Raw genomic sequence first — 72089 nt, forward strand, 5'->3', positions numbered from 1 at the left:
CCCCTGCTACTTCCCAGGGCACTTTCTTCACTTAATTTACACCCTATACCTAATATACACAACATGACCTCTGGATTAAAACTGCAAAGCAATGCCCCCAGAAGCTCTGCAATCAAGCCAGACTCAAATCTAGAGGCAAAGGACCTTAAAAAGCACCTTGGGTAACACCTTCATTCTGTGGGAGGGGAAACTGAGCCCCCTCCCCCCCCACCGGCCAGGTCAATAATTAGCATGGACCAAAGAAAAAGTGAGGGGCATAAAAGTACAGAAAGAATGTGGCGTCTGGAGTCAGCCCTGGGTTCAAACCCTGGCTAGCATCTCCCTCATCCTGGTGACCTTGGTCACGGTACCTTTAATCTTCGGGGGGCTAGGTTTTCTTCTCTGTTAAATGAGGGTCTTGGATTGGAAGATCTCTAAGGCCCTGTCTGGCTCTCAAAGTATCATCCCAGTTTCTCACTCGGTGTTCCTTCTATCTCACCATGATTGACATAAAGGAGGGATGAAGAAGGCATCTGCAAAGGGTTTACTTTGGGCCTAATACGATATTCAGGGTCCAGAGCTGAAGACAGCCCCTGCCCTTGAGGAGTTTCCATTCTAACGGGTGAGACAACCCAGCTGGGGATCGGGGCCAGAGAGCGAAGTTTGGGTTTGGGAAGTTAGGAGTGGAGCCAAAGGGCAATCCACCAGCACAATCTTTCCAGAATGGCAACATTCATTAGATTACAATCCCAGATTCCCCAAAATTGGGGATGGGAGAGAAGGCTGAGGTACAAGGTCCCTGGGGAGGAGATTCCAGAGCCCTCAAGAGTGGCTCCATCCAGCTGAGATGCAATGGGCCCAGGGCTGAACCTCATCTGGCTGGCTATAAAAAGACCATGGTTTCCTGGGCCTTCAAGATCCATAGTTGCAATGGGTGCTTGCTCTTAACTCTTGTATCACTGCCTCTGGGCTTGGCATTCCAATTCAACCCAGTCAAGTGCCTACTATGTGCTAGGCATTTATAGAGTGCATTACAAATAGGCTATCCTTTGATTCTTACAACCACCTTGGGAGGTAGGTGCTATTATTATCCCCACTTTACACTGAAGAAACTGAGGCAAAAGGTGTGTAATTAGCCTACAGCCATCACACAACTATTAAGTGTCTGAGGCAGGTTTTCAAGTGGTCTTCCTGACTTTAGGCCCCTCACTCCATCCACTTTGATAGACAAAACAAACCAAAAAAAAAAGCTATCTTTGACCTCAAGAGGCTCATCTTTATTCTGGACCTAGCCAGAACCAGAATGGGCCAAAGGCCAAGGTCCTTTCTGACTTTAAGGCCAAAATTTTATAGGTTTGGGGGTACTTTCCATTACAGCTATTACCTTCCTGAAATCCCACACAGGACAACAGAAAGGGCAGAGGGAATCCATTTCTGGAGGGTAACCTTTTCCCATCAAAGTAAACCATTCTCATCTTCTCCAGAGCCCATAGCCAATCCCATTTACAGCTTCTAGGGCTCAGACAAAGCCTGCCATCTCATCCCACAAGCCTAGAAAGAGCCTTCGGAGATTTGAGTCCTGAGACATCACAGTTCATAGGATCAGAGGGCTCAGGCTGGGAGGAGTCATCTCTGGAGGTCTAGGAAGTCGAAGGCCCTTCTTCATCATTACAGCGTAGTAGGGCAAAGCGTTCTAGGAATGTCCTCCCTCACCTTCTCATGCCTAACTTGATTCAGTCAGCAGTGATTTCCTCAGCACTACCTACGTCCCAGGCGCTTCTGATACAAAGACAAAAATCCCACCCCTTGCCCACAAGGGGCTTAAGTTCTACTGAGGGGAAACCATGTTCAGAAGTGAGTACCTGTGACACATGTACAAAATCCAGGGATGGGGCCCAACATCTAAGTGGGGAAAATCAGGAAATCCCTCTGCAAGGAGGCAGCCAGCACTCAGGCTGAACCGTCCCCGTGACCAATGAAGATAAGACAATAGGGCCGGCATCCAACTGAAATTCTTGGAAAGGTCTTCCTAAAGCCAAATTGCTATTACCCAGAAACAGACTTTTACTTCTGAAAAAATGAAAATTTATCTACGGAGGGTCATAAAAGCGTGGCTTGGGATCCTGAAGAGGCCTTAGTGGTCATCTATCTTTGTAGACTATAAGCAGAATCAGTTCCTGTCTGTAGCGCTACCATATAGCCTAGAATCTTGACACATAGTAGGCGCCTAATGTATGCCTCCTGAAATGAACCTAGTACAGCTTTTCACTGTAAGTTATTAAGGACACACAATAACTTCACACCTCTGGATATGATGTCTCCTCCATTGAGCACAGTGACCTCCAAGGTCACTTCTGGCTCTACAGCCAATTCTATTAATCTGCTACAGTTTGGGCACTGTGCTAGGCACCACAAATGCAAAAGAAAAAAAAATGAAAATTCCTTCCCGCAGTGACCTTACATTCACGTAAGGGAAAGACCACGTACAAAACCATATAATAGGATCTTTATAAAATACCAAGGTACTTTCTTTAGGGGGAGACACTAGCAGCTCAGGGTGGGTGGGGAGGGAAGAGGGAACAGTGACAGCCTCTCTTAGCTGGTGAGTTTTGAAGGAAAGTGGCGATTCTAAGAGGAGGCTGGGATGAAGCAAATTCTGGGAATGGGGGAGGGCCGGTCTGGGTCAGAGATAGATTCCTTCACCCCATCCCCCATCACAAAGATCAATAATTGCAGAAGAGGCTCACTCTGTTGATGAGGAAAATGAGGCCCTTCCAAGGGCCCATCTGGCAGGCCTCCCTCTCCCACAAATCAGGACACTTTTTAATCTTTGTTTGAAAAAGAAGACCCTTAAGAATTCACCAAGTTACCCAACCTCGGCATCTAAAAATAGAAATTCCCAGTCTTTGAAGGGAAGTTCAAAGGTATATTAATTCTTAGGAGGAAAAAAAAGTCCTTGCTTTTTTGGGTACAACTCAGGTAATAAAAATGAAGGTGTGAGGGGGTTTGAGACACGGAAGTAGCTTGTGGCTGGAGATCGATTCTACCTGGTCACCTGTAGGGACCCAACACATCTGATCCCCTCATTTTACAGAAGAGGAAACTGAGGTCAAACTCACCCAAGATCAGAGGGAAGGAGACAGGATTTGAAACCAGGGCCTCTTGACTCCAGAGCCTCTTCTGCTACATCCTACGGCCTCCATAAAGCAGGCACCCATCAACGTATCCAACCTACTGTCCAATACCACGGTCCTGTGCAGTCACATCAGCGCAGGAATAAACCATGGAGCTGCCATGTTTATCCTTTTAATTAATGATCACACATGCGGAAACAAGGTAAGGACCCTCAACAAGCCACTGAGAGCATCCCACTGAACGCAGGCACTTTGCCCACCCCCCACCATACCAAACCGTACCATATGGCTTTTCTTCTTACCTAAATGACCTTAAATAGGGCTTTGGGGGGGGGGGATGGGGAGGGGGAGAATGGAGAAGTCTGAAAACTAGGGATGCCCTAGAGTATCACCCAAGGGGGCTGCAAGGAAGGCAGGAAGCCCCCTGGAATTGCTCCTAAATCAGGTTAAGAATCACAGCTTGTTTTATTTCTTTAATTCTCTACAAGGTTTAAAACAATCCAGCCTTCCTTCCCCTTTCAACATTTGACCCGAGGTTGAAAGAAAATTTGAGGCAAATTCCTGTGCTGGGAAAGTGAGAGGAGAGAAAGGGGGTGAGGCTCCTGACAAGAACACATCTACCCACTGCATCCCTTGTCCAGGGCAGTCTCCACAGAAGCCTCTTACCATCCTCCCTAGTACTTGGGAACAATTCTGAACCATCAGGACTTACCTGCCCTCAGCTGGTTCCTTACAGTCAAGCACCCACCCCCACCTCTGGTCCCACTGGGACCCATTTTTAACAATGGCCAACAAAGCACTTCCTAGGAGTTCTCACAAAAACCCTGTGAAACTTTGGCATGAAACCCCTTTCTACAGATGAGGAAAGGGAAGCCCAGAGCCCTTTAAATGACCTTCCCAGGATCTCAGCTTCGAATGTTTAAACCCAGGACTCCCTTGACAGCCGATGGGCCAAGGTGGGCCACGTCAAGGCTTCTTTCCTTGACTAACGGCTTCACTTAAGTGACCAGTGGCACCGTATCTATGCCCTAGGTCTCAAGGCCAAGTCCCAAAAGGTAGGCACCAACTTGGAAAGGTACCGATCTAGGCACAAATTTCACTAGTTGGCAGACCGGAGGCTTAATCCCTGTTTAAGGATTCAGCACGTTATTCTATTAGAAGTGAGAGAATCCATTTTTCTGCCTATGTGCTTTCTTTCTTCCTACCATGTGGCAGCCTACTCAGGTGGAACGGGGTGGGGAAGGGACCCAGAACAAATTTTAGCATCACCCAACTGAGATGTCTAAACAAATACATTTTAGAGGAGGTTTAAAGATGAACCAAATCTGTTCCACTTCGTTAGCAAGATCTAGGAAAGTGGACTTGGCTAATTCAGAAGCAGGCAGGTCTCCCCAAAGATGTCTATTTCATCCAGCTTACACAAAGTGAGCTTTACCGGGGGATTTTGCTGAAAAGGCTCTTTTCCTGCAAGCTGCCGGTCTAGCCGGGGTGATCTTCATTAAGAAGCCTTCGGCTCGCCCCGCTAGCTCTGGGTGCCCTCTTTAAAATAACCTTGAGCCAGCCCAGATGGGCTATTTTTTGCTCCGAAACCCTGCCCAGGCGGGAGGCCCCCAGAGGAGGAGTGTAGAGGGCCCATATGGAGAGTTTTTGTTCCCATCGGAGTGGTTGCGCTCGGGGGCAGCTGGCCAGGTGGGCTCCTCGGGCGATCCCGGTCCTCGACGCCCGGCTCCGGATCCGCAGGCCCCCCGCCCCCACCCGTCGGGCCCCCTGCAGCCACGCGTCCACCTGAGCTGGCGGGACCAGCTGCATTAACCCTTCGGGGGCCGGGGCGGAGCGCAGCCTCCGGAGACAAAGTTCTGTAGTGCACTGACTTCTTTGCTAATCAGAGTCTGAGCGTCACAGAACTTTGCCTCCGACGGCTCAAAGAATGGCCTTCAGGGACGGCTCCTCCGGGAGGGTTCTTCTGGGCCGGCCCCTCGGCTAAGCCGGGGAGGAGGAACGCGGCGTTGGAAGCCTTCTGGAGGGAGGACCGGACCGTCCCCAAGCCGGTGGTTAATTATGGAAAGTGTCAGCTGCGGCCGGCCGAAGCCGGGGCCAAAGGAGACGGCCCTTTGCGCCGAGGAGTTTAACAAATGAATGCCTAAGTTTTCAAAGCCTGCAAATGCCCCGTCCTGGACTCTCCCCCCCCCGCCCCGAATCAGCTCTCCCCTTCCATCCCACCCCACCCCCAGCGAGCTCCGAAGCGCCGCTGTGCACTTTCTGTGGGGCTGCCCGCTTCCACCCAACTTCTGGCAACTTTGTATCCGCAGAGTCCGGAGAGGAGGAGGAGAGGGGGCTGCAGCAGCTCCAAGCTCCAGGAGCGAGAAAGGCCGGGGGCGGGGTGGGGTGCAGTGAGAAAGTCCTACAGTTGGGCTGCAAGCAGTGGGAGAGAGGGGCTGGCCTCTCCGGCTCTCGGGCCCCCTCCCCCGCCGGCCCAGCCGTGCACCCCATACGCCTCCACCCCAGCCCCGGGGAATCGGGGTTCTGCCCCCCTTCCCGAGCCCCGCTCCCTCCCGGGAGGCGGGCAGGCAGCGCCCCGCGCCCGCAGCCCCCCACCCCGGCCCTCCTCCCTACCCCCCGGGGGCCCGGGCAGCTGCAGCGCCCACGCGAGCCCGTGCAACAGGTCCGCCGCGGGGGGCCCCCACCCCCGGCTCTCCCCTCGGCTCCGCTCCGCTCCCTTCCATCTTGACTTTTGCCGACGTGGAAATTTTGGGTTTGGAGACGACCTGCGCTCTTATTGGCTGCCGGCGGGCGGGGTCGGAGGTCACGGCTGCTCTAGCTCCTCCGCGCCAAAGGGAGCTCGCACCGCGGCTCGTGTCAAGTCAGCGGGGCCCCGCCCCCCGAGGCCCCGCCCCCTTCCCGGGCAGGAGTCACGTGCCGCGCGGGGCCCGCGCCCCGGGGAGCCGAGAGCCCGGGCCGGATGCAAATGAACTGCCGTATGCAAATGAGCCGCAGCCACGTAGGGAGCGGGAGGGGGAGGGAGAGGAGGAAAAGGGAGGGAGAGGAGGGGGGGAGGAGAAGGAAGGAGGAGGAGAGGAGGAGGAAAGAGGGGGAAAGGGGAAGAGGGGGAGAGGAGCGGAGGAGGGAGGAGGAGGAACGGGGAGGGGGAGGAGGAGCGCCCTGCCCGGCAAGGGGAGGTGAGCACCGCGAAGCCCCGCCCCTGCCCCACCCCCTCCCCTCCCCTTATCCTCCACCCCACCCCTTGCTACGTGGGCGGGGGGGCACCTGCGTGTGCTCCGAGAGACTGCAAGCCCCTTGAGGGCAGGGGCTGCTTTCCCTCTCCAGTGGAAATCCCTGCGCCTTCCCCACGGTAGAGGCCTTAGAAATCCTGGAGAAGTTGGGCTGGATCGAGCTCTAGGAATGACAACCAGCATGCCCCTGCCTAGTATACCTCTCCATGCTGCATGCAATCCTAGAGCCTGCTGTGTGCAGCGCACTGTACCTGGCACCTACTGTGTGCAGTGCGGCTGCGCTGTGCCAAGCACCTACTGTGTGCAGTGCACCGCCAGGCACACGCTGTGTTGTGGGCAGGGTTGGTCTTCTTTCTATCTGCAGTGGCCAGCACAATGCCTTGCAGAAAGAGCCGGCAGAAGAGCGCCTATATGAGCCTCCGTTTCCTCCCCTGTGAAATGAGAAAGTGGGGCTAGATGAGCTTGGATTCTTGCTCGGCCACATGCTACCAGTGTGAAGTGAAGTGAGGTGCACAGCTCTCCTGGGACCCAGTTTCCTCAGCTCTGAAAGGAGGAAGTTGGACAAGATCGTTTTCAAGGTTCCTTCCAGTTCCCCTGAGGAGGCGGAAGAGGAGGAGGGAAGGAGGAGGAGTGGGGGAGAAACAAGGATGGGGGAGGAGGAGGAAGAGGAGAAACCCACTTAGGGTTAGAGGGGGAAAAGGAGTGGGGAGAAGAAGGGGAGAGGAGGAGCCCTACAGGGGATCCCCGGCCCCGTGGGCTCTCCTGACCGCGGTGCAGGAAGGCCAGGTCTGCCCAGGGGGTTGACTTCTCCCCTTCTCCCTTTCCCACCTGGAGCCTGGTGGCAGCCAGGATCTCAGTCCTGTACTCTGCAAGCTGCTGAGGGAATCGCGGGCTCTCCGTCCTTCCTTCTGGACGAGGACCAAGGACTTCCCGAGGGTGATGTAGATGGGGAGGTGGAGGGCGCTAAGTGACCACCTGCGCCAGCACCTTCGCTTTCCATATGAGAAAACGGAGTCCCTGCGAAGTTTGGTTACCGCCCAGGACCCTACGGAGACCTGGGGTGAGGGGGGTAGGCAGGACTCGGGGGTCCCCAGATGCCCACTTTCTCGACCCTTGAACTGAGATCCTTGGCCTTCTCTCCAAGAGTGACCATGGAGTTGCCACTTGGAGAGTGAGGAAGGAAGGCAGTGGAATGGAGCATCTGGTACAGATTTAGAAAGGGAGTGTGCCCTCGGGCACACTCCAATTAAAAGTCTTTCCTTGTGCATCTTCCCCCAAAGGCCTGAAGGACCGGTTAGAAATGACCAGAATGCCACTACCTGGCTGGGCCGGCCCCCCAACCTTGCTGCCAGTGACAGAGCTCCCAGGCCAGCCCCAGGGCCATCCCTCCGTCTGAATGGAGGCTGTCACGGAGGGATCTGGGTTCCCATCAATGAAAGTGCAGAATTAAACAAGAATCCCCTAGAATGGAAAGAAATGGATGCCAAGGACACCTGGGTGTGTGGCCCTACACACATCCAGAAGGACGGGTGGTGGATGAATGGGCATCTGGCAAGGAATGTTCCACCCCCCACCCCAGGGGGGAGAAGAATCCAAAGTAAAGACAAAGCAGATTCTTAAATATTGAGTTGAGGTGTCCTGGATTACTGTAATGTCCACCAGCCTGAACAACTGGTCTGCAAGAAGGGTGATGGTCGTCTTACATAAAATAAGTCAATTTTTGAAATGATTTAATGAACATCTAAGCCTAGGACAGCCATGCCAAAGTATCCACTTGATCATTTCCCAGTTTGGGGACTGATAACAGAAAATACACTTACCTGTCAAATTTTCCCCACCCTTCTCAATTTACTCTTTCTTTCTCCCCCTTTCTGGGTCCTTTGAAATGAGAAAGTGTTTCTTTTTTCAACTGTTTTGTCATTTAAAGATCTTTCCTCCCATCCTCCCTTCTCTTAGCAACCTCCACATCTTTGTCTTTTCTACTTACTCTGGGCTGAAAGGGGGGGTGCTGCCGTGTGTGTGTGTGTGTGTGTGTGTGTGTGTGTGTGTACCCACTAGGTTGGGCCAGAGAGCTGGACCCAGCTTTGCTTATATGTCGATGCTTTGTAGGTGCACTGGAATATTGATTTTCCTCTGTGTGTGTGTGTGTGTGTGTGTGTGTGTGTGTGTGTGTATGTGTGTACCCACTAGGTTGGGCCAGAGAGCTGGACCCAGCTTTGCTTATATGTCGATGCTTTGTAGGTGCACTGGAATATTGATTTTCCTCTGTGTGTGTGTGTGTGTGTGTGTGTGTGTGTGTGTGAGAGAGAGAGAGAGAGAGCATACTATAAAAAAAAAATCAATATTTCAGGAGAAAGAACACGATATAATAGGGTCCCACTTGCTGATGCAACATGCGGGGTCCACATTCAGAAATTGAGGTCACTCAAGAAAACCACAATGTGTTTCCATTTTTAAATTGTCTGTTTCGGAAATAGTGGCTACGTTTGCACACCATAGTAACCTTAAAGTGGCACCCTGCAATGCAAGGGGGAGGGAGGGAACCTAAGAAAATGACATAGTAATGAACTAAACAACAACAAAATCTCCAAGCCCCTACATTTTGGGTAAAAAACCCCCAAAACTCAGACATAAAATGACATTGGAAAAGTTGTCATTTCTCCTGTTCCAAATTTCAAACACAAGGGAAAAAAATCACCCTAGAAAATGCTATCTTCCCATTCCAATTCAATCTAATCCGATAATTGCTGATTAAACACCTACTATGTGCACATCCTAGGGTCTGGAGATATAAAGATAAAACAATCCTGACTTTAAGAAGCTGATTCTAATGAGGAAGACAACATGGGTACTATAAATAGGTCCAGAATGTTTATTTGTATAATCATGAAAACAAAATCTGAACCCACAGGGGAGTTGTCAGCCTCTGAGAGAGATTAGAAAGGCCATCGAGGCTGGACACTGAGAGCATGAAGGGTAACCTAGGAAAATGCTAGAAAAATGGGTGGGAGCCTGCTTGTAAAATACCATTCAGGAAGTTTGCAGTTGACCCTAAAGGGAGCAGTGTCGTTTAAAATAATAAAACTAGAGTTATTAAGTGGAGTGGGGTGGGAGTGGAGGGTAACATGATCAGATATAAGCAGATTCTGAATTCTCTGGTATGGAAAACTCTAGGTGTGGAAACTCTCTTCACCAATCCAACTGGGCAATTCACCTGTAACTTATTGTCTCCAAAGAGATGCCTAGGGATACTGAGAAGCCAAGTAAATTGTTCATAGTTAAAACACTAGTATGTGCCCAAAGTAGTACCTGAATCTAGGCCAACAAATGTGTCTATATACACACGTGCACAGATATGCCACATGTATGAATATGTATGAATTATATAGCCACATGTGTGTATTTCTATGATATATATGCATACATAAATATATACGTGGCTCTGAGTTTCTCCCTCAACTTGCACTCAAAATCTGGGGTTAGCTCTTCAGAGGGTGGCTGCTACCTTGGTTTCGAAGGAGTCATCCCCTGTAGATTTTCACTACTAAAAATACAGCCCCCACTACTGTGCTTTCCCTTAACAGTCAGCCGGTAGACACAATTAGGTCAAAGTGAAGGCATTTACTAAGATGCCGTAGTCAGAATAAGGACTGCAAAACAATCCCCTCACAAACTTTCGCTCTCTCGCTAATACACATGGGAAGAGAAGGAGCGCACTTGCTGTGGAATGGTAGTGAGACAGGCATGTAGGCAAATCACAACTGTTCTGTTGTAGGGCCTCAATGTCCTTTCTCTTTGCCTGGATCTTCATGGAACCCCATCCTGGGAGCAGCACCTTAGCTGGCTGGGTTGCTCAGCTGGGCCCCCGGGGTCTGCTGTTCTACAAAGCACAACTTTCCAATAACAGAATTAGCTCTCTTGAATGCATAGCCACCTTTCTCTGCCAGGAGTTTGGAGACTACTGCCCTCCAATGATTGCCTTTTCTCATCCATTTCTGCCTGAAGTATCTGGTTAGATACAGTATCTCCTACAGACAGGCTCCCTTTCAAAACTCTATGGCCATGAGGGAGGGGAGGGAGAAGAGATAAATCCTCTCCTCCCCCCAACTCTGTAAGAGTATTCTCCACAGGCAGCTCCTGACCTGCTGCACTCACCCAAAGTCCTGAATTAGTTAGCTATTTAAAGCTTGGCAAAGGTAAGTCCATTTTTTGCTCATTCAATGAGGTTACTCCCTTTAATTCTACTGTCAGAGAAAGATGTTCACATTTCATAAAGAGATCATTGAGTGTTAACACTTTATTAACACAGTAACACCTCATTATCTCCATTATCTACTGTTTGCTTTTTATGATCAAATATGTAGAGGGGAAGGAACCAAATCCCCACATTCTTATGTACACACACAGATACACACACAAACAAATATATACATTTGTGTATGCTAGAAATATATTTATGTGTATGCGTATATTTTTTCAAAGTACAGTGACAGAATCAAAGAGTAAATAGGGACATAGGAAGCCCCCAAAGGACCCCCTGTATCTGACAGAGTATCCCCTCCACAACATGCCCAACAACACCCCCTGCTTAAAGACCAGAAGTAGTTTAAGGCTCCAGACGAACACCCCAAATGAGCATCTACTCAGAGTGCCAAGCTAGAAGGCTTGAAGGGGATTGTGCTATATTTAACATAGTCAAAATGAGCAGATTTAAAACACATATGAAGTAAATCTACTGCCGACTATAATGATGACATTACTACATCGATGACACCCAGTACGTGTCTGGTGGTGAATTAGATTGGCCAATACACAGGCATCTTCCCAGACGTGTTTCTAGGACAGCATTTCCACCCATGCGCTCTAACCCTCTAGAATCAGGGATTCGTAATCTGTGATCTAGATTCAGAGCCAGAAGGGACATTCGAAATCATCCAGGCCCCTCCTTTTACAAAGATGAAAACAGAGAGCAGCTTCCCCAAATTCACAAAGCAAGTTAGTCACACAGTCAGGAATTAAAGATAATGAAATCTAGAGGTGAAAGCGTCTTTCGTTTTACGGATAAGGGAACTAAGACCCAAAAAGGGAATGTGACTCACTAATGTGCGTAGGATATTAGACCGTGGAGCTGAAAGGGGGCTTACAAAGCATCTAGTCCAGCCACCTTTTATTTCGCAGATGAGAAAACTGAGGCTGAAAACTATATGCTTTGCCAGTGGTCATCCAGGAGGGATGGAGCAGAGAAAGGAATTGAATCCAGGACCTCTGAATCCAAGCTGGCACACGAGATTAAAGAGGATGGTTGGGGAGAGAGGGCAGTAAAGTAAGAAAATCAGTTACTTATTATTTATCATTCTCTCCTTTTCCCTGCCCCCTGCCTCCTCTCCTCACTGAGGAACAATATAAAACAACTCCAATGACAAACAAGCATAGTCCTTCAAAGCAAATTCCCATATTGGCCATGTCCAAAAATTCACGTCCCATGCTGGACTGCAAACCCTTTACCGCTTGGACAGGAGGTGGCTGCTGTGTGGAGATTCATCTTCAGTCCTCTGGACATTTGTTTATCATTGCATTAATCAGAGTTCTAAAGTCTTTCAAAGTTGTTTTTCTCCAAAATGTCATTGTGTTAACTCAACTAGTTTGTCACTTTACTCTGCATCAGTTCAAACACGTTTTCCCATATTGGTTATAGCACAATCATATGTATAGTTTAAATGTTTCCCAAGACATGAGTTTCCAACTTTTTGATTGCTATGAAAAGGAGTGCTAGAAATGTCTTTGTACTTCTGGGTTCAAGTCCTCATTCCTTGGTCACAATAGCATAGTCGTGCTATTGCTGGGGTTAAGGGGATGCACAGATTTAGTAACTGGGGAGAATAGTCCCAAATTGCTTTCCAGAATGGCAGAATCAATTCATAGCTCCACCAACACAAGGCTAATTCACCTGTTTTCCTGAAACCTCTCAAACATTCTTCTTATATTGTCATCTTTGGCAATCTGATGGTTGTAAGGTGGAATTACAATGTTGCTACTATTTGCATTTCTGTATGTATTAGTGAGGGGCAACTAGGTGGCAGAGTGGATAGAATGCCAGGCCTGGAGTCAGCAAGACTCCTCTTCCTGAGTTCAAATCCAGCCGCAGACACTTACTAGCTGTGTGACCCTAGGAAAGTCACTTCACCCTCTTTACCTCAGCTTCCTCATCTGTAAAATGATCTGGAGAAGAAAATGGCAAACCACTCCAGGCTCTCTGCCAAGAAAACCCCCAGTGGGGTCACAAAGACTCAGACACGACTGAAAAACAACTTAACAACAAAAAAACGTATTAGTGATCTGGCACATTTTTTCATGTGGTTATTATTGGTAGTGTAGACTTCTTCTTTGGAAAACTGCCTATTCCTATCCTTTGACCATTTATCTATTGGGGAATGGCTCTTAGTCTTATAAATTTCAATTAATTCCTTATATATCTTAGATATGAGACATTTATGAGAGAAATTTACCGCAAAGATCCCCCAAATTCCTTATTTCCTTTCTAAATTCAACTGCATTGAATTTCTTTGTGCAAACACATTCCAATTTCATCTAAACAAAATTGTCCATCTTATTATCTGTGAATCTCTCTATCACTCATTTAGTCATGAACTCTTCCCTATCCGTAGATCTGATAGTTTCTTCCTTGTTCCTCTAATTTGCATAGGATGGCACCTTTTATATCTAAGTTACATCTATTTGGAGCTTATCTTGATATGTGATGTGAGATGTTGGGCTACATCCAATTTCTGCTACCCTGATTTCCGGTTTTCCCAACAGACTTTGTCAAACAGTGAGTCCTTAACCAAGTAATGGAAGACTTTAGGTTTATTGAACATAACACTATGTTTCCTTTCTCCTATGTGTTGTACACTTAATCTGTTTCACTGATTAACCTCTCTCTATTTCTTAACTGGTACCATTTTTAAAAAGTAGTTATGGCTTGTGTACAACAGTCTGGTAATAATAGACTCCCTTGCTGGCCAGTTTTTCCGCTATTAACCTTGAGATTCTTGACCTTTTGTTCTTCCATATGGATTTTCCAAGGATGGGGGGCTTCTACCCAAACTAAATGGTAACATCGTGGGGCCATCAGAGATAAAAAAAAACCAACTTGACTCAAATTGTATCTTGGTCAATGGAGATCAAATGTAAATGAGACTCATATGTCCCCAGGAAAGAATGTGGGTTCGAATCCTGTCCCTTCATTTATTACCTGTGTGACCTTCTCAGGGTGGGCATCGAAGGTCCCAACAGCTTTAAATTTCTAATCTTATTTTGGGAGCATGCTTCTTTCTCTTTGGTGTAGAAAGGGAGGAGTGAAAGGAGGTCCTGTAGTTCAGATATGTGATTTCTTCCTGTTGGAAACTCCCAGCAGGGGAAACTCCGGTGGAAAATTCATAGTCTCACAGAGTTGCTGAGGTCACCCAGAAGCTAAGTGACTTCCTAGGCTCACTCAGCCAGCATGTTTAGGGGTGCCCCATCACATTGACCCTCAGCCCACTGCTGCTTGTTATAAAAACCAAAGCTAGACCCTCATAGGAACATAGATTGGAAGGGACTTCAAAGTCCAGTCTTTCGTGTCACAGGGAAAGAAGATGGGGGCCAGAGAGATTCAGTAACTTGCTTATGATCACACAGTTAGAAAGAGTCAATGCCAGGATTTGAACCAACTCTGACTCCAAATCCATGATCTCTCCACTGGGGAAGTGGATTAATCACATAGATAGAATACCCAGTAAAATAAAACCTTGAGACCATTCCCTCCCCTCACTACAGAGAGAAATCTAGAGAAGTAAGTTAGATTAGAATGAGTCACAAGTCAAGCAGAATGAGACTGCTAAGGTAGGCCAAAAAATAAATAAATAAAGGGAAGCCAAAAATCCTGCCTGGCCAGTCTGAATTTATTTAGGGTGTTTGTTTAGTTTAATTGGACATGAGAGGTGGTTTTTTTTTTCTTCCTCCAAAAGACAGTTTATTCCTGAAGGCAGCAGGACAAATATGGGCCTCCCATTGTTTGTGGACACTCTGAACAGACCCTGGCTGCAGGGTCAGGGAATGTGGGAAACACGCTTCCTAAATGTTTTATCGTCTAACTGAAATGTGGAGGCTCCTGCAGAGATGCTTGTTTAAAATCAGGAGGGCACACGGAGAGAGCCAAAGATACCACATTCCCACTGTTTTCAGTGGTGATTGGCACTCACGGGCTGCTGTGTCTCAAAGCCTCAAAGGGGAAGGAAACCTCTGTGAGAGAGAAGGGTAAAGTCAATTAGAGTGTTATTCCCCAGAAGGCGCCCGTGTAGCCAGGCTTACAGGTGCTATTTTATGCCCCAAATTTCCTGACTGTCCTAACACCAAACTCAGAATCACTTCAGTCTTCAGAGTGAATCATTGAATGCTGTCAGGCCTCATGAGGCTGTGATAGAGTGATTGACTTGGAATCAGGAAGTCTTGGGTTCAAATTCTGCCTACAAGTTGAGGTCGGGCATGTCATTTTCCTGCCTGAGACTCAATTTTCACATCCATAAAATGCAAGAATTTTTCCAAAGAGGAAAAGGACACATATGTGCAAAAATATTTATAACAGGTCTCTTTGTGGTGGCAAAGAATTGAAACTAAGGGGGTGTCTATCATTTGGGGAATGGTGGAATGAATTATGGCATGTGAATGTAATGGAAAACCATAAGAAATGATTGAAGGGGAAGTTTCAGAGGAATGTGCATGTGGGGTGAAGGGAGCAGAACCAGGGGAACAACTTATCCAATAACAACAATGCTGTAAGGCAAAGAACTGGGATCCATGCGATGCCCAACCGTGATTCCAGAGAACTGAGGATACAGAATGCCACCTACCACCTGAGAGAGAGAGGGGATGGACCCAATAAACAGGAGATAGACACTTTTTGGATGCGGCCAACGTGAGGATTTGTCTTGCTTGGTTATAAATACTTGTCACAAGGGGTTTGTATTTCCTTTTTCTTTTTTTCTTTCCAGCGGGGATGTGGGGAGGTGGGAGAGAGAGGAAATAAACGCTTGTTAATTGAAAAAAAGCAGGTGGTGGGGGAAGGGGGCTTGAACTGACCTTCAAGATTTAAATCTACGATTCTGATCTGTAAAATGGAAATAATTGTAATTCACATTACTATAAGGCATCAATGAGCACTTTATATACCTGATCTTAATAGATCCTCTCAAACACTCTGTGAGGTGGCTGACACTATCATTCCAATTATTCAGAAGGGGAAACTGAGACTTGGGGGGCTGAAAGGACTATAGTACTCACCCCAGAGGTTTGTTTTGAGGTCCCAAAGATAAACCACCTGTCGCAAGTTTTGTCAACGTTTAAAGTGTTTCGTTAACTTTAAAGCACTCTACAGATTATTCCTTATTATTATTTTATTAATAATTATAAGTATTCCTCCTGAAGCCAAGCATTAACCCTTTCCCCTCCACTTCCAAAAAGTAGCAATACTTTAAAAAAGAGAGAGAGAGAGAGAGAGAGAGAGTAAACAGGATAATTTCCTCTTCCGCTTTCAGAGCCTAAACTCTTGGGAAATTTTGTCCCCTGAAAATTAATAATAAATTCCTAGGGGGGGAAAACCCTAATCTCCTTTTTGGTTTTTTACTCCTTTTTCTATCTAGCAGCTTTGAAGTCATTCTGTTAAGAGAGGACAGCTGAGTAGGCTTGCTTCGAACTCAGGATTTTCATGGGACGGTGAGTAGTGACCTCACTGTCCAGGGCTCCAACCCATCTGTCCCACGTCCCTTTCCCCCTTTCTTCTCCTCCCCATCAGTCTCGCAGTTGTCATCTCTTCTTTAGCTGCCTTCGCCCCATTTCCTCGCTGTTCCCCAAGCTTTCCAAATACGTGCCAAGGCTCAGCGTGGGCACCCCCTCCTAGGGAAGCTTTCCTTGGTCCCCATCCCCAAACCACCCAAACGCTTAGTGCTTGTTCCCTCTTCGAATTATCTTGTATTTACTCATCCATTTCCACTTGTCAATATCCAGAGAGGTAGCATGATGTAATATAATGGATCTGGCTTTTAGGACGTGGGTTCAAATGCTGCTTCTGATACTTACTAGCTGTGTGATATTGGCAAGTCACATGACCAACCTCTCAGTTACCTAGGCAACTCTAATGCTCTAAGCTGAAGGTGCCAACCGACATTGGTAGAAGGTGTTTCCTTACCTGGGAGTTCCTCTGTTAATAAAACTGTATCCTCCCTGTCAGTCAGATAATAATCTCCTTGTGTCCAGAGTCTGGTTTTCTCTTTTTTGGGGGGGTGGGGGGCTTTTTTCCCTCAGCTCTCAGCAGGGTGTTTGGTACCCAGAAGGTCGTTAATAAAAATGCTTGCTGGATGGACAGGTTGGATTAACAAGTGACTTGCTCTGGATCCCAGGGCCAACAGGACAGGACTTGAACCCAGATCTTGTTCTTACAGCTCTGGTGCTTTCCAAGTCAGACAAGCGTTAATGAGCTTTATTTAATTTAATTAGCATTTAGAGTAGAGATAGCTTGAATTTGTCCAACAGTGAAATGAATGAAATTCTGGTTTCCTTTGCCCCAGCACCAACTCTTTACCGCAGTTTCCTGGTTTTTCTAGGAATTCTGCAGTGAAGTTAGTATTAGCTCTTCTTAAAAAGGGAGGAAGAGACGGGAGAGAGTGCTTCTAGCCCCCTCTGACCTCCAGGAGAGCCGACTTTCCCTTCTGATGTTGCTGTTTTATTTCCCTATATGGTGTTCAATGCACTGTAAGAGGTTCACCTTTGCAAATGATGGGCTGTCAGAGTTGGCAAGAACCTTGGAGATCATTTCGGGGCCAAAGCACACCTCTGACAGAAAAGCGTGCCCATGAAACATGGGCCCTGAGAGGAAAGGGACTGAGAGCACACAGCCAGCTGGTGCGGAGCCTGGGTTTAGCCTCCCAGGATCGGAGCTCCTCTCCCATGATTGACAAATACTCTGTAAAAATCCCCCATAATTCAGCAGAAAGTGGGAATAATTCTGCCATGGGTTCGATTTTGTTTTCCAGATGTGAGCTGTTATTGGGGTACATGCCAATCTCCAGGCTTCTTGTTGCTTTTGGCTGATGAGATTTCACAGAATCTGATGTTTAGAACTGAAACGAGCCTTACCAATAATGCAGTTCTATTCTTAGAATCGTTCTTGACTCTTCCCCCTCTCTGCCACTGGTTCCCTCCACCCCTCTCAGATCGAGTCAGTTGCCAAGGCCTGTCCATTCTGCCTCCATGACATCTCTCGAAAGACTCCGTCCCTTAGCTCACTCACTCTCATAGTTCTGGCCCTCACACCCTCTTATCTATAATAATAAGCTTCTCATGGCTCTTCCTGCTTCCAGTTTCTCCCTTCCTTCACTTTTCATTGTCTCAGCTGTTAAGATCATTGTCTTAGGCAAAGACTTGTTCCTCTCCCCTATTACCTGCAGAATTAAACAAAATCTCTTCTGTCATTCACCTATGTGACTATAATTTATTTTTCTAGTAAGTAGTATGGGAGAAAGAATGCCAGATTTGGATTCAAATCCTGGCTTTGCCGCTTATCACCTGTGTGAGTTTGGAAAAATTCACCTTGCCAGGCCTCATTTTCCTCAATGCGAAGTAAGGGATCTGGATGACCTTAAAGGTCCCTCTATTTCAGAATCTATGATCCTATGATCCAATTTTCACTTTACTCTTCTTCAATAGCCCTAAGTTCCAGCCAAAATGAACAACTCAACCTGGAGAGAAATTTAGGAAGGAAACTAGTCTATATGCAGAAAGTAAAGGGATTGGTGCAGCCATGTTCAAGGGCCCCCTTTGGTATGTGCTGCTTGCCCCTAGCCTTGTCTGTAATTAAAGAACTCTCTACACCATGTGGACTCCCCTCTCCCCTTGGGGACTCCCCCTTAGATTCCCATGAACTTCCTTTCTCCAGAAGCTCCCAGGATGATGAATGAATGAATGAATGAATGGATGGATGGATGAAGATGGCCCATGTCATGGGTGGCTGGCTTCCAGACAATCTCTCCTTGAACCAGGCGGAAGTTCAAGTCCAAGCACAATTATTTATTCTAATGGTGGCCATCCTTTATAACTGAAGAAGTAATTTGGGGATCTGGTCAGAGCAAGGGGGTGTGTGAGATTAAAGGCTGCTTTCAGAAAGAGGTGAGGTTCGCAAGTCTGCCCCATGGGCACCAACCTCTTTGTTCTGGTTTCTCCTAGAGGTGGTATGTATGAAGTATCCAAAGACCCAGCTTTTCATTCCAATTCTTCTGCTAACTGGAGAGGCTAAATCCTGTGAACCTCAGTTTTCTCCTCTGTAAAATGAAGATGATAATGTCTGCCTTGCCTCCCTGGAAGGGATGGTGTAAGAATCAAGCAGATAGTCCTAGAAATCAATTTGGAATGATACCAGGAATGTCAGTAACCTGCTCAAAATACCACAACTGGGTTTGCTAAAATGTCAAAGACTTTCAGAAAGGTCCCTGATACATAGAGCAGCAATTTCTGTAAGAGCAAAAACAAAGCAAAAAACCTGGAAACAAAATGCGTTCCTATAGATTAGGAACAATGAAACAAACTGAGGTACCGGAAGATCGTGGAATAGGATCCCCTCATACGGAAGAGAGAAAGTGAGGAATTCAGGGAATGTAGGAGGATCTGTATGAGCGGATGAAGAGGGAAGGAAATAATGACCACAATATTGTGGATTGAAACAGCGCGAAAAGGCGGCTGAACCAAAGGGCAATGGCCAGCCTTGGTCCAAGTGGACAGATGATGAAACGGACTTCTCACTTTGCTGTGGAAAGGTGGGGGAACGGGTACAGAAAACTGTACACGCTGTGAGATGTGTTAGTTGTGTCGATTGGTTTTGTGCCATTTTTTCTGTTTCAAAGAAGGGCCTCTTGTTCCATTAGTGTGTTAGAAAATGACAAAAGGCAGTGATGATTGATTTTTGAAAGATCAAAATAGAAAAAAATAGAAATTCTTATCCCTTCACAATTTGGCTCAAACCTATCTTTCGTGTTTTATTCCACACAACGTCCACTCTGCCATGCCGCCAGCTGTGACCTTCCTTCTCTTCTTCCTCCAAGGTTCATTCAGGTGCTGCCCCCTCTCTGAAGCCTTCTCTGATTTCCCTCAATTGTTAGGCCTCTCCCTTCCTCAAATTCCTTCAATTTGTCTGATTACTTGCCGTAGCCCCCAGTAGAACAGAAGCTCTTTGAGGACATTTCATTTTGTCTTTGTAGCTATCTCCAGAGGCTCCATAGAAGTTTGGCTAATTGAATTAAATGATTAAATAGATGTGAAAGTGCTTTATAAATAAATGTAAAGTACTATTGTTACTGTCATCTTTGGCCAGATTTCCTGATCAAATTCGGACCCTCCGTGTGGCTCCAGAGCTCTGTGATGGAGAGCTGAACAGCATGGCTGTAGCAGGAGTGATGAAGGAAGATGGGGGGAGATTTGAAATTTGGGGATGGCAGAGCGATCATCTCCCTCCTTCCCTGCCCTGGCAAGAAGCACTGCCCTGGCTAGGGAGAGTTACTGACAACCATTTGAGCTGGTTAGCTCAGCTCCTAGAAATGTTTTTGTTAACGTTTGAGCAAGGTTTCCTGTTCAGTCGATATGACTTTAAGACCAAATGGAACCAAACCAACATCCTGAGTAAGGACATTTTTAAGTGGAAATCTGGAGGCAGTGGTCTCCATGCAAACGATCTGCAAACAGCAATTTAACATGGTCCCAATTTTCAGTGGGGACCATCATTTTGGGAATGATCTTGAGATGAGGGAAAAAAGGAACACAAGAACACTCCTTTCCATCTTCCCCCCAGAAGGTGACTCTCTCTTACTTAGTAGTTCTCAGATACTTGTAGACATGGGTGGGGGAGGGGGAGGAGTCTCCAAATATAGTAAGGCTAGTCTGGAGCCCATTCTCATCCTCCCCCAGCAAGCTGCTAGTCTAGACCAGCCTGCTGCCACTCATACACAAGTAGGACCCCAAACAGGGGTCTTCACTCTCCTGGGAATGAAGAAGACAGAACTCATTTCCCTCGGATATACACACAGTCACATACTGCAAGCCTAGACTACATGCTACAAGGGCAGTTTCCCAAAGTACAAAGTCCTCTGTGAGCTGCTTCATTCAATACATGTGAAATCACTGCTACACATGAACTCCCGATGTTAAAGAACCCTTGAGCAAGAATGGAATAAGAATCACCAGCACAGAAAGAAACCTTTGGGGTTTTGTGTAAAAAAAAAAAAGAGAAAACAAAGCCGTAACTAGGACAAGGCAACTGAGTCTTTGCCCCATGGCATCAAAATTCATAGGGAGTAAAAATTGAACACTTGCACTCCCTCAGAATCACAGAAGTAGGGAATGTCCTCTCCCACTTAACTGAATTTGTCTTCATTATCTGCTACGGGCACAAGGTTTCATCATTGATCTCCTAAAGTCATACTTGGTCCCTATGATGTGATCAGTACATTTTAAAGTCTCATTTCAGCCTAACTGCAACCCTATGAGGCAAGTGCTGCAGGTAGTAATGGCATTTTGCAGATGGGGAAATTGAGGCCCAGGAGAGACTCAGTGACTGTCCTGGGCCAACGGCTAATAAATGCTCCAGGCCCCAAGGCATTCCTTCCTCATTCCAAGGCCAGCCACACTGTGAATCATTATTCTCACTGGGGAAGCAAGCCCTCAGAATGTTTTCATGAAAGCTTAGCTTGAGGACCATTCCCACCACTCTTATGCAGGGTATCACTCTCCTACAGTCAGTGCTGATTTGGCCACCCTTCCAAGGGTAATATTTTCCTTAAGATAAACGAGTCTAACCATTTCATCCAGAATTTCAGGCCCCATCATACTTTCCTTCAGTATCAGGCATGTGTTTCTTCCGGTCCCACCTATTTTTGTACTGTTTTTAAAAAGGATGCTCTGGCCAGTACAAACAATTAAAAGAACAGCGGTCTGCCATGGAGGACAGAAGTCTGGAGTCAAGGAGATCTGGGTTCCAGTCCTACCTCCAACATTTGCCAGCTGCATGACCTTGGGCAACCATTCACTAGTCATCAGTGAAAGGGAGAGATGACATCCCTGAAGTGCCTACGTTACCAGCTGTGGTGGGGATAATAGGAGCTAATTAATACGGGGTGGGAAAGAGGCACCAGAGGCTGACTCTGGGAGCTTCAGCAGGCAGGAGTGGGACTTCCCGTTGGCCTGGTGGCAGTGTCAGAAGGAACTGGCAGTGAAGCCTGCATGGGGAAGTGGGGACCCATGAGACACACCAAGGAAGGGCAGCTTCCGGCCTCTACAAGGGCACAGAGCTCCAGAGAGCGGCAGAGAGAGACAGCAAAGGGGAACTTCTTCAGGATTCCACACAGGGTGAAAAGGACACACAGGAACCAGGGGCAGGGAGCCACTTTTTGGTCACACGTGATGAGCTGACTCTTCCCAGGGACCTTGGGAGAGTGTCACAGATTTGAGGGGAGGGAGGATGTTTTATGCCAATTGTTCTTAGTAAATCCCTCCTTTCTCAAAATTAATTGAGTCTGGGAGACCGGTCAATGGAGTACACATTCAAAAGCCATAGTACTAGGGGAAAAAAAACCTAACCCTTTAGGACTAATCCTGGAATCCTGAAAGAAGAAATAGTCAGCCACCTTCTGGGAACCTAACGTCAAAGTAGTAAGAGCTGGGAATTAGTCAGCTACAATAGGATTATAGATTTAGCTGGGAAGAACCCCAGAGGCCATCTAGTCTGATCATCTCCATAGGTCCAACGTCCCTGGAGACCATAGCATGACCTCAAGGGGGCCACGGCTTGACTCCATGGGGTGTGTGATCAACCAGTGGGAGGGTGGGAAGACGGATTGACCCTCCCGCTCTCCAAGCTGGCTAGTTTCTAACACAAACACAGCCACCCTTCACCCTTTACAGCCCAGCACACTCTTCTCCTCTCCCCTCACAGTCGTTCAAGCTCCCAACATCCCCTTTGGAATTCACAACATCTACAAAAGGGCCAGTGGGAAAATCAGACCCTCTCCCTTCCCAATATGGAGAAAAAAATACAATAGGAGCAGTCAGTCCAAAAGGTCTGGAGCCCCCGACCTAGGCCAATCCCTCACTTTGGAGATGAGGAACCCAAACCCAGAGCTGATAAATAAACTCAACCAGAATACACTGCAAAGCTGGGCCTCCAGGTCGGCCCCTCTGATGCCAGCCTACCACCCTTCTTCTCTCTGTGGCGAGGGATTTGCCAACTTTAAAGTGGCTTATCAATTTAGCTGTTACTGCCCCTACTGAGAAGAAGGTTCCTTCCCTTTGAGCTCTTGTTCCACACTAGCATCTCCTCTGATGCACTGATTGAGCCCCAAGTCACTGACTCCAAGCAGCTGGGTGGCACAACGGATAGAGTACCCAGCCTGGATTCAGGAAGTCCTGAGTTCAAATGCAGCCTCAGATGCTTACTAGCTGTGTGACCCTGGGCAAGTCACTTAAGTCTGCCTCAGTTTCTTTTTCTGTAAAATGAGCTAGAGAAGGAAGTGGCAAACCGCTCCAGTATCTCTGCCAAGAAAACCCCAAGTGGGGTCACCATGAGTCAGATGTGACTGAAACAACAAAACAACCACCACAATCTCTAACTCCAGTGTCCACAGATACAAAGCACCGCGGGACCGTTCTCTGTCTCCTGGCCATGATGTGAGCTTCCTTGCGGAGGGGAGCGTCTTCCGTGCGAAATGACAAATACGAAGCCTACAGAGAAACAAGGGAAAACACCTGCAAAGCCACGGCCCAGGAAGAAGGCCAGGCCAAAGCGCAGAGCGGACCGTCGGCCCTTAAAGCGCCCACAACTTGCCAGACGCTTATTATCGCATTTCAGGTGAGCCATTGCCCTGTTGGGCACAGACTACAAGTATCATCATCCCTTTTCCTAGATGCAGAAACAGACTGGGAGAGAGTAAATGACTCGCCCAAGGACACGCAGTCGGTGAACGTTAAGAAGAAAAATGAGGTCTGGGTCGAGGGCACGTTCCTGTGCAATAATCACCGCTCACACTCAGACGGTCATGAAGATAGTAACTGACGTTTGTATGATGCCTACTACGTTCCAGGCACCGTGCCAAGTGCTTTACAAATGTCTCATTCGAGTCTCATCACAACCCTGGAAAGCAGGCGCCGCTCTCCTGTTTTACTGTTGAGGAAACTAAGACAGGCAGCGGTTAAGTGACTTGTCCAGGGCGACGCAGCTAGTGTCTGAGGCCAGATATGAACTCAGCACTCCCTGGCTCTATCTGCCGCACCACCTAGATGCCTCTACGTAGACTTTCTAAAGGGCTTTGCGTTCATTGTTTCCTCTGACCTTCGCTACCGGTGAGGCAGGCGCTCTAACGGTATCGACCTCACGGATAAGGAGAGGTTCAGAGACATTGCTTGTCTTCCGCAGCTAGTATGTGTCAGAGGCGGCATTCGAATCCAGCACCTCAAGCCTAGGACACTTCCTGCAATATCACGTTGCTTGTCCAGTTCCTGCTGACTACCGCTAAAATCCTTCCCAGCTCTAAATCCGTGCTCTTATGGAAATAACCTTCCGAATAATAACGATAGCCTCAACAGAGTCTGGAGGAAACATTTCGGAAGGGGAAAGGGGGACAAAGGGGGACTCTTCCTTTCTTGTTCAAGTTAATTTGGTTTTTAAAACAATTTGTTCAACAACAGGTTTAAGGTCTGATATGCGATATTTTTAAAAATTCTTATTATGCTTGTTTTTGTTGCCAGTTTCTAAATCAAGAAGAAATCAAATACAACAAAAAAAAAACGTTCTAAGGGCACCTTTTTACCTGTCCCCATCAACAACATCAGAAAATGACATATAGGCGGAGGCTCATAATTTGTGATCACCATGTACTTTTACAGCACTGGTGGTCTGGATGGTGACTAGCTCTAGGCAAAAGCCCCTCTAGAGAAACCTGTGGACAATATGTATATATACGTGGAAAATTGGGTATGTGAGTTAAATATATAACACACCCACAGAAATCCCCATCTGGATAATTATGACATTCAGAGTTGCAATGCCTTTGGTCCTGGGTGCTGAAAGTTAAGGGGTATCAGCACACATATCACTTCCAGTCCTTTAGGAACTACAAACAGCTGAACTTTGCACCTGTTTAGCAAGAAGAATTGTTGTTCTCCTGGAAGAAGACCAATGACATCAAGAATGGTATGTCCTGACTTGTTTGTGAATTGGGTTGAAGTGGGGAGGAGCTGCAAAGTCATCTGCCCCACTCTCTCCAATCATCAGAAGTCCAGTGGCAAGACATAGGTCAAGACGACAGGCAATGTCCCAGGAGGCCAGCAAGAAGAATTAGTTAAACCAGTAAGCTACCAGATGCTTCCTAGCCCTAGCAACCACACCTCAGCTGAGTTTTTTCCCCATTGCTGCTCCAAACACATACACACCCACCTTGGCCTAGAGTTGCTTTTACACATACGCTCCATAAGATAGTGTCCTGGGGTCCTACTCCTCTGCTCCACTACATTCTGTTTAAGACTTCTGGTTTGAGGGCCAAGTTCAAGCTGCTTGCCTCCGATGTCTTTTATGATGTTTGTCATCGGCATAAAAATTGTTAGTTACAACTCTGATAACATTTGCTTCTGAGTGTGGGCTCATGTAGCCCTAACAGGGTTGAGAACTATCATCCACAGTAGACTTTAGAAATGTGGCATGGCCTCTTTTGGGCTACATTAGAGTTAAGCAATTAAATGCATTTTTAAAAATTTTTAATTCAATATTTTTTTAATTTTCAAAGACCCATCTTCTCTTCCTTTCACCTTCCCCTTTCATTGAGAAAGCAAAGGGGGTAAAATCTTGTTATAAACATGCATAGTCAAAGCAGAACAAATTCCCACACTGGCCAACACACTTAAACCCAGCAAATGATTATTAAGCTCCAGCCACGCACAGAGCTAAACTTAAAACAATAGACTTGGTTTCTGTTGCAAGTAGTGATTGCTGATGCCACCACCTTTGAAGGACTTCACACTTTGGGGAGCCAGAGGAAGCCGATCCAGGCTGTGATTATAGTCTTCAAAGATCAATGGTTTTTAAGAATTATCTGTGCGAGGATGACTCACAGCGTGCCTTGGAATTTTGAAAAACCGGACACGACCCAAACATCCAACAAGAGGACAATTTTTAAATAAGCTGAGAAACGTGAATATAATGGATAATACAACTCAATTAAAACTGACACATACAACGCTCACAGGTACATCTGGAAAGACCTTTATGGAACCAGGCAAAGAGAAAAAAGCAGGACCAGAAGAGTCCTAGATACACTCACGATCATAGAAGGGGAAATATGAGGGAGATAAACTAGGCAAAGGGTCTTGGTGAGAGTCTCTCCCTCACCCCCAAAACACCCTTGTCTTCATTAGGTATATGCTCGTATGTATGTGTTATCTTCCCGAATGGAATCTTAGCTCCTGGAGAGGAAGGGTTATTTTTTCGTTTGTATTTAAAGCCCCAGTGCCTAGCTCCATGCCTGGCACATGGTAAGGAATGAATCAACGAATCAATGAAAAAGCATTTAGTGAACACTTACTATGTGCTCAGGTACTATGCCAAGCTCGTGGGCTACAAAGACAAAAAATGAGACGGCTCCTGCCCTCAGGAATCTTACATCTAACTGGGGACACAGCACATGTAAGAGAATGGCAGCCAGGGAGAAATGTTACCCAGTGAGTCAAATCAGAGGGTAATAAATTGATACACACTTTCCAATAGGAATGACCACATTAATTTGATTGTGGTTGGAAGGTGGGGGGAGGTGGAGGCAGTACTGTGAGCTAGAAGTTGTCTTTGGCATCCTGGACGGTAAGAACATGGGGTGGGGTGGGGATAAAGTGAAAGCCACTGGACCCCCCAAATAGAGAGGGCTGTGGACAATCAGGAGAGCCCAGGGCCCAGGGCAGAAGTCCTGCAGCTGAAAGCACCAAGTCCTCCAGGCCATCCTCTCTGGACCCAGGAGGCTTGTTTGTTGGTTTATTTTTAAAATAATTTTTATCGTTGCCTTTTGTTGTTACGTGGCCTTTCTCCTTCTCCTGGTTGATTGATCAATGAGGACATAGCCCATAATATTGTTATGATGGTTTATTCATTGAATTAATTGATTTAAAACTAAGTTGTTGCTAAGCAAGCTTAGCTAGTTGTGTTAATGTCCTGTGTTACTCTTTTGATAAAATGTTTTAAATCAACGTCTTTTAGAGTTGATGTTTCTCTGCTCCCTAAGAAGAATGCACATTTCTATCATACTTATTTTTTATAAAATGCTTTCGTCACAACAGCCTCTGAGGTAGGGAGGATAGATATTGTATGCCCACTTTACAGATGATGAAAGTGAGTTTCAGAGAAGTAAAGCCATTTTTCCAAGTCACATAGCTGGTAAGTGTTGGAGGTGGAATTTGAACCACACCTCCTGAGTCCAGGTCCACAATTGGTGCAAGAGAACCCAGTGTTCATTTTGGCCAGTGCAGGTGGGGTCAGCTGGTGAGCTGTGGTCAGAATTCCTGCATTGGCATTGTCAATACAAGCCCAGTGATAAACTGGATGTCTATTGTCCAAGAACCAGCCTAGCCAAGTGTGCAAAGGGCAGCTTTACACATGGGGGATGGACTTTTTGTCACCAGTGACTCTCAAACCAAGTTGTGAAGTGGAAGAAAGAATCCTCCCCCACCCCCCCAGATGAAATCATGGATACTTGAATTGTCTGTCTTTTTATAAGGCTCCCCACCCTCAATTATTCAATCAATCAACCAACCAATGGACTTGATGAAGTTTTACATCCTGTGATCTCTTTAGGAGATGTGAAGATCTTTGACTGGGTCAGGAAATAAGGCAGTGTTATAGGCTGAGAGTATCAGTCACGCCCATTGAACCATGTGTTAAAGAGTGTGGGTCCAGAGTGGAAGCCAAGGTGGAAAATTTCATTTCTAGAGTCAAGGATTCTAACTGGAGCCAAGCCCCTGAGAGGGACCCCCTTGAAGGAGAGAAAACAAAAGTTTCTCTCTCTCTCTCTCTCTCTTCCTTCCTTCTTCCAATGACCATGTTATCCAAAGTAGAGAGAAACATGCCAAGGACAAACATAGACACAAATACGTGAAAATAGCCACCCAAGCAGCTTCACAGAATCTGACCTCCATCCTCACCGTTCTTGGTGGAGAGAATACTGGCCTCTAGAAAGGGACCCATCCTTGAAGCCCATCAGAGAGCTCCACAAAGGGAGAAAAGGAATACTGGGGCCAGCCCTTTTGAGATACTCTTTGTCCCATGTGCTCCCTACAGAAGGACCTCACTACCTTTTACTTTAACTTTGAGCCCACCCTCCCCAGGCCAGAAGAATTGTGTATCCCTGGTTTGGTTCCCTGTTTTGAATCCATTGTTCTCACTGTACAACCTTGGCAAATACTCTTCCAAAAGCTAGTTGATGCTATTGGCTGATAGTCTTTGAATAGAACTCTGGGTGGGGGCTCATGAGTAAAGGCAGTGTAAATCCCAGCTGCTCATGGCAACTCCTACAATCCTAAAGGGAAAAATAATCAGCTGTCTTCTAGTGACATAGACAATGCAAGTGAGAATTGAGGAATGAGTCCCCACAGGGGTGCTACATTTTGTTTCTGAGATTGGCATTGAAATTTGAATAAATCATGGAATCTCAGAGGTGGGAAGAAGGAGCTGCTTGGCCCTCTAGTCCAGCCTTTAAGCAAGAACAACCTCTAACCTCCTTACAACATTGCCAGCAAGTGGGGGCATCTAGCCTTTACTTGAAGACCTCTAAAGAAGGAGACCCCCAACCTCCCAAGACTGCCCAGTCCACTGTGGGGTAATCGTAGACACTGGGACGTTTGCCCTTCTTCAGCCCTTAATTTGCGTTTTCATAATTTTTGCCCATCACACCTACTTCTGCTCCAGGCCTAGTCCCTTCTCCATATGACAGTCCCTCAAGTACTTGGCTTTCTCCTCTTCAGGATAAACATTCTCAGTTCTTTCAGCTAACCATCAGATGGCATGATCTTGAGGTCCTTGATGCTCCTGACTGTCCTCCTCTGGACACTCTCCAGCGTCTCAATGTCCTTCCTAAAATGTGCATCCAAACAAAATGGAGTGCAATGCTCCAGATGCGCGATGACCAGAGTCAAGTTCGGTTCTGACCTTTGGTTGATGAGTTCTCCCCAAAACCTCCATTTTGAGGAAATGCCCAGCCCAACCATGTGCATCTCTTCATGCCTGACTCTCTGGACTTCTCCACAACCCCCACCCCCTGATTTTAAGATCTCTTTGTCTTCCACATTGCAAACTCCATAGTCTGTCTTCCTCATCAGACTGTAGACTCCTTGAGGGCAGGGACTGTCTTTCTTTTTGCTTGTATTTGTGTTCCCAGCATTTATTCTTGGCACATAGCAAGCATTTAATAAATGTTTGTTGACTTGGCTACAGCGCCTGTCCACGGAAAAGGAAGAATCGGGCAGCACCTTCCGGAAGAGATAGGGCACCTGTCAGGAAATCATTTGGTGCCCTATGAGTTCCATGCTCACATCTACCTCCAACGAATGGGTCTAATGAAGGAAGGCTCATTCCTCTTTCGCAAGGAGCTCATTGAATTGGGTTTTATGCCCAGATCACTTACTATGTGGGCAGTATTCTTGAATTAATACTAGTCACTCAAAGTTAAAAAAAAACTGTGCTTATTTTAAGACCCAACAACCCTTCAAAGAACAGATGTCCTTCTGATTCCTATTATTACAGAGAATCTCTCATTTTCAAATAGATTATGTTCTAAAAGTTTGGTCTTCAGAGCACATTTTGCCATAGAAACAATGTTATAATTGGTAGTTGGGTTCCCAGGCTGGCCAGCAAAAGCTTAGCCAATGTCTAATGCAGCAAAAACTCTGTCCATTTGTAGTCAAGAGAAAAGAGGACTAGCTTTGGAGTCAAGGGCCCTGGGTTCGAATTCTTGATGAATTCCTTATTACCTGCATGATCTTGGGCCAGTTCACTTCTCTCTGCTCCTCAGTTTTCTTCATCTTTGAAATTAGGAGGTTGGACTATATGACTTTTAAGGTCCCTTTCAGCCATAGCTCCTATGCAATGATGAATAATAGAAAATAATATTGTCACAATACTAGTAATTAAAGAAAAATGCATACAATAAAAATATTAGTCATTAAATAAAAATTAATAAAATAAGGTATTAGCAATTAAAAATAAGAAATGGGTGTTTTAATCATAATCTTAGGAGGTACCTTAGAGACTGTCTAGTTTATCCCCTTCATTTTAAGAATGGTAAGGAGGACAGTGAACTGGGCCTGAGGAATTGCAAGATAGAGTTCACCAGCTTCCCTCCTCACACACATCCCGGCACCTCTAATATTGCCAAGTTCCTCCTTGGGCTTGTTGAAATTCCAAGGTAATTTGCATGGCTCTCACACAAACTGTCAGAGACATCGTGGGTGTTGAAAGGAATTTACTCACCCTAAACTAAATACCAAGTGAGTTTGGAGGACTTCCGAGAAGGCATGGGAGTCTGTGGAAGAGTAATACCGCCTAGACAAGTCAAGGTACTAAGGCAGTAGCTTGGCCCTAATTCCATTAGTTAAGCATTTATTAAGCACCTACTGTGGGCTTGGCATTTTGCTAGGCACAAGCATTTATTAGTAGTCCCTGCCCTCCAGAAGCCTATGTGGTGGTAGGAGCTGGGGTGGGGTGGAAGGACAAAGGGCGGGACTGGAACTCATTCACAGAAAAGTCAAGACAAAATGAGTTCATAGTGGCTTGGAGAGGCTACATTAACAAGTGGGGAGAATTGGGAAAGGCTCCACATAGCTGAGCCTTGAAGGCAACATGCCAGCATCAAGCCGCTTATCATGCCATCTTTGAAGTTGCTCCTTCTCCCTGTCCTTGGCGATGCCATTTGTTGGGGGCTTCTCTTGCTCTTGCTATGGTCATCTGTTGCCAGATTTCCTTTCCATCAAGTTGTTTCCACCTTCTGGAGGCTTCCTATTTTAGGAGTTGCTTCTTCCTCCAAAGAAATGTATGAGACTGTTCCAAGGCTAGGACTAATCAATACATCTTCCTTTGGGCCGGGTTGGCACGGAAAAGGGTCCCTTACCTCCAGATCCTTCCCCCCTCCCCCAGACAACCTCTCATCCCTTCAGTGAGAATTGCCCTCTTCTTGCTTAATACTTAGGTTAGGGTGAGTAAATTCCTTTCAATTCTTATCATGGCACTGGTGCCTAGTGCCAGAACCAGGCTTGTTTGGGGGAAGGAAGAAATGACAGTGGTAAGGAAGCACCTAGTAGCCTGCAGAGAGGTCTTTTTTCCCTGCCTCCTGATACAACCATGTGATTTTTCTTGATTTGTTATTAATATTACTAATTGTGCTGATAATTTTATTAATGTTGAACCACATTTTTGCATCCCTAGTATGAATGGTACTTGATCAACATGAGACTTCTTTACTAATATTTTGTCAAATATCAAATGAGATAGTATATGTCAAATGCTTTGTGAATGTTAAAGCACTGTGTTAGCAATTATAATCTTATTTAATATTTCACATTGATAGTAGTTATATTTATCTATAGATACATATTAATTGTAGTACCTTTCTCATACATAGATTCATAAATAGTTCTATACATAAGGCTTTTATTAAGGGCTTAATAATGCCAGACACTGTGCTAGTGATACAGGTACAAGCAAGAAAGATAGTTTCTCTCTTCAAGGACATTACAGTCTAATAGAGGAAGATAACACTTAAAGGGGAGCTGGTAAGTGTGGGAAGAGGATGTGGTTTGGAGCTGGTGGCTATGAAGTGAGGCAGAGGTCTATTTCCAGGCAAGAAAAAGCTATAATGCCTTTTGTCTGCTTTATCCCTCCCTGGTTTGTATATCAGAACCATATTTATGTGATAGGAAAAGTGTGGTATGGTGCCTTTTTTCTTCATTCTTTGGATGACCATATTGAATAAAGGGATAGTTTATTCTTTAAATGTTTAGCAGAATTCACTTGTAAATCCATCTAGACCAGGATTTTTTTTTCTTTTGGCAGTTCATTTGTGGTTTGCTTAATTTCTTTTTCTAACATTAAATTATTGGATTCTCTATTTCATAATTTGTTAATGTATTTTATATTTTTGAATATGTTTATCCATTTCTTTTAAGTTTTCCATATGATGGTATGTACTTGGGCATAGTAGTTTCCTATGATTTTTAAAATTTCCTCTCCATTCACTGTGAACTCCCCCCAAAATAGAAACGAAGGAGGTTTGTTATTGCTAGATCTCAAGTTATAAGTATGAATTATTAAAACTATCTATTACTAGATGAGAAATACAGAGAAATACAGCTAGATGGAATAAATCAGATCACATAAATAAGATCTAGGAAATGCATATAGTAGTATGATATTTAATAAATCCAAGAACCTAAGCTCCTCTGAAAGGAAATACTTATCTGACAAGAAATGCTAAAATATCAGGAAAAGTTGGTGGGAAATCAGTTTAGATTAACATCTTAAATCATAAGCCTCTATTAGTCCCAATGGGACAAATGGTCTGAACATTTTTTTAGATAAAAAACATAGAAGAGAATGGAAAATTACATATTTGACATCTGAGAGTTGGGAAAGAATACACAAGAAGACAAAGGATATAGGAGAATATAAAAGATAAGACAGACGATTTTGATTAAATAAAATTGTATCACTTTTGCACAAACAAAATGAGTGCAGCTAGAATAAGATAAAAAGATACAAAGTATGGGGGGGAGGATATTTGCATTAAGCATCTCTGAAAACGGACACCCAAAATGTACAGAGAATTGATTTAGATGTATAAAATTATATACCATTTCTCAACAGATAAATACTTAAAGGATATGAGCAGATAGTTTTTAAAAGGAGAAATGTAAATTAAATATAAATTACCAGCTGAAAAATCATTCAAATTACAAATAATCGGAAAGAATACAAATGAAGATAACTTGGAAGTATCTCATACCAATCAAATTAGGAAATATGGGGAGAAATGAGAACATTCAATAGTGGAAGGGTTGCAGGAACACAGACAAACTAGTCTCTCTGAATTTGTCCTACCATCCTGAAAAATAATTTGTAATTATGCAAGAAAAGTTACTAAATTGCTTATACCCTTTGACTCAGATTTCCCACTACTGGGATTCCACCCAAGGGAGGCTAATGATAGCAAGAAAAGACTTATACACACAAAAAATATCCACAGCAGCATTATTTATAATAGCAAGAAGACAGCAGCAAAATATATGTCTAACAATTGGTGAGTGGCCAAAGAACTATGCTATGTGAATGGAATGGAATATTTTTGTGTGCTAAGAGGGCAGGGAGGACAGGATAATTGTCCTCAATTATCTGAAGAGCTCTCATGTAGAAGTGGGATTGCAATTGTTTTGCTTGGCTTCAGACCGTAAAACTCAGGAAAACGGGTGGAATTTGCAGACAGGAAAGTTTCAGCTCAGTACAAATCTAAATGTTCCAACCGATCTGTTCCAAGATGGAGAGGGCGGCTATGTGATGAGACATTGAGACAGTCTCCATGACTGAGTATGGGGAGAGGTATCTAAGCAAAGGTTACATGGCCACTTATCAATATACCACACAAGGGATTCCTGTTCAGCTGTGACTTGGACCAGATAGTGTCTGAGGCCCCTTCCATCTCTGAGATGTTGACTCCTCCCAAATCCTGTCTCCATCTCTTTTCAACAGAAACCTGCCAGAAACGACATCTGGAGACTGCGCTTCTCTCCTATTTGACCCAGAGACAGGACACCTGTGTCCTCTAGGCGAGGATCATAGGACATAAACCTGGGAGGGACTTTAGAGTACTCTGAGCCTCAGTTTCCTCACCTGTTAAATGAGAATGATACCTGAGGCACCTGCCTCATGGGGTTATCATGAGGACCAAATGAGATAAGGTATGGAAGGTCTCTCCATCACTCAGGTCCCAACCCAAGAGCCAGAAGGGACCTCGAAGGCCGCCTTGTACACTCCAAAGTGCTCCGTAAATGTCAGGTATTTTGGAATTTAATCCAGACTCTTTTTTTAACAGATGAGGAAACGGAAGTCCATAGAGATTCAATGACTTTCCTAAGGTCTATATGATAGCTCTACCAAAACTAAGTGCAAGAGCCAACATCCAAGGCTTTGAAAGAGAGTGGAGACAACTTCCCACTGTGTTCTGCGTGGTTTGAGAATTAGGGTGAGGATCTGACAATCCTCCTGAGGCTCTGAACCTTCTCCTGTGTCACATGTGACTTGACTTCTCACAAAATAAATGATCTAGAGAGGAATCTTCGGGAGTTAAAACTACATCCACTTATTTTTCACAGGATACTTTATTCCCCATCCAGGCTGTTAAACCTAGGCAGCTGCTTCTCTTGTCTAACCCTAGTCCTGATTCTTGTCCCATACACACACACACACACACACACACAGATACACACATGGACACATACACATGCATACACATTCATGTACATACACACACACGCACACTCCATATGGTCTCTATGTCCCTTGGGTTTTGATGCTCTAAGAGTCCATGTTCTATATTGTAGGAGTCAGAGCTCCTCAGAAATCATCTAACCCTCACTCCCTGCCATCTTACAGAAGAGAAGCCTATAAACTCCAGAAAGGGGAAGTGACCTACAGTCACTCACAGATAGTAAGAGACCGAGCTCACCACTAGTCACCTAGTCTACACCTCTCCAAAGCAAAGAAACCTTTGATCTCTCCTTTAACACACAAACTGAGGCTAAGCCTGGATCAAACAGAAGGTTATTAGGAAACACTCATGGAGTCACAGGATTCTATAAATAGTGGGGTTATCTGGGCAGCTGCCAGGTGCCAATCTGAGGGTAATGGAGAATGGAGCACCGTGACCTTGAGAACAGCTGTGTGCAGCTTTCCCAAGGAAAGGACCCAGGACGAGTGCATCCTCATACCATTTTTGGATTGGTATTAATTCCTAAGTGAATATCATCTCATCTGCGGTCCTCATTACTGGTGTCTCCTAGAATCACATATCTAAGGCGAGAAGGAATCTCAGAGGCCACCAGCCCGACTCCCTTATTTTACAGACTGAGACCCAGAATGGTTCAGGCTCACAAGGAAGACGCCGTATCCCTGTTAGAGAGCAAACTGCTTGTGGCTGACAAACCAAGCAAGCATCATTGATTTGTTCCATCTCTAAACCATGGGTGATTGCCAGGAAGCCTGGAGAGGAGGCAAACCCAAAGAGCAGCCTGGGAATTCTGCTCCTGGTGAGCAAAGGGGCAAAGAGTGGGAGAGGGGAGGGAAGAGGGTCGATGAAGGCACAGTGTTAGGAGCAGAGAAATTTTCCGGCACGGGAAGGCCAAAGAGGGAGCAGGCGGGGTCCGAAGATGGGCTGTCAGATCCAGGAGTGACAGGAGACCACCTATCACAGCATGACATTAGAGGAATACGAGGGCCCTTGAAAACGCCGCTATTTCCTTTCATTTCAAAAACATCTGTTAGATGCCTTGTGAAAGGCATTCTGCTAGGCCCTCAACCGTGAAGATGAACTAAGACGCTGTCCCTGTTCTTGAGGAACTTCTAATGTGGTGAGGAGGATAAGACACGTACAAAACTAGTCAGAGTCCTAACTAGCAGCTCTGGAATCCAGGGCAACCTTCACAAAATGGGTCTGGGGCAAGCAGCACAAACCGTACTCTCAAATCAATTTTTAAGACAAGTTCATTTGGGTTGAGAGATCCTGGCATACGACCTCATGAAGAGGGACAGAGGCTCTGGTATACCAGCCCCATGGATAGAAACCCCAAATCACTACAAAGCTGTTGCTGAGGGCTGCATTTCTAGAGAGAGAAGGAAGCAGGGAAGGGTTGGGCCCCAAAGGAGTTGGGATGTGGTTGACCAGTTATACTTGCTAACTAAGTATTCCACTCATTTGTTTCTTCCCAGTGGAAAGAGCATGTGTACTGTTTACTTACACTTTCTAAATGTTGGCGCCCTAGTCCAATGTCCCAATTGCCTCACCTTAGTTACCACTAGCTACCATACAAGTGATATGATGAGCTCCACATCAGATACATGGTTAGTGGGACTGAAGCCCAGGCCAGTATTATTCCCAGTAAGTATCCCATTGCCTCCCTAAAGCCCGTTCAGAATTGGCCTTAACTCTTTCCCCAAAAGCTGTCTTTTACATTATTCAGCACCTTCCCAGTGTCCTCAAGCTCTCCCAAAGTCATTCAGTGACTCTATTGATTACTGCAAAACAGAATATCCTCTTGGGGTCTGGTGACCAACACTTTAGAAAACAGGAGGGAGAGTATGTGCAAATTTATGGTCCTGTTCTTAGCCATCTGGGCACTGCAAGCTTCTGTCTGCATTGAGCTTCTCAAGGGCAGGTTTTGCTGTGAGATTTATAGCCTTTCTCAATGAATACCATTTGCTGATGAAGGGGGAGTCACAAGGACTAGGTTAGCAGCCCTGAAACCTTCGGGATTTCTAAGACCAAACAGCACCCACAGAGCCCAGGCTGACTCTCTGCTCAGAAATTTCCATTTGAAAAAACCCGCATCCCTCACTGGCAGAGGAGAGACAACGTATTCAGAAAGCAGGCCTGACCAAAGGGAGCCATCTCTTACCTCCCGTTGACCTGCAATCTTGGGTCTTTCTTATGAGAAAATGCTCTTTCCCCTTGAACCATGAAGGGTCGGCAGTGGCCAGGAACTGGGGGGAAGAGGAGACCAAGGAGGGGAAAGATTGGTTTTCAAAAAAAAAGAAATATCTCCCCCAAATGTCACCAGAGTTTTCTATATCAAAAGATTTCAAATATGTTCATTTTACAAACAAATTAAGGTGTGTTATGATATGAATTTTATGTTCTTAAACTAACAAAGTAACTTTAAATTTGAATGGGATGCTCAAAAAATATACATAGGAATCTTTAGGAGCAGCTAAGTGACACAGTGGATAGAGTGCTAGACATGGAGTCAGGAAGACCTGAGTTCAAATCTAACCTCAGACACTTACTAGCTGTATGGCCCTCAACAAATCACTTAACCTTAATTGCCCCAGTTTCCTCATCTGTAAAATGAGTTAGAGAAGGAAATGGCAAATCACTCTAGCATCTTTGCCAAGAAAACCCCAAACGGGGTCACAAAGAGTTGGACACAACTGAAACACCAAAGAAAATAGCAATCTTTCCTCTTAATTTGACCTTTTAAAAAAAAAAAAAACAACCTTTTTCTCTTTTTAAAATGCCTAGGGATTATAAAGAGCAGCAAGATACACCATGACTATAGTATGTAAGTGAAAACAACATTCAAAGACAACAGGAATCTGATAAAATGACCAGTCTTGGTTGCACAGGGCTGATAGTCAATCAACCAACAAGCAGGCATTATAAAAGCACTAGAGACAGAAAGCCAAAAGTCAAACAACATCTGCCTTCAAGGACCTTGTGCATGGTCGGGTCAGACTCCCTGCACAGGGAGGGCATTCATAGCTGGGACGGGATCATGTAGAAGATGGCATTGCGTTGAATCTTTAAGGAAAGTAGAGATTTTAAGAAAAGGAGACAGGGACAAATGAGTTCCATTTGCCCATACAAACTCACAGAGGCAGGAAATGTAAAACTGCTATATGAACATGTACTATTACTTTATGAAGAACAGTAGGAAGGCTGGATTGACTGAACTCTAGTATATGAAGACAGGGGAGAGAGAAGGGACTGGAGAGGTCATTTGGGACTGGTTTATGAAGGGGTATAAATGCCGATCAGAAGAGTTTATACTGGATCCTTGAGAGTATAAGAACCAGGGAAGTTTATTGAATAGAGAAATACACAGTCTAACTCATACTTTAGGAAAATTATCTTTTTGTTCATTTTTAAATTGTCTTTTAATTATTAGTTAGGAATATTGGTGGCAGTGTGAAGTATGGATTGGAGAGAAAAGAGACTTGAGGCAGGAAGATCAATTAGAAAGAAATCCAGGTGTTGAGGGGCTGGAGTAGTGGATGGCTATGGATGGAGGGAAGGGGACAGAGGAGAAAGATATTGTGGAGGTACTAAAAATAAGCTTTCATAACTGATTGGATATGTGGGATGGGGGAGAGTAAGAAATTGTAGATAATGTGGAGGTATGAACCTGGGGAACTGGCATTATCATGGCGCCCTTGGCAGAAATGAAGAAATTCAGAAAAGGGGTGGCCTTGGGGAGAAAGGCAATGAGTTGCTTTGTGTGTGTTGAGTCAGAGATGTCTGTGTCCAGGATATCTGATTTGGGTAGCTGGTGATGTGGGATTGGAGCTCAGAAGAGACACTGGGGGTTATCTTTATAGAGAAGATGGTTAAGCTTATGGGAGATGAGGTTGCCACGTATGAAGAGAGCCTAGAAGAGGGATCAGGACAGAGCCTTGGGGGCCACTCAAAGCTAGGGGGTGTGTTGAGGGTCCAGCAGCAGAGACTGACAAGGAGGGGTCAGACAAGTATGAAGAAAACCAGGAAAGTCCATTGTTGCAAAATCCCGGGAAGGAGAATCTATCTGGAAGGAAGGTGTGTCATCTCAGACCATACTTCCACCTCCTGCTGGAGAGGCAGTAAAGGCCAGGGCTGGATTTTGTCAGACAAAGTTGCCCAGTTGGTGCGTTTTAATGAAGGGATTTTTTTCTTTTGTCACAATGGAGGTATTGGGAAATAAAAACCAAAAGCATTAATGAAATAGTTTTGGAGGATATTATCCTTCTCTGCTAAGGTCCCTTCTGGCTCCACGTCTGTGATCTTTGCCCCTTTGCTCACTATTCATTGGTGGGCACCACCCCTTTTCTCACAGGCAGATGTGATTCTGCAGTGTTACCCATAGTAGGCTAGGGAAGCCCTTTGTCATCGTATAGACATAATGCGTTGATTTTTTGCAGGATCAGAGGGGTCTCAATGAGTCACGTCTCTGGTCTTCTTCCTATCATGGATTTCGAAGAATTCCAAGAATGACATGCTATGCAGTGTTAGCAAAGCCTCCAGGAATACCCCAGAGTCACAATGGACCAGGCTGCTTTCCTGGGCTCCTGTCCTCATCGGTATGCAGTAGATGGGAATCTAAGCCACTGTTTCCACTTGTCTTGACAAGTCTCATACTGTCCTCGATAGACGCGTCTCGTGTCTGTAATAATGCACGAGGGAAGACGATTCAAGCTGAGGAGAGTCATGCTTATCCAACCTGCACATAACACAAGGTGGAGAGGGATCACTGACATGCTGGGTGACCCTTCTAACACAGAAGGAGACGGCTGTCTCACTGCCCTGGTCAGATCCCATCCGGAGGATTCTGTTCAGGTCCGGGCAATGCATTTTAGGATAGAGCTAGGAAGCCCAGAGGAGGGGGCTAGGAGGGATAAGGGGCTTGAGTTCTTGCCACATAAGGATCCATTCAAGTTGCTGGAGACATTCAGCCTGGAGAAGAGAAGCCATCAATGTCTTTAAGTATTTGGAGGGCTAGTAACGTGAGTAGTACATAAGTGCCATATAAATATGAACTATTATCATTGAATATTTGAAAACCTGGCAGGCAGAAGAGGGATTAGGCTTCAATTCAATTCAAAAAACATTTATCTAGTATCAAGTACCTACTGCATGCAGGCACTGTGCTAAGTGCTGGGGATACAAGTAATCTGATCCAATCAACATTTATTAAGTGCTTACTAAGTGCCAGACACTGTGCTAAGCATGAGGATTTGATGTTGTTCAGTCTTCTCCAGCTCTTTGTGACCCCATTTGTGGTTTTTTTTGGCAAAAATACTGGAGCGGCTTGACATTTCCTTCTCCAGCTCATTTTACAGATGAGGAAACTGAGGCAAATACAGTAAAGTGACTTGTCCAGGGTCACACAGCTAGGAAGTGTCTGAGGCTGGATTTGAATTCAAGAATAGTCTTCCTGACGTTAGGCTCAGGGCTCTGTCTATTGTGCCATCTAGCTGCACTGAGGAGACAAGTAGAAGACAGTCCCTGCCCTCAAGAAGGTTACAATCGAATGGGGGAAGATATCACACAAAAGGAAGCGGGAAGAGGGCAGGGCATCGAGGGTATCAGTGTAGGGCATGATGCTCCGTGTGGAATGGAAACCAAACAGAGTAGCTGCTGGAACATGGAGATTCACCTGCAGAGTCAGAAGCCTTCTCTAAGGAAAGGCGTTGGGAGAAGTTTACTGGACCATCCTCCAATCAGATGGAGAGACTTTTTCAGCTCCCTCAGGGGGCCAGGCTGAAGGTACCGTGCCTTAACATGGGAATGGAGTGAAGGTCCAGTCTTCTGTAACTCAGGAGGTAGCTGAGACTCGGAGAGTCTTCCATGACTCACCTGAGGTCACTCGGGTAGAAAGTGTCAGAGGCAAGATTTGAACTTCTGACTCTGTGGCCAGTCCTCCTCCTTCAGGAGGCCTCTTGGACTTACCTAGTTCATTGTGTCCTAGGAATTCAAACAGATTTGTGCCCTTCTCTCTCTCTATTTCCTCACAGTATCTCTGTGCTGGGGGAGTTCTTCACGGATTAATTTCACAGATGCCCCAGGTCTAGAGGATTTCACCACTTTGCCTAATATTTCAAAGCAGCTCAGAAAAAAGAGTCTGAATGTCAGTCTCCTGACTCTGTGAGCCACCCTCAGCACACTTGGTGGGCAAGAAGTCCTCTCCCCACTTCCACTCCAATCCCATAGCACAGGAAGGGCATCCCAGAAGCTGTCTCACCCAATCCAGACTTGAAAAAAGGAGCTCGATACTATTATCTCCCCATTTCATAGTTGAGGAAACTGAGGTACAGAGGGGTACCAGGATGGCACAGATGAGAAATGCCTGTGGTGTAATTGGAACCCAGGTTTTCTGGATTCCAAGTCCAGAATTCTCACTTCTACGCCACACTGCCTCACTTGAGGACAACTATCCATTCCTTTTCCCATCCTCCACCCCCCCATTCTACTCTTCTCCATACTCCCTTCCTTTTATTGATCCTAAGGTCTTGAGTAAAAGTCCTATGAGGACCAGGTGAAGGCAGTGGGGATGTTTAACCTTGCCCAGGTACCATCTCCCAGTCCTGTGAGTCAGCTGGGTGGTGCAGTGGACACAGGACCGAGCAGAGCTCAAATCTCCCCTCAGACACTGCTTAGCCGTGTGACCATGGGCAAGTCACTTAACTTTTGTTTGCCTCAGTTTCTCAGCTGTAAAATAGGAATGATAGCACCCACCTCTCAGGGTTATCGTAAGGATCCTTTGTTCCAATAAGTCCCTGCTTTATATTAAACTTATCTCTGTGCATCCTTCCTGAACCACCCCCATCCCATTAGAACATAAAACTCCTGTAGAAGGGAGCCTGGTGTGGGGGAGACAGTGCTGCCCTTCAAGCTGGGAAGACCTGGGTTCAAATCCCCCCTCAGACACTTCCACAATGTGTGGTCCTGGACACATTAAGCCTCCCTGCACAAGATACAAATGGCACCCACTTCACAAAGCTGATATGAAGTCAGATGAGATGATATTTGTAAAGTGCTGACCAAGCTTCAAAGAATTCTAGAAATGCTGTTATTATTAAGGCAGGGCCACATGGAGTATTTGGAGATCAGACAGCAGTTTTACCCACCAGGTCATACTTCAGAAAAACACCATGTGAATCTTGCATGTCGCTTATGGGCTTCAGGGTGAAGAATCTCCAAACTTTAAGTAAATTTGAACAAAAGAGAAAACATTACCGAAAGAGAGAGAAGAGACAGAGAGAGAAGGAGGAGGAGGAGAAGGAAGAGGAGGAAGAGGAGGAGGAGGAGGAGGCAAAGAAGGAAGAGGATAAAGAAGAAGAAGAGGAAGTGAAAGAAGTTGAGAAGGGGTAAGAAGAGAAGCAAAAACCCAACCTTGTCACTGGGGGAGAACCATGGGCTAGCACAGCCTTAGAAAAGGCTGTGGTCCAACCATCGTCTGAAGAGGAAGAAACCTGGCACCACACATTAGTGGCATTAAGCTCAATTTATAGAATTGCATGTTGTATCTCTCTCATTCCCTCTCTCTCTCTCTCTCTTTCTCTCTCTCTCTCTCTCTCTCTCTCTCTCTCTCTCTCTCTCTGTCTCCCTCTCTTTCCCTTCCCCCTCTCTCTTCCCCCTCTCTCTCTCTTTCCCTCCCTCTCTCTCTGCCTACCCCATCCCTCTCTCCTCCCTTTTCCCCTTCTCCCTTATCTCTCTTTCCCTCTCCCTCTCTGTCTCTCTCCCTTTCTCTCACTTGCCTTCCTTCTTTTTTCTTTATTTTTTCTCTCCTTTTTCTTAATTTTTCTCTCGCTCTTTCAATTTCTCTTTTATCTTTCTTTTCTTCATTTCTTTTTTATGTTAAAGTAAATGAGCTTTCTGAAATTTGTGTAAACTGATGCCATGATGAACTTTACATAAACGGATGCCATCATGAATGTGAACGTCCAATGCATTCGTGGCAGCAGTCGTGGAAGGTCCGAGCTCAGAGTCACCCGAGAGCTCATCCGTGTAGTCTAGTTATCTCACACATGAGAAAATGAAGCCTGGGAGGGAGTCCGGGGGCCTTGCCAAGAACAGCTCTGTGTTCCATTAAACCCTAAAGCCCTAAGACTTAGCTCGTGCTAATGAAGACCTGACTAATCAGATGAGGGTTAAACAAGCAGGAGTGAGAAAGAGTTGAGTGTTCTCCGGCCAACGGACACACCATTAGCGTATGGAAGGTGATGTCCTTGGTCTGAACAGAAGTTCTGAGTGAGGACACAGGAGACCTGTGGTCTAGGAGTCTCCCCAAGTAGCCAGACGCTCACAGAATATTCAAATGAACCGCTCAGATTATTTCACGGGTGAAAAATCGAAAGGCCAGGAATTCAATTCCATTTAACAATCATCTGTTAAGTAGCTGCTATGGGAGCCAAGGCGATTAGTGGTCATCCTGGGTGGAATCTGTTCCCTTCTATTCACTCCAAGGCTACCCCCTCCTTCAGCCCCTCATCACCTCCCATCGACACTATTGAAACAATCTGCTAACACGTTCACCTGCCTATTCCAAACCCACCTCTACTTAGCTGACAAAGAGATTTTCTTGAATCACAGGTCTGACCGTGTCACATCCTCTCCCCTACTCAGCAAACTCCAATGGCTCCCTGTTACCTCCTAGACTAAATCTAAAATGCTTTATCTGGTGCTCCACAACCTGTATCCAAGTCTATCCTCTCAGGCGGGTTACACCCTACACCCCCTCAAGCCCACTCTTAACCAGACAAACTGGCCCACATCTCGTTCCCGTAGACAGCATTCCATCTGCAGACTGCTTCTGCCCAGGCTCTGCCCCATACCTGGAAGGCTCTTTGTGCTCATCTTCACCTCTGGGATCCTTTCATTCCTTTCATAGGAAGGCCATCTTAATTCCCCCATTGTTAGCGTTCCTCTGGGCCCTCTGAAATGACTATGGATTTCTTATTTTGTATCTAATTATCTGAGGAACATCATTTCCTCCCTGTAGAATGCAAACCCCTAGGAGGCAGGAACAGTTTCATTTTTGTCTCTGTATGATTAGCACCTTGAATGGTGTCTGGTACACAGTAAGAGCTTAATAAATGCTTCTTGGTTGAATGATTTTAAAGTGTGTCTTTTTTGGATAGTAATCAAGAAGTGCTATTTTCTTCTTTGATAATAACCTGTACGAATTCACGTCACTGTCAATCCCGCTAAGGAATTCACTGAGCTGAGTCGAGAAGGCAAACATGCCCTGATATGGCGGAAATTTCATTAGACGTTGTCGGTGCTGCTTGGGACTGAGATTGATGAGCGGGGGTTTGGAGCCTGAAGCACAAATAGTCCCTAACCCACCACCTAAAACGGGTGAAAATTATGCTCTGCAGGCAACTTTCCATCAAAAGCAATTCTGCCTCCCGTAATCTGGTGGAATGGATATCACTAGCGAATTTGGAATACAGACGGTATTTCATTGAGGCATTTATTAAGCAGCTACTGTGCGCTAGGCACAAAGACCAAAAACACTCCCTGCCCTCAAGGAGCTCCCAGTCAAATGGGGAGACAACATGCAAAATGCTTGTGTGCAAACAAGATCTATAAAGTGTAAACTGAGGATATACAACAGAGGGAAGGCGTTAAGGGGGATCCGAGAGGGCTTCCTGTAGGAGGCTGGGTTTTAGTTGGGACTTGAAGGAAGCCAGAAAAGCCAGGAGACAGAGTTGAGGAGGGAGAGGATTCTAAACATGGGGGACGGCCAGGGAAGATACACTGAGGCAGGAGATGGAGGGTCTTGTTCAAGGAACAAGGAGGCCAGTGTCCTTGGATCGCAGAGTACATGGAGGGAAGCGAGTCATGACAGTCCTGACTGGTTTCCATTTCAACCAAACGAACCCGCCTTTACCCCAGATCCTCCCGTTATTCTGAATGATGCAAATTGACCAAATTGGGAAGGCTAAGCTGTCAAAGTCAATGCTACATTCCTCACCTTCAAGTGAGGAATTCAGAGAAATACGGGAGGTCTGGGATGAACTGATGCAAAATCATCGAGGCCAGGAAACCAAGGCAACCAATCACTGCAGCAATGTACCAGGAGTGCACCAGAATGATGTCAAACATTAGGCAACTATAATGACTAATCTTGGCTCTGGAAAAGAGCTGAGGAAATACAGGACCCTCCTTTCATGGATTGGAGACGTGGGGGACTATGGGTGCAGAATGTTGTATGCTGTCAGGCACAATGTTTGTGTCTGCTGGTTTTGTAAAACTATCTTTTCTTCATTACAAGGGAAAGCTCACTGGGGGTAGGAGTAGAGTAAGAAGAAAGAGTATTTTTAAAATAACTGATGTAAAAACAAAATTGTTGTTCAATCAATTCAGTCACATCCAACTCCGTGACCCTATTTAGGGTTTTCTTGGCAAAAATACTGGCATGGTTTGCCATTTCTTTCTCCAGCTCATTTTGCAGATGAGGAAACTGAGGCAAACAGGGCCCAGGGCCACACAGCTAGTAAGTGTCTGTGGCCAGATTTGAACTGAGGAAGAGGAGTCTTACTGACTCCAGGCTGGACACTCTATCCACTGCAGTGCCACCTAACTGCCTTTAAAAACAAAAGACATCAATAAAATTCACAAATCGGCCAATTGAACAATGAACATTTTTTAAATAACCACTAAGTATGTAAAAAGGATAAGAGTAGTCAAAGTCTAGCCCAGCAGATACCTATGGCAGCCCTAGAAGCTCATAGAGGCATTTTACTAATTTGTCAAGTCCAGAATGGGAAAAGGATAGGACCCTGGCCAAGGAGCTCACACTAGAACCAGGAAAGAAGCTGCCCCACAAGTTCTCTCTACCTTCCCCTTCCCCAAGCCACTGGCCCTGTCCTTAGTGCTCATCTTTCTTGGCCCCACCTGTGGATCTCTCCTACTAACCTGGTTTCCACGACCCTGCACTCCCATGGTTCGCCTACTCTGATCGCTCCATTTCTGCCAAATTTGCAGAATCATAGTTTCAGAGTTGAATGGAACCTGGGAAGCCAACCCAGACCTGACCCAGAATTCCCTCAATGACAACCCCAACAAGTGAGCATGCAGTCTTGGCTTGAAGACCTCCAGTGATGGAGCACCAGCTACCTCCCAAAGCAACCCCCAACTTTGATGGAGTTCTGATCTGGAGGATTTTCTTCACCTAAATCTGCCTCTTTACAGCCTCCATCCATTCACTGCTCTAAGCCTAATGCTTCTTTTCCTTGGTCTTCAGGTCCTCAGGTATTTGAGGATAGCTATCATGTCTCCTCTGAGACTTCTCTTTTCCAGGCTAAATATTCTCAGTTCCTTTAACTGACCCTCACAGGGAATGGTTAGTCGCCATCCTTGGAACACTCTCAAACTACCCAGTTCCCGATGTGATGCTCAGAACTGAACACTCTTCTCTAGACGTCATCTGACCAAGACAGAGGACAGGAAAATTGCCATCTCCTTGTGTCTGAGCACGATGCCACTTCTGACACAGCCTTTGATCGTGTTGCCTCTCTTGATTTTCACATCATTGAATCCCATTAAGCTTGCTGTCCTCAAAGATCCCCAGATCTTTTTCAGATAACTGCTATTATGCTGTCCCCATCTTCTACTTGCAAAATGGCTCTTTGGAACCCAAGGCTGAGACTTCACCAAGACCCTTAATAGAAATTCCAGGGAGAAACTTACATGAACTGATGATGCATAGTGACTAGGAGATCATTGCACAGTAACAGCGATATTGTTCAATGAAGAACTGTGAAGGACTTAGCTGTTCTGGCAATATAGTGATCCAAGGTAATCCCAAAGGACTCGTGATAAAGCATGCTATCTGCCTCCAGAGAAAGGACTATATTGCTTGAATACAGACTGAAGCATGCTATCTTTCACTTTCTTTCATTTTTTCCTTTTACTCAAGTCTTCTTGTACAAAATGATTAATATGGAAATGTTTTACATAATTGCACATATATAACCTATATCTGATTGCTTACCAAAACAGGAAGGGGGTAGGAGAGGGAGGGTAGGAAGGACAGAATTTAGAACTCAAAACTTTAAATTAGAATGTTAGAATCTTTTAAAAGTAAGTGATAAACTCAACATGTTAGTTTAGATAGGAAAGAAGGAAGGAAGAAAGGAAGGGAGGGAGGGAGGGAGGAAGAGAGACAGAAAGAGAAAGAGAGAGAGAGAGAAAGGAAGGAAGGAAGGAAGGAAGGAAGGAAGGAAGGAAGGAAGGAAGGAAAGAAGGAAGGAAGGAAGGAAGGAAGGAAGGAAGGAAGGAAGGAAGGAAGGAAGGAAGGAAGGAAGGAAGGAATTCCAGGGAGGTAGGTGAATTTCCAGAAATTATTCTTGATTTAGCCAAATGACCCATAAGCCATTCCTGACTCTATTCTGCCCTTGAGAAGTAAACTGAGCTTGTTCCCCCAAAAGAAGCAGCAGCTAGAATGATTGAGGAGTCTTTTAAATACAGCCCCTGACCCCAAAGGACTTCTGCCACTTCCTGCATTTCTTCTTATGTGATCAGCTTATTTTAGACCATTCAAAGACAGCTAGGGATCTGCTTACCCTGGATTGGCATATTTGTAAAGGGTTCCATCTCCCTTTGTCTACGTTAGCCCAAAACCCCACCAACTCTAACTTCCCAGGCTGCTCCGACTCAGTCTCAGACTCTGCTCAGATGTCATCTTCTTCAGGGGCCTTTCCCATCCCCAAAGCAATGAGAGCATTCCCCTCTCAAATATCTTCAAATACCTGAGTCTGAATCCTGCCTCCAAGGATTACTAGCTATTTGATCCTGGGACTAAGTCATTTAACCTCTGTGGGGGAGGGGTGTCTCGGTTTCCTCATCTGTAAAATGAGGGGCTGAATTTTTTGAACACTTTCCATTCCAAATCAGCAAAGATCAATAAATCTGAGAACTGAGAAAAGATCATCAGATTTGACAATTAAGAGATCATTAGTGAAGGGTCTTGCTTCTAAGATTTGTAAGGAACTAATTCAAATTTATAAAAATAAAGATGATTCCCATCTTCTGTACATACCTAGTTATCTGCATATTGTCTCACCATCAGATTATAAGCTCCCTGAGGGTAGGGACTGGATTTACCTCAGTATTCTCAGTGCTTAGCATAGTGCCTGGCTCACAGTAGGTGCCTAATTAATACTTGTTGACTTTGACCAGCCTGTGAAGTTCTGGACAGGGTCTGTTGCCTGGGACTGCTGTACGTCTACAAAGTGGTCGGTATCCTCTGACCACTGGCTCAGTGTACATATTATCAGTAAACATCATCCTTAGATGAACTAAGAGGAGGCCCTGCCTCTCTGCCTTGAAATTCAGAACCCGACCAATGACTGGTTTGCCACGTAAGGTTTAGTTTATCTAAGGTGCCGAGGAGTGAGAAGGATTACTTGGAGCTTTGAAAATATCAAAGGCAATAAAGATAAATAGTCGTGGTGGAGAGATCAAAGCTTGGACTGTGCTATGAAAGTTTAAAGGTCATGCTTACATATGGAAAATAATGAACTGGGTCTGCTCAGACCATGTAGAAGGAGGCAGGAGAGTTTTGAAGAAAATAAAAGATTCCAAAAGGTGTGTGTGTAGGAGAGAAAGGGGGGTCCAATCTGTCTGGACCCCAAAGAGTAAGAAGAGGAGAAAGGTGGGTCAGAGCCAGGTTGTGGCAGGCTTTAATGTGACGCAGAAGAGCTTCTGTCTGAGCCTGGAGGTAACGGGAGTCACTGGAGGCCAACACCTGTGACTTAGAAATGGCAGCCATGGGGAGGATGGAGCGGAGATGGAGAAGCCCAGGGATGAAGCTGCTGAAACAGGAGAGAATGAAAAGGCTGAGCTGAGGCTGTGTGAGTTGGGAGATGGGGGTGGAGGCGAGGGACTCTGTGGAGGGAGAAACAGCAAGATTTGTCCACTGATGGACCCAGCATTGCAAGGGAGAACAAGGTGTTAAGGATGACTAGAGAAGGACAGTGGGGCCAGGAATGAGATGTTCAAAAGGGCTTGGGTTTGAGGAGAAAACAAGGGTTTGTGTTTGGGGAGAGTGGAATCTGTTGTTCCCACAGGACATCTAGCTGGAAATGCCCAATTGGGCAGATAAAGATGTCCAGCTAGAGTTCAGGAACCAGAGCAGGGGGGATGCCAGAGAAACCTAGGAAGACTTGTATGCACTGATGCAGAGTGAGAGGAGCAGAACCAGCTTATGCAAGAACAGCAACATTGAAAAGACTTGGAACCTCTGATGGTACAATCATCATCCATGATCTCAGCAGACCAACAAGGAAGCACCTGCTCCACCTCCTGACAAAGCTATGCAGGACTCAATGGGGACACATACATGTGTGTCTACACGCATACATACAAGCACACGTGACATACTGTTGGGACACCCAATACAGCTTGGAGAAGAGATTCTTGTTCAAAATGTTGGCTGGACTTGGAGGCCTCTAAACACCTTTCTGAAGCCGAGAGCCTGCAATTCTTTCTATAAGTTAATGGAGAAGATATATCTACCTTCTTGTACTAAAGGAAGCCACAATTAATCAGTTAATTTATTAAGTGCCTAATATATACCCAGTACTGCTTTTGCTGCTAGGGATACAGAGAAATGGGAACCTGCTCCCACCGTCAGGGAGCTTATAATCTATTCCAGGAGACAACATATACATAAACAAATGTATGGAAAAGATCCAAGACAAATACCAAGTAAGTTTATAAGTGGGGAAATACGTTTTGCTTCTGGCTTACAGTTTCCCTTAAGGAGAAATAGATCTCAGGTAGGCCCAAATTGATTTCAGGAAAATTATTGATATCGGATGTCTTTATGTCAGTATCACTCAGGATGCAATTGGAAAGTAAGTCAAAGGAAGCTCCCTTTCCTCCCTCCACCAGTTGCACCCAGCCACTGTGACTTCATTGGCCATTTCCTGAATCCCTGTGGGCCCAGGCCACTGCGCACGCCCACACACACACACACACACACACACACACACACACACACACACACACACGGAATAGCCAAAGTCCATAAATCTCTAACTTAGGTTTTAAATCATATTCCGACTGGCCAGTTGAATTCCAATCGATTCCTATTTTCTTTCCACGGTTGAAATAAAACTTCCTCCAGTCGCCGTCTTCATTGTAACTTTCTTGTTGATTACCACCCTCATCCTTGGGGACCTTCCAGAGTAATGTATATAAATTGGCTTTTATTGATCACAGAGCATCTGCTGGCGCTTAAATATGTTGACATGCAAACACGCACGTAAGCTTTGCAAGTTTGCATTTTTGGAGGCTCATAAAATTGTAATTTATAATCAAATGCCCAGTGTTATGCTTTCTTTATCACCTTCATAAAGATTAAGGAATGTAAGCAAGAGTTTTGAATTAGAAAGCCATTAACAGACTGCAAAGTTCTAGGCTTTAAATTTTTTTATTTTTATGATTTATGGAAGAAAGCCTTCGCCGCTGTCCCCCCGCAGCTGACAGTATTTAATTGCATTTCAGTTGTAGAGTGAAAAATTTGCCAAATCATAATTGCAGAAGTCAGAAGCGAGAATGTCATGAAACATTGTTTTCTTAAGAAATATTTATCTTTAGCTTTTTTTAAAAATAGATTTGAGAATCTGATTGCAATGACTCGGCCTGCCAAAGATGGATTTCAAGGAAAGGGAGAGAAAACTCTGAGAAGGCTCCAGCCGAGCCAGTCTGTGCCAGTTCAAACATGCACTTTTTCTCACAGGTAAACAAGATAAACAGCGCACAGATGGCCACTGGCCCTCCCTCGGAAGAGGCCCTGCAACAGCACGTGGCCCTGGTTTAGGGGAGACAAACAGAGCACCCGGCAGAGCGTTCCTCTGGGAAGCTTGAAAGGGGAGGCTCCTGACCCTGTGCAGGCCTGGGTCGGGTCATCACGCCCCATCAGCCTCCCTCAGGGTCGCATCAGCTTACCTGGCCCAGGGCCACTTTCCCAAAGCCAGGCATCACCTGGACAAACAAAAGCCGAGATAAAGACCGCAGCATTGAGAGATCTCCCCCAAACCTTGCCCTCTGTGAAGAGGTGATAAATATTTGTCCACTGACCAGTGCTATGAGATTTCAAAGAGGGAGGAGATCGGCGGGACCGGAATAATCTAAGAGTCTTCCTTGAGCATGTAGGTTCATAGGATCAGGTGAGGACCCCTTTCCCCATCCCATGGAATGGCCCCCTTCCAGCTCCTGTCTGGCCCCAAATACAAACATTCGCAGCTCCAGCTCTGCTCGATATGAGAGGGTTAACGCCAATGAGATCTGGAACTCGGCTTGTCCACCCTGGCATTGTGCAGAAAAGAAAAGGGGGTCCAGAGGAGGTGAGGTGACTCAACCAAGGCCACAGTGCTGGGAGAGTCAGCAAAGTACCACCGAAGAGAGGAGGGGATGAGAGGGTTTACAAAGTGCTTTTCCTCCCAGCAACAGAGGGGGTGAGGGAGGCGGGGGGGGAGGGAAGGAAGGAGGCAGAGGGAGGGAGGGAGGGAGAGAGAGACAGACAGACACAGACAGACAGAGACAGACAGAAAGAGACAGAGAGAGCGCGTGTATGCAGGCAGTATTTTTACAGAGGAGAAATCTAAGGCTCACAAAGGGACGACGACTTGGCCAGGGTCACACAGTTCACTTGTGAATGAGCCAGGATTTCAATCTCTTTCCTTGACACTGCCCTGCCTGGCAGATAGGACAGCTAGGAGATGGGCAGTACTTCTAATAATATCGAGGGACCTATTCTAGCCCCCAGCACCTCGCCTCAAATGCTACAGAAGCATCTTAATTTTACTTTGGTCAGATAGAGACGTAGCGATGAAACAACATCCACAGAGGCAGCGTAGCCCAGCAGCCTCTGAGTCAGGAAGACTTGGGTTCAAGTTCCTCTTTTGACATATGCTGGCTGTGTGACCCTGGGCAAGTCACTTAACTCTGACCGCCTCAGTTTTCTCAACTGTAAAATAGGACAATAATACCTTGAAGGGTTTTTGTGAGGATCAGATGAGATGCTTGTGCCTGGCACATAGTAGGTGTTTAATCATTGCTTGCTCAGTGGAGTTGGGATGAAAAGTCCCAACAAAAAGCACCTCTCCCCTGACCTCCAGGACGATGCTTTCCAATGGGTGTGCCATTTTGCTTTTCCCTGTGGTTCTCTGGCTGGTTTCCTGGCAGCTGTTTTCTAAGTCACCTAGAGAATGAAGAGCTCAGTCCCCGAGGCTCCCTGGGCGTGTGCTCTGAAGGTCTCTGTGCTGGGGACAGGCGATGTCAGGAATGTCCAAACACATCATTGAGTAATGTACAAATAAGGCAGGAGCCAAGGATCAGGACTAGACCTACGGGGTCAGTGGGCTGGGGAATTTCCAGGTGGGGAAGCTCCTTCTAGTGACGCAGAGTGCCCCCTTCTCTGCAATGTGGGTTCTAAGAAGAAAAAAATGGGCAGTTTTGATTATATGATTTTTTTTGTTTTTGAACAAACAAATCTAATGTAGCTAAAATGAGAAGGAAAACAGGTAACTGGAGAAAATATTTGCAACAAGTTTCTCTAATGAAGGTCTCATCTCCAAGATTTAAAAGGAAATGATCCAAATTTATAAGAGCCACTCCCCAATAGGTAGATGATCAAAGGATGTGGATAGCTTTCAAAAGGAGAAATCCAAGCTATCAAAAAACATTCCAAATCACTAATTATTAGAGAAACACAAATTAAAGCAACTGAGGCTCCACCTCACACTCACCAAATCAGCAAAGGGGAAAATGACAAATACTGGAAGAAGTGAGAGGAAAAGACTGCTCCCCACCACCTCCCTCCAGCGGTAGGAGTCCTCGAGATGTTGGAGGGTCCAGCATTCCATCAGCTTACCTTCCTATCCTGGGTGGTTTCCCATCATGCTCCACTGCCCGTCACTGGCGCCCTAATTCCATTTAACCAATTAATGCCAATGGTTCACATCTGTGTCCTTTCTCCACTCGTATGTAGGAGAGCCCTGATTCAGGCCATCCTCTCCTCTTGCCTGAATTGCTAGAATGGCTCCCTAACTAGTCTCTCTGCCTATAGCAATTTTCTTCATTCATGTTCCTGTTAAATAGAAATTGCACCTAGGCCCTGATGAATCGCTAAAGTGGGCTCCTCATACGGAATTTTGTTCTTATTCTAAAATGTCTTTCGATGCTGCCATGATTCATCAGTGGCTTTCCCAATTGACTCCTAGCGAGCTCAGCCTCCTTGTCCCAAATCATCTCAGACTTGGCATATCCAAACCAGAACTCAGTCTTTTCACCCAACCTTCCCCGCTTCCCAATCTGACAATCCTCCCCGTCACCCAGGCTCACAGCCTTGACCCCTCGCTCCCACTCACATCACATATCCAGTCTGTTTTCAGTCATTTCTCCATTCACCATGTCTCTCCTCTTAGGCTCCTCCTGCCCCCCAGCCACCACCCTGGTGCAGGTTCTCATCACCTGTCAGAACAGCCTGATGGTTGGTCTTCCTGCCCCAAACCTCTCCCCACTCCAGTCTGTCCTCCACTCAGCTATCAGAGTGATCTTCCGAAGGCTCCCGTGTGACCGCTCCAGTGGCTCCTAGCCTCTCCAGAATCAAGTAGAAAGTCCTCTGTCTGGCTGCTTATAAAGCCCATTATAACCCGGTCCCTTCCTAGCTTCCATCCTTCTTATGCTTTATATCCCTTGATGTACAGTCTAGTGACCCTGGCCTCCTGTCTCTTCCATGAACAAGACCTTCCATCTCTCTTCATCTCTTGGCTTTGGCAATTTTCAGTGACAGTCCCTACCCTCCTGTCTCCACCTCCTAGCTTCCCTTTCTAAACTCCTGCCTTCTTCAGGAGCCCTTTCCCATTTGTTACCAATGCCAGTGCCTCCCCTCTAAAATCAATCAACACTTATTAAGCACCGACTATGTGCAAAGCACCGGATTACTTTCCATTTACCCTGTATACATCGTGTGTGTACAACATTGTTTGCACATTATCTCCCCCATTAGAATGAGGGCTTCTAGAGGGGAGGGACTTTGGGGGGGGGCCTTTCTTTGTATCCCCCAGTTTAGCGCAGCGCCTGGCACATCATAAGTGCTCAATAAATGTCTGATTGACTGATTGAACTTGCCCGCTAATAAACAGGTGTGAGCTTTTTTTCTTTTTTTTAGTGAAATGTCCATTAATTCCCCTACTCTCATGAGTCCTGGGGGAGAGTGAATCTTGGGTAAGCAGGAACAGAAATATGCCATCATTCCCCTGCCCACAGAGTCCTCTTTCTGAGGCCCTCCCTGGTGGCTCCCATTCAAGGTGTCCAACCAAGGTGGTGCTTCTCTGTGGCTCAGCCCCTACACCTGGAGTCAGATAACCTGGGTTCAAAATCCAGTTCTGTTAAGTATCCCCTGGGATCTTGGGTAAGTCACCCAGCTTCCCCATCTGTGAAATGAGCATCAGAATAACACCTCCATCACAAGGTCGCTGTGAAGCTCAAAGGAGACCAGGTAAGCAAAGCGCTTGGCAAAAGGTTTCCGATCTTCAGCTGTTTCAGTCCTGTCTCCCTCTCTGTGGCCCCATTGGGGGTTTTCTTGGCAAAAATACTGGAGTGGTTTGTCGTTTCCTTCTCCAGTTAATTTTACAGATGAGGAAACTGAGGCAAACAGGGTGAAGTGTCTTGCCCAGGGTCACACAGCTAGGAAGTGTCTGAGGCTGGATTTGACCTCAGGAAGAGGAGTCTTCCTGACTCCAAGTGGAGCATTCTATCCACTTCACCACCAGACTGCCCCCAGCAAACATAAAAATGCTACGTAAATAACAGCTGTTCTCTTCCGGTGCTCCTTAAGTGGTCAGGGTTAGACTTGATGACCCCCCCCCCCGACCCTTCCCCTTTTGATTGCATCAGTCTAGGGAACTCCCGGTGTGGAAAAGCCCTCCACCGATGTAGCTCAGTCCATAATAGCTTAGAGACTTAAGAGAGGGCACTAAAGGTGAGGCGGCTTGCTCAGCGTCAAACAGCCAGCATGTGTCAGAGAACTGGGCTTGAGCCTGGGCCTCCCTGTCTCTGACATCAGCCCCCAGACCACTTCTCTTTATGAGGTCACTGTGAATGCACCGAATGCGTCAGGGAATCTGGGTGCGCTCCAGACTTAGGGGCCCCAGTCTATGGCCCCTCAGAGACTCAATGATTTGGGGCTGGATGAGAGCCTAGACATTGAGCCCAGCTCTTCCATCAGGCTCTGAGCTCCTGGGAGGCAGGAGCCCTGTTTTTGCCCTTCTTTGGGTACAGGACAATAGCACTTTAGCAATGCCTGTGAGCTGAATTACAGATGAGGAAAGTGGAACTCTGGGAACAGAAATGACTTACCCAAGGCCACCCACCTATGCAAGGAACCTACCGGGGCTTCCAACCCATCCCCCTTTCCCCTGCACTGGACTCTCTCCATCCAGCTCTCCTGACTGTCTCAGAGCTCAGGAGAAAGACTGGGGCTTTGGAAACCATCAGCACTTTTCCTGTTCCGTTTTCTTCTTTATTTCACCACTTTATCATTCCCAGGCAATGCTGAGGTAGTTCCCCCCAGCCCCCACCCCTAATTTTATATTGCAGATGGACAGCCACCCTGTGATGGACAAAACCAGCTTACACCTGGGCATGGATCTGACCTTGCCATCTTGCACAAGCTTTCCAACTTTGCTCAAGGTCAGGCTCCCTCCAAGAGGCTAGTCAGGGACATTCCCAAGGTGTCTGGCCAAGGGCAGCCTCTGCGGGGGGGGGGGGGGGGGGGGCCGGGGGGGGCGGGAGAGCGATGGGAGTTCTGGGGATTGGTGATAGCCCGGGTGACTTCGCTAAGGAAATGAACCAAGATGGGGTTCGAGAGTTGGCCACAGCCCCCCAGCCTCCCAAAGCCACGACTGGCTCTGGAAAATTGCAGAAGCTAAAACTGCCTTCTTGTTGTCGCATTTAAAAACATTATTTTGAAGAGGATCCATGGGCTTCACCAGACTGTCAAAGGGGACCATGACCGTTCACAATCCCTACTTTAGTCTTAGCCTCAGCACGTCACAGAATGCCATGGCCCATCGCTGGAAGAGACCCCAGTGGCCATTTCAATCCCTCATTGAGCAGGAATGGTCTTTGGAGCATAACAGAAAAGGGGCCATCCAGCCTTTCCTTGGGGACCCCCAGCAGGGGGAGCGGGGAGCTCACCCACCTCCTCCTGAGGCCACCGTCTTCCATTAACAGGTCACTCGAATTTGAGAAAGTTTCTTAAGTGTTTTAACGGTGAGTGTCAATCTACTTTGGTAACTCCGTAACATCCACCCCTGACTCCTGGTTCTGCCCTGGAACCAAACAAAACCAGCCTCTTCCTCTTAGTTGCCCTGCCCCCCACCCCTACTTCTTCTCTTCTCCTGACTAACTCCTCCCACACTCCCCTCCCCACTTAGAGAAGTCTTCAGCTCCCTATTAGCTCCAGGTGATAGAGGTCGCCAGCCCAGCACTGAAAGCCCTCTGTGATCTGGCTCACACCTGCTTTGCCCACCTTATACTCACACACACTCCGTTCTGGTCAAACTGATCTTCTGGCTTCTCCCCACATAGAGCATTCTACTCTCTATCTGTCTTTGGACCAGTGACCTATCCCCCAAGGCTGGCATCAGTACCCGAAGCTGGTGACACAGAGGATAGAGCTCCAGGTCTGTAGTCAGGAAGACCTGAGTTCAAATCCAGCCTCAGGTACTTCTAGTTCTGTGACCCTGGCAAGTCACACCCTCAGGTCCTCAACTATAAAATGGGCGTCCACCCTCCAGGATTGCTGTGTGGATCAAATGAGATAATATTTGTAAAGCGCAGCCTACACATAATAGGTACTTAATAAAAGCCTATTCCTTCCCCTTCCCTCTTTCACTTTCAATCAAAACCAAGTCTTAAGGGCACAGATTTACACCTTTACACCTTAGAACAAATTCAAATAAACTCATTCCCCTGGGCAGGGCTATCTGCATTTAAGCCTAATTCAGGCAGGCGATCAGTTAACAAACTTGAGCGCCTACAATGTGCCAGGCCTGTAAATTCTGGGCATATGGAGAAAGGCAGACACGGCCTTTGTTCTCAAGGAACTCATAATCTGATGGGGCAAACAACATTCAAATGGCCATTTACAAATAAGATGAATGTGTGTGTGTATATGTATATATATAATATATATATATACTTCATACATATGATGTAAATGTGTCTATATTATGTAATATATAATTACATATTAAATAGATACTTTATTATATACATACATATTATATAGACGTATTGTATATACACAGTATATATGTATATTATATTACTATGTAATGTACAAATATGTGCTATAATATGTATATAACACACACACACACAGATACAAGGTGTATGTTATACATGGCACATATAATATAGCGTTATGTTATTACATATTCATAGATCTCAAAGTTCCAGGAATGGGAGACGCCAATGAAAATACAAGGAGTGAAGACGTGGAAGGAGGCCGATAGGAAATCAACCCTGCATTCCACAATGAAAGACCCTTCAGACCCCAGGCTCAGGAAGTGAGGGGAGACAGTTGGACATACACCCAGAGGAGCTCAGAGGCAGACAGAAAGGTGCCATGTATGACCAAATATGTCTCACGGGGCTTTCTATTTTCAAAATGGGTGCCCATCCACCGGAGACTGACCGAGCAAGGTGTGATCTCTGAATATTTGTCATGAGAAATGACGAATAAGAAGAATCCAAAGAAGCTTGGGAAGACGTGAACTGACATAGAGTGAAGAAAACAGAACCCCCCAAAAATCAAAGGATGGTTACAACTTGAGAAAATTAATAGTAGCATTTGCAGAGCATCCCCATGTGTCAGGTGCCATGCTAAGCACTGTACGACGATGACCTCGCTTGATCCTCACAACGACCCTGGGAAGGAGGTGCTGTAATTATCCTCATTTTACCGATGAGAAACAGAGGTAAAGTAACTCACCCAGGGTCACAAAGCTAGAGTCTGAGGCTGGATTTGAACTCAGGGCCTCCTGACTCCAGGTTGAACACCCTGGTTGAGTACACCACCTGGCTAACAGGAATACAAAACTGAATGCTGGGTAACTGTTAAGACCAACATTACTTAATGCCCTGACTTCCCCCCTTCTTTAGAAAGGTGGGGATCTACGGTGGCAGAATGCTGCCTGCGTTGCTGTCATGACAGTTTTCCTCTGTTTTTGGTCTTGCTTCACTGTTACTCTTTGATACCAGGAAAGGCTCGTTGGATTGGGGAGGCGAGGATACCGAGGGTGATGTGAAAACAAAGGCATCAATAAAACTTTAATTTTTTTTTAATGAAGGAAGCATTTGGAGGGTGGAGGTGGGGGAAGGGGAACAGGCAGGGATCTTCGTGAATCCTGAAGTCGCACCTCTCTGTAATTCAGTAGGACTTTGGGGGCTCCAGACCCTTCCCATGGCATGCTTGACTTCTGAAGCCTGACTCATGCTGACTGATGATGACTTACATGGTCTTCCACCAGCACTAAGGTTTCACAGGTTCCGAAGACAAGCCCATGGCCAGGAATTAAGCTCAGAATGAAGGCCTTGGTGAGCATCTCACACCAACCCCTCATATTAGACATGAAAAAGTCATAGGTGAGACACCCAGCTAGTCTGGTACTCTAGAACTATTGCTTATGAGCCCCTACTGGTATGCTTCCCCTCAACAGTCAACCAGCAGACACAATTATCTCAAAGAAAAAGCATTTACTAAAATGGCATGGTAGTTGAAAACATTCCCTTCATAAATCTGAGGTGCACTCACACAAATACACACATTGTTTGTAGTGAAGCACACATGTAGGGCGTACAATTGGCCAAGGCAAGTCACACCTCTAATACTTCAGGAACATAACAACTTCTCTCTTCTTGCTTAATCTTTACTATCACCACCCTCTATTATAACGAAAAAATCATTTAACTAAGTGCAGCAAAAAAGTTACTTCAAAGTCTCTTCCAACCATATGTCTCTCATTCAGACCTCAAAATGATTTGAGATTCCTTGAAAGAAATTACAAAAGAGATAACTTTGTTCTACAACCCACTCATGATAAACAGCAGGCAAGGCATTAAACAGGGAATCCAAGGCGTTCACCACTGGAATGGAGATCCAGCAGTAGGTCCAAACTGAATGGGGATTCTCTATGCATGGTGCAGTCCTTCAGCTGTTTCTATTTGCAGACGGCATTGTGCTGGTTGCCTTAAAACACCGCAGAGATTGTTAACTGCTCAGAAGAGTTTGATCAGATAATCCACACAAGAAAGACAAAGTGGATGAAAAATAACTATTGCCCAGATTATAACAGGCAATTTGAGCTTGTCCATCAATGTATATATACCTGGGACAGACAGTACACAAAGATAAGGATTCAGGAGGAATTAAATAGGCGGAAGAAAGTGGGCTGGATTGCCTTTAGGAAATTGTAAAGCATTTTAATGACTTCCGCTTCTCTCAGAAACAAAGATTCATCTTTTTAATAACAATATCCTACCAGTGCAAAAAATTGCAGAGAAGGTGCCAACCTACAGCAGTAAATGGAGCCTCTTCAACAAGGAAATTAGCTGAACCGAGTCCAGTCCTTACCCCCCATCACCATTATCATGCTAACATATAAACTCAGTGATAATCTGACATCATGGGCAAAAAGCGGGCCGTAGAATCAGGAAGATCTGGGTTCAAGGGTTGGCTCTGGCATGTACTGGCTGTGTGATCCTACCCTCTCAGGCCCCCGGGCAATGCTCTGAGTTATAGGTGACCTGCAACAAGGGAGAGAGAATTTACACACCAATACAGACAGAATCACAGATCTAGATTTAAAACACACATATACTTTTGTCAATTGATTCATACTTCCTAGTCGAATGATGCCAGGATCATGCAATGTAGACCTCTAAGGGATATCAGAGAACACCTAACCCAAATCCTTCATCTTACATATGAGGACACTGAAGCTCACAGGGCGAGTTCCTCGCCCAAACTGGTTTTGCAGATAGTAATAGGGCAAAGCTGGGATTCAAACCAGGTCTTCTGACTTCAGTTAGACTTGGTGCCTTTTCTGCCCAAAGCAGGCCTTGAGATGCTTTCTCTCACCCACTTCTTTCCATGTCTCTTCCTGGGCCTGTCTCACACACATAAGACATTACATGGCCTCTGGAACACAAGGGAGGTGGGGAAACTCCCTCGCTGGGCCCCTGGAGCCAAAAACCTGGCAAGTTCCCCACTTTTTTGTTGGTGCCAAGAGACTCCTTTAGATGCCTCAGATTTATCCCTATCAGCCACCACCCAACACAGGGTGTCAACCAGGATTCGTTGACAGCTTTTAGCCCCTTTGGAAACATTCATCTTATCTTCGATGTCCAAAAACCCTAAGCTCTGTATCTTTTCCTTGAGAGAAAAACTCCTAGGTTTCCATGCCTCATCACGCTCTGCTATGCAGCTAAGATCCAAGAACGTCAGCCTAAAAAGAACTCAGAGGCCATCGGGTCCATTTTGAAGAGGCCACCGCTGAGTCACAGATAGAAGATGCAACCACGCCCACTTTGAATTCAGGACTAAAAATCTCTGGATCCACACCCCTCAAACTCCTGAACTCTGCTCACTTGGTCGATCTTCCTGGAGTCAGCCAGAGAACACGACTGGCTGGATAAAAAAAAAATGTCTACCCTTATAAACCTAGGGCATGCCCTCCCAGAAATATGCCCACCTTAAGAGAACAGACACCCATGAGGACACGAGTAGAGAGGAGCCCACATAAGGCATGGGTGCAGGCAAGGCACGCAGGAGGCCAAGGTAGAAGGGAGGAGACGCTGCATGCTGATGCTGCTACAGTGGAAGGCTCCTGATGTGCTCTCACCCCTTCCAGTGACCTTGGTCTTGAAGTGGGTCACTACTCTGGAGGAACACTGCTTGACTTTAGTCTGCATGGTCTTCCCGAGACCACCTTTGGGCTTCCCTCTGGGCCAGCTGAAATCCTGGGGAGCCTTGGGCGCTAAATAGGATACTGCATGGACCCACAGGCATTATTATCTTCCTTTTTCAGGAATTAAGAAATCTTCCCTCCAGAGAAGTCAGTGCTTAGAAGTCCCAAACAATGAATCTCTTGAGATTCTTGAGGCAACTTTCACTTGGAGTGCCGTCCTGGAAACCTCCTTTCTCTGATGGAGTCTGGAGAACGCAGAGGGCATCTCATTCAACCCCTTTGTTTGCTGCAAACTTTAGTGGATGACTTTATGCCCACGGTGGAGCCCGGGGGAAGGATTAAAATGGGTAATACACTCGAGCTTAAAACATAGATTCTCCGTGGTTAGACATTAGGTGTTAGGAAGAGCCTAACTCCAGAGCCTCGCCATTGTTAAGAGGAAAAGCCTCCATTAGGAGGCCAGCCTGGTGATCTAAACTCTACCAGAAGTGTCAAAAGAGCTGGAAGAAGGAAGTGTGGCGCCCTCCTACCTGTCTATGGAAGGAGAAAATATGCCTTCCTCATTGAATACCTGTCAATAATTGTCATTCAGTCAATTTTCAGTCCCATCTGACTCTCCATGACCCATCTGGGCTTTTCTTGGCAGAGATACTGTAGCATTTTGCCATTTCTTTCTCCAGCTCATTTTACAGACGAGGAAACTGAGGCAAATAGGGTGAGGTGACTTGCCCAGGGTCACACAGCTAGCAAGTTTCTGAGGCAGGATTTGAACTCAGGTGTTCTTGATTCTAAGTCCAGAGCTCTATCCACTGGGCCACCTCCCGCTATTAATTAAATACACAAGACAGGGGAGGTAGGAGGGAGAGAGCATGGTACAGTTGAAAGAACTCTGGCCTTGGAGTCCCAGAACAGGAGTTCAGATCCTAACTCTGCTATTAGCAACCTATGTGGCCATGGGAGAGTCCATTTTACCTTTTCCTGGGCCCGTTTCCTCCCCTGTAAATCTCAGCTATGACTCCACCTTGTGCACGAAACCTTTCCCAGGCCTCCTCAACACCTTTCCTCTGGGGTCATTGACAATTTGTCCTGCTTTAGCTTCTGTGTACAGAGCTATTTGGTTGTTGTCTGGGAGCTGGTTTTGTTTTTCTTTGTACCCCCAGTACTTGGCACAGGGCCTGGCGTATAGTAGGCTCTTTATAAATACTTGCTCGCTTGACTTGTAGAATGGACTCCATCATCTCTGAGGATGCTTCCAGCTCTGGATCCTCCATCTGGGGGCCTCAGTTTACTCATTCGTAGCATGAAAGAATTGGACCGGATGGCCTTTGAAGACTCTCAAGAACTATGATCTTATGAACTTCCACTGAACTCTGAGCTCCATGAGGCTCCTTCTCCCAAGTGGGGGCTCCAAATGTGAAGGTCCCTTTTCTAAGGCCATTTCACAAAATAGTTTATTTGAAAGGCTTTACAGTGATGATGGCAGCCCCTGCCCCCCACCTCTCTCTGCAAAGGCTGAGCCTCAACCTTGGAGCAACAGGGTGAGTGAGAAGCGAGAAGAGGAAAATAAAGCTTGGAAGTCCAGAGCCTGGCCTGCCACTGACCTCGGGAGGTGTCCTTCAGGCTGGTGCCCCTGACCGGTTGGACTGGTCTGCTTCTGGTTTACAGGCCCAGGGCGCCGAGCCAGAGCTTGGTGAATGCAATCAACAAGATTCTGAAAATCGGGTTTTCTCTTTTAAAAATGTAAGAGGGGAAGCTCTTGCCCACTAGGGCCAGTGAGGTTTGTGGGAAATGGGGTCGGCTGTTCCGCCTCTCCAGCAATGCTCTGGGTGACCTGGAATGTCCTTGGCCTTTCCTGGACATCTTTTCTTGACCTCTCTGTGAGAGAACACAGAACAGCCAGGCCCTCCTGGATGAGCTGTACACTGGACTTGGAATTAGGAGGATCCACGTTCAAGTCCTGCTTCAGACACTATGTGATGACTACTAAAGTCATTTCCAGCTCTAAATCTGTGTTCTTATGGCCTGTAATCATAGATTATAATCAGATGGGGCAGCTGGGTGGCACAGCGGAGAGAGCTCCAAGGCTGGAAGCAGGAAGACCTGAGTTCAAGTTCAGCCTCGGACACTTACTAGCTGTGTGACCCTGGGCAAGTCACTTAACCCTGTTTGCCTCGGTTTCATCCTCTGTAAAAACGAGCTGGAGAGAGAAATGGCAAACCACTCCGGTATCTTTGCCAAGAAAACCCCGAATGGGACCACAGAGAGTCAGACACGACTGAAATGGCTAAATCACAACAAATGACCTATAATTGTATGAACTGGGAGTAAAAAAGCCTCCTGATGTCCTAAGTGTGCCAGAGAGGCAGCCATGTGGAGGTGATCTGAGCCACCCCCCCCTCTCCAGACCTCACTGAGACTCCCATCTGTCTGGAGAGGGACTTTGGACCCTTGCCCAGGGTTTGGAGCCTGGAAGCTGGCCCAGTGGTGAGAATGCCACCCATGTCACCTACTCCATCAAGCATTGCTGGCGTGTTCTGGTCCTGGCACATCACTTCTCAGGAGTGGATGCCTGACACTTGTTTATTAACAAATGTTGTTGGAATAAATTGTTCCTATTAATTTTTTCCTTCAAGAATAAGTGTGCCAGTCACCCACCTCCCCATCACAGCAGATGGATGCCAGCATGACCCATCTCCCTAACGCCTTGTGCACACAGGGGTTGTGAGAAAGACTTGATGGCTTGGACTGGACTGGTTGGGGAAGGGTAAGAGGAAAGTAGGGCGGGACAGAAGGGAAGGAGGAAAGGGAGAGAAGAAGAAAGGGAAGGATGGGGTCCTACAAAGGCTGAGCAGCAGAAGACACAGCAGAGGAAAACACAAAATGAGAATCCAGGTGCAAAGTAGAGCTTTGGCTCATGAAAATGGTGGTGATTTTAATTCAATTTGACGAATGCTTCTGAAGCCCTGTGAGGAGGCGTGCACTGCTCTCAGTCCTGGGCCCCTGCCCTCCAAGAGCTTCCCTTTCTGAGGATCCTGTATGGCGTTAAGAGGGCAAGGAACAGGACTGAGAACCTGGCTCTGCCATTTCCTGACTGTGGAAGCTTGACCCAGTCCTTTCCCCTCTCCTGAGACTCAGTTTCTTCCCTAGGAAAACAATGCAGTTGTTCTGAGTGGCCTCTGGGCTTCCTTCCAGCTTCGTACCCACGAGCCTATTTACAACTCAACTTTGTATGGCACTTTAAGGCTTACACACATTCTCTCTTCATTATCTCTTTATTATTCTGTCTCTTTAATTATATCTTCACAAAAACTCCTTTACATAGATCCTACAGGTATTAATCCTGTGATAGCCCTGAGGCTTAAACAAGGCAACCCCATGGTCACACAGCTAGTATGTGAAGGAAGATTTGAACCCAGATCTTTTAGTTCTGCACTCTCATCATTACACTGCCCAACCACTCCGTAGCACAGTATACTCCTTATTCCATCCTCACTCCTGCAGCCCTGGCTATTCCCCCGCAAGGGTTTGACCAGGTGACCTCAGAGGTCCCTTCCAGCTCCAAGCTAGAATGTGTTTCCTCCTCCTTTCTACCACCTAGGATCTCTAATTTCCTTCTAAGTTCAGCTTCCCACAGGAAGCCTTCCCTGATCTCCTACACACACACCCCAAATTACTTTGCATATGCTTTGCATTTATTTACTTACCCATTGGCTCTCCCCACCTCCACTCCAAAGGGGTGTAAGCCCTTTGAAGAGAGACTTTGTTGCATTTTGTTTTGATTGTTATATCTCCAGAGTCTAGCTCAGTGTCAGCAATACAGTAGGGGCTTGAGAAATATATGTTAACCTAACAAATGAATAAACTATGTTCATCAACCCACATATAATAAAACTGAGGCTAAGAAAGACTGTGACTTGCCCAGGTCACAGAATAAACCAGATAGTCCAGACCACAAATCCAGGGCTCTCCCCACTAGGAGAAGCTACCTCCCTACTAGCTCTAAATCTTAAGCTGCTCCTTCCACTATTACCCCCCAAAAATGTGTTAAACACTCAAAAAAATGAGGGGACTGGTTCTTAAGAAATCACCCAAGCAATGATGAACCACATGGGAGCTGCAGCAAGATCTCACCTAGTTCTCTTCTTTTTTAGGTGTTTTTAGGGGTTTTTTTTAATTGAATTTTATTTTTTAGTTCTGCATTCGCTTTCTCCCTCCTCCCTCCTCCCTCTCCCCCACCCACCGAGAAGGCAAGAAAAACAAATCTCATTGTAAATATGAAGAACTGTGTGAAACAAATTCCTACATTAGTCAAATCCAAAAAAAAAAAAGGAAAAAGAAGGGAGGAAAGAAAAGGAAGGAAGGAAGGAAGGAAGGAAGGAAGGAAGGAAGGAAGGAAGGAAGGAAGGAAGGAAGGAGGGAGGGAAGGAGGGAAGGAGGGAGGGAAGGAGGGAGGGAAGGAGGGAGGGAGGAAAGAAGGAAAGAAGGAAGGAAGGAAGGAAAGACAGAAGGTGGGAAGGAAGGAAGGAGGGAAGGAGGGAAGAAAGGAAGGAAGGAAAGAAGTGAGGAAGGAAGGAAGGGAGGGAGGAAAGAAGGGAGGGAGGAAGGAAGGGAGGGAGGGAGGGAGGAAGGGAGGAAGGAAGAGAGGAAGGAAGGGAGGGAGGGAGGGAGGGAGGAAGGAAGGAAGGAGGGAAGGAAGGGAAAATGTCTTCAGACATACTCTAACTCCATCAGCTCTCTCTCTGGAGGTGGGCAGCATGTTTCATCTGAAGTCCTTCGGAATTGTAATTGGGCATTTTGCTGATTAGAGTTACTGGAGTCTTTCAAAATTTATTGTAACAGTTCTGTTACTTTGTATATAGTCCTGGTTCTGCTCACTTCCCTCAGCATCAGTTCATGTAAGTTTTTCCAGGCTTTCCTGAAAGCATCTTGCTTGTCACTTCTTACAGCACAGTAGTATTCCATCACAATCCTATATCACGATTTGTTCAGCCCTTCCCCAATTGATGGGTATCCCTTCCATTTCTAATTCTTTGCCACCACAGAAAGAGCTGCTACACATCTTTGTGTCCATTTGGGTCCTTTCCCCTTTCGATCTCTTTGGGGCACAGACTTAGTAGGAATCTTGCTGGGTTCTCTCCCTGTTCTTTTGGAGAACCCTGCGGTCTGGTGCAGCTTTGCCCTCAGAGTCGGGGACCTTCTAAGCTCACTATGCTTCATCTCTTCATAACGGTTCTGCCAGCTCTGTGCATACACGAAACCTCAAGAAAAAGGTGATCTCCTCTCTGTGTAAAATAATAAGGGCTAACATTTTCATATCACTTTGAAGTTTGCAAAATACTTAACAAATAGTGTTTCATTTGAGCCTCGTGACAGCTCTGGAGGTGGGTCTTATTATCCCATTTCATAGATAGGGAAACTGAGGCTGAGAGATGGTAAACGATTTGCCAAGGGTCACACAGCCAGGAAATATCTAAGGCAGGATCTGAATTCAGGTCTTCCTAACTCTGGTTCAGCACTCCATCCTCTGCCCCACCTAGCTGCCTCCTAAAAATAAAGAAAGGAAACACAAATCCTGAACACAGACTCAGAATTCTACTTCTTAGTCACTCCCTTCACAACACAGCTCAAGCTCTGCCCTCTACATGATGCCCAGCTCTTCGTACCTTCTCTGATTACCTTGCATTTGTCTCAGACACATTCTTCATATGCTCCCCTATTAGAACCAGATTTCTATATAAGTCTACGCTGCTGGAGCGCGGCTCCTTGAGGGAACAGTAAGTTTCATTGTTTGAAATTTATATCAACACCTAGCCCAATGTTTATAGTAGGTTGATAGTTGTTGTTCAGTCATCTGGGGTTTTCTTGGCAAACATACTGGATTGGTTTGCCATTTTCTTCTCCAGTTCATTTTACAGATGAGGAAACTGAGGCAAGCAAGGTTAAGTGACTTGCCTAGGGTCGCACAGCTAGTAAGTGGCTGAGGCCAGATTTGAACTCAGGAAGATGAGTCTTCCTGACTCCAGGCTTGGTACTCTGTGGCTCCACCTTGCTGCCCAGGAAAGTGGAGCAAAAATTGACTCTGGAGGCAGAGGATGGGGGTTCAAATCCTGCCTCCTACCTAGGTGACCTTGGCAATTCCCCTCCCCTCCCTAGGTTTCCATTTCTTCTGAGGGAGCTGCACTAGATGGCCTGTGAGGTCCATCCCAGCTCAAGATCTAGAATGCTTGTTAGTTGCCTCATGGATTGAGCCAACTTCTGTGGGTACTTTGGTCCTGCTGCTCTGGCTCTTCCAAACTCCCCTCCCAGAAGGGATCACCCAGCAGAGGCTCCCACCCTGCCAGCCCCCCCACACGGAGATTTTCTCGCTTCTGCTTCAGACACAGACAGGGCAAATATAGTCTTCCCAAGGAGCCACGCCCCCATCCTCTCAGACGCCTATTTTCCTGTATTCCTAAGCAGCCAAAATGTCACTCAAAGACACTCCCAGGTTGGTGCCACATTGTCTCCGTCTATTCTGCTCCACAGAAAGGCCTCTCCTCTTTCACAGGGAATTACCTTATTTTAACGTCTGACTATTTTTAAAAGTCAGATTCTACCTTTAAAATAGGAGTCATGGCCAGCCTCCGTCTGACTCTGAAGAGCGTTTGTCTGCCACCGACACCCACGGCTCTTCCTTCTCTCCATCAATTTACAGAAGGAGGAAGGCGGAAGAGCGTCCTCCCCTCTCAGGTCTGGAGAGAGGCTCCTGTGCTTTTCGAGACTGGAAACACAGATTTCTTCTTTGTTCGTGCAGGGACGGTGTCTGTGACAGACCGCGCTTCCCCAGGAATGCCAGGGTTGGGACACATCCCCTACAACTCTAATCTCCGACTCCACCCCTCCCCACCCCCTCCCCCCATGCTAACTAAAGGTTCAGATTTACAAGTAGCCCATCCCACATGTTGAGTTAACAATGAACTAATTAGTCGTCAGCAATTATTTAAGCAGGACATCGAAATGCAATCAAATTGTGATGACTATTTCTTTGAAACAAGAGAAACAGCCCACTTTACAGGAAATGCACTTTCCCTGGAATTTTCCACTTTCCATTATAAATCAACAAGCTCAGGGGACCTTTGGGGGTAAGCGGAGTCTCTGCCCACCCTCACAAGAGTGAGGGAAAACCCTGGAGGCTAGTCAAGGGGCATGGCTCGATAATTTTGTGTCAGTCACCACTGGCCGTGAATATATTCTGAACCTAAGACCTCAAGCAGCTTCTAGCCAGTCCCAAAGTCCTTGTCTCCTTCTAGGGATGTTCCCAGCACAGAAGAACCCAAAGGCATCACCCTGTTCACCAGACTTTCTAGAGATCCCCTGCTCACACTAAGCTCTCTTGTCCTCAGTTCAATCTGAGAAACACTCATTGAACACCTACTGTGTGCAAGGCACTGGGATAAAAAGACCAAAATAGAACACTGCCTGCCCTCAGGAATCTTGCTGTCTACTAGAAGACACAGCCTGGACGCAGATGCAGGATACGTGGTAATTTGAACAGGGAGATTAACTCCTCTTCCCCCTCCTTTTCCTCCTCTTTTTCCTCTTCCTTCCGCACACATAGCTTTCCAGTCCTGGTATAAGGCCCAGACTTCGAAAGAGAATCCTCCAAGCCTGGGCTGCCTTCGGAAACCTGACATAGGAGAGAGGTGCCCCCAGTAGGTCTGTTGGCAGCATCTGCTAACCTACAGAGGGAAATCCATTAAGAGAGGGGCTTGGTTCCATCATTGTCAATGTCCCTGCGAGCTCTACCGTTCTGGGAATCAGACAGCATGTGGTGCCAAGCAAAAGAAAGGAACTGGTAGAGGAAGCTTCTGTGCGTTAGCCAGTAAAGACTGGTGACCACAACATAATGAAGTTTCATATTTTGGTGGATGGAGGAGAGAGGAGGTAGAGAAAGAAGAGTAGGAGGAGAAGGAAGAGGAAAGAAGGAGGAAAAGGAATGGAAAAAGAAAAGAAGAGGAAGAGGTGGTGGAGGAGGAGGAGGAGGAGCAGGAAAGAAGGAGAGAAAGAGGGAGAAAAGGTAGGAAAGAGGGAGAGAAGGAAGGAAAGGGGGAGGGAAGGAAGGAGAGAGGGAAGAAGGAAAAATCTGTCATGATATAATTACATTTTAGGAAATGACAAAAAGGTAGGAAAAAGATGAAGAAAACTTTAAAAGAAAATAATTCATATAAGGTCTGCAAATTGTTTTAAAATACCATTTAGAAGACTAGGAAAAAGTTATGATTTGGAATGGACAGGCCTGGCTCACTTTAAGAGAGGCAGTGAGCCTGACATATAGAGAACCAGCCCCAAGGAAGATGTGGGTTCAAGTGCAGAGTTTGTTGCACGTGGGTTGTGTGACTCCAGGCAAATCAGTTAAACTGTCAGCAATCCAGACAATATTCAGGACTATAAGTCCCAGAAAAGTCGCTGATCCACATTGGTAGGGGACATTTCCTCACCAGGAATTGCCTACACTAACAAAATCATAGGACCTGAACAAAAACAAAATAAAGACCAACTTCACGTGGCCAAGTACCAGAGGTCGTCGTAGGGGGAAAGGCAAGCCTTTTAGGTTTCTCATCATCCATTGTACGAGCTTCCCCTCTGTATATACTGTCTAACTGGTTTGATAGTTACTTGGGTGACCATCTCATCTCTATTGCTAGACTATACGTTCTGGTTATTGAAAAATTAATGCTCTCTATAGACATCACTGCATCTCCAGCACTTCACACATTGTCTTGCACATCACATAGCAAACAATAAATATTTGTTGATCTGAAATGGAATCCTTAAAAAATAGAAGGGCTGGGGCAGCTAGGTGGCACAGTGAATAGAGCACCGGCCCTGGAGTCAGGAGGACCTGAGTTCAAATCCGGCCTCAGGCACTTGACACTTACTAGCTGTGTGACCTTGGACAAGTCACTTAACCCTAAGTGCCCTGCCTTCCCCCCTCCAAAAAAAAATAGAAAGGCTTTGCATGCAAGAATAGGAAAGTTGGCAGGTTGAGTATAAATAATAATTCCAAGACGCGGCATAAGCAACATCTAGTAAGATTGGTAGGTCTTGCCGCATTGGCCAGGCTATTTTTTCCTAAAAAAGTCATAAAATTGTCCTAGAGACTTCATTGGTGCAGAAGACTAAGGATCAATGCGTTGTTGCAGCTTCCCAGTCGCAGAGAGCCCAGGAACGAGTAGCTCGGTCTTGATAGACTTTCCACCGCCTTGAGAGTTCATTACAGTCCTTCGGATTCAAGGCCTTGGTGACAAATGCAGGGTCAAGGAGAGCTCTCTGCAATTGTTAAATATTCTTCCCATGCTTTTGTAAAATGTTTTGTATGCTAGGACCGTTACCTCTCTTTTCGAACCTTGAAACTGAACCACCAACCAGCCAGCCCCGGGCCTCATCACGAGTCCAAGTACAGGAGTAGGGCCAAGATGGCAGAGCAGAAGGAGCTCTGGTACACCACTCCTCCAAACAGATTTACAAATACCAGACCAAATCTTGATAGAGAAATGCAGAACAAGTTACAGTGAGTCCTTTGTCTGGCCCAGGGCAGCATAGGGAGATAGACAGCTTTGCAGACGCTGGAGACAGAATAGGGGCAGGAGCATGGCCAGTAGAGCACTCTAGTGCCCAATGAGAGGCTGAACATCAGCACATGAGACCCTAGAACCATACTGGGACATCCCCAGATCCGTACCAAGGCACTGCAATGGGGACAGGTGACAACTGGCATCTTTGTTCCCCACTACCCAATCCTGGGCCCAAGAACCAGCGTGAGGTATGAAAAGGATCTATATGTCTATGGTAGGGTGGTGGTGTTGCCTTTCTCAGGTAGGGAGGCCCTGGCCAGCGTATGGAGAAAGGAAGAAGTTCAGAGACAAACATCAGTAGTGGTATGGCTCACACCCCAAGCTCAGAGCAGGGTCTCACTTCCAGCACCCATTGTGTTGGTAAGCAAAATAGGCTCCTTAGCACTTAGTTCAACACGTGCCCTTGAATAGTTTGGCTTTTGTTCCTTTTGAGTAATTCATTGAGCCTTACTAGGTGCTAAGCCCCAGGCCCAAACCCCTATTAGGTGTAAAACCTATGTGGGTGTGGATTGGCCACCAAGGTGGGGCCCAAGGTAGGGCTAACTCCAGGGAGGGCCTAGTTTACATGTCTGGAAGAGCAGAGGGTCTTGGACCACGTGGGTTTAAGTCCACCTCTTTGTGACGATTCTAGGGCACGTGGGTGAGTCACATGTGTGACTCACCCCTGACGCTGAAAAAGATATAAAAACCAGGGGTTGGCTGTCTGTTCTTTGGAGCTCTCTTACCCACAGCAGTGGTGGTGCACATGACTAGGCCAGCCCTTGTTCTGAGCTCCTGGGCTGAACCTAGATGTTGGTAACTATGAACTGTATTGGGTCTGTCTGTTTGTAATTTGTTTAAGGGTGCTCGAGATGGTGCTGATGAGGAGACTCCGGGCAGCTGTAGCTAAGGAGCCCTCCAGCTTGTAAACCCGGATGCTGAGACTTTGTTGAACTCTGGTAACTGTGTATTGGGATTTGAATCAGACAAGGTCTGTCTGTTGATGTTTTTAATTTGTTTGTATTTTATTCTGAAGTTCAGGGTGCTGGCTTTTTCCTCTGAACTAAGTGGATGATATTTGTATGCTGAATTAAAGTAAGCTTGTCAACCCCTTCACCTTGCTTTCCTTAGTTAAGCAGATCAAAAGAACCTGTGCTGCTGGCAGCTTTCTGGGTGCTGGCTGTGGGTGGTTCTTATTCCCCCACAGAAGCTGCTAGCCGGATTGTAGAAACACCATCCCAGAGGAATTCCAGACCAAAAAGAAGCCTATAATTCTGCCACTTAGAATCAGCAGAGCTTTCTAGCTGGCTTATAGGGGTAGAATCTAGAAGAATCCTAAACTTGCACAGACCCAAACCTGAGTCAGGAACTTGCAGAACTCAGACCAGGGGAAGCAAATAGACTTTGCCCTGAATCAGACCCCTTTGGGAGCACTGAAAGCTTCAGGTCCCCAGTCTGTCCCTGAGAACCTGGAGTAACAGAGGACTCACCACCCCAAGAAAGCAGCAACATGACCAGCCAGACCTTCCCTCCAGAAGTAAGGCTTAGCCCAGTCCTATATCAAGTCCAAAGTCAAGTAGTAAGTAGGCTGGAGGAATGGGCAAACAAAAAAAAGAACCACACCACGCTATTATAATGGCAAGAACACTCAAAATACCAACACAGAAGAAGAGAAAGACTCCAAAACATTTACAAATAAAGCCTCAGAGAAAATTACAGACTGTGTACAAACAACCAGAATTCCAGAATTCTTGGAAGAGATGAGGCGAAAGTTTGGTAGGGTTTTTTTAAGAATTTAATTTTTTTTCCAAATGGAATAAGTGCTTAACGGGAAAAAAAATGGAAAAGAAATGAGAGCTATGGAAGAAAGAATTGGATAGGGAATTAAGAACTTGGTACAACAAGGACAAAAACTTGCCAAGCAACAAACTCCCTGACAATTAGAATGGACTAAATAGAAGTCAATGACTCCAGGAGGCAACAAGAAATATTAAAACAAAGTCAAAAGCCTGGGGAAAATGGAAGAAAGTGTAAGTATCTCACTGCAAAAACAACTAACCTGAAAAACAGATAAGAAAGAAAAAAGATAAGAGATATTGGACCATCTGAGCAACATGACTCAAAAAAGAACTTAGACATCCTATTTCAAGAAATCTTAAAAGAAAATTGCCCAGCTCTCTTAGAATCAGCATAATGACCAACCAGGATTCCAGAAGGCTAATGAGGAAATGTGTTACATACAGAGGCAGAACAAGACAAATGTCTTGTAGTATGTGGCCAATGCGGAAATTTGTTTTGATTGATTTTATATGTTTGTAATGGGTTTTGTTTTTCTTGTGTTCTTAATTGGGAATGGGGGAGAGGAGGAAAAGGTGGATCTTGGCTAATTGAAACAAAACAAAACAAACAAATACACACATATTATATATATATATAATATACATACATATATATATATGAATACATCTATACTATATATGAATACAAAAGCATCTTGCAAGGACTCCAAAAGTCCTTGTAAATGACTATGTGCAGTTTTTAC

General features: G+C 45.9%; 2 long non-coding RNA genes across 2 annotated transcripts; both read left to right on the forward strand.

Annotated features, from left to right (window-relative positions):
- Positions 1-6713: 6713 nt before the first annotated feature.
- Positions 6714-7970, forward strand: LOC118849716. Its single transcript, XR_005010440.1, has 2 exons — positions 6714-6921; positions 7624-7970. It is a non-coding gene; the product is annotated as an uncharacterized LOC118849716 (long non-coding RNA).
- Positions 7971-53722: 45752 nt separating this feature from the next.
- On the forward strand, positions 53723-56917 carry LOC118851690. The gene is made up of 3 exons (XR_005010503.1): positions 53723-54669; positions 55213-55664; positions 56428-56917. It is a non-coding gene; the product is annotated as an uncharacterized LOC118851690 (long non-coding RNA).
- The last annotated feature ends 15172 nt before the right edge of the window (positions 56918-72089 follow it).

This window comes from Trichosurus vulpecula, chromosome 5 (genome assembly GCF_011100635.1).
Source record: "Trichosurus vulpecula isolate mTriVul1 chromosome 5, mTriVul1.pri, whole genome shotgun sequence".
NCBI lineage: Eukaryota > Metazoa > Chordata > Mammalia > Diprotodontia > Phalangeridae > Trichosurus > Trichosurus vulpecula.